Below are 72089 nucleotides of genomic sequence, written 5' to 3'. Positions count from 1 at the left end.
CTTTCCCTTGGTGCTTCTTGTCACTGCTATTCCTCCAGTCCCCCACTGCAAGCTCTTTCTTTCCAACACTGCAGCACTGAAGCAGCACAATTTTAAAGTAGAATTTAGGACCTGACACAGAGGAATGGATCTGGCTAACTCTGCAGAGAGAATCTAATTAGGGAGGTAGGATTTGAAGAGCTGGAGTTTTTCTAGGACACCTGGCTCACCCTTCTGTGTAATGGAAGTTGTCACTGGCCCTTTGCTGGCAGCTGAGGCATCAGGATGTGGGTGTCACTTCTCATCTGAATTAAATGCTGCCTCCAGCATGACATTTCAGGCAAACAGGAACTGCTGGGTCCTCAGGCACTGGGATCTTTACCTGAAGTCCCTTTCAACTTGGAGACACTGTAATTTTGCAGAGGGAGAGAGCTGTCAGCACAGGATAAGGGAGAACTTTCTAAAACTCAGAACTACAGGTCACTAGACAGACTGTTTGGTTCCACTACTGGCCAAATTCAGCAGAGATATGACTTGCTGATCAGATGAATGGAGGGTCCACCTCAGAGCCACAGGACTTACTAAGTTAAAGGTTTCAGCCTCAGTCTCACACCCATAAAATGGTGGATATGATATTGATTAATTTACATATTCATTCATTGTTACTTTATTGGGAATCCGCTGTGTGCCAGGCAATCTTCTAGGGATGGAGATACAATGATTAATGAAAGAGGTGAAGTCTTTGTCCTTATGGAGCATCTATTTTAATGAGAAAATAAAGAAAACAAGCCAATTAAGGACTGGCTATCATGTGTTATAAACGGATGGAGAATGCTGCTGGAAATGTTGTCAAACCTATGGAATCAAATAAAATTGAATGACTAAAAAAAATTTTATCTTTAATTGAACCATAGTTGATTTACAATGTGTTAGTTTCAGGTGTATAGTGAAGTGATTCAGTTATACATATACATGTCTCTATTCTTGTTGAAATTCTTTTCCCATTTAGGTTATTACATAAGCTCATTCTCTAAGTCTGTGAGTGTATTTCTATCTTATAAATAAGTTCATTTTTATCGTTTCTTTCTAGATTCTTATATAAGTGATATCATATGATATTTCTTTTTCCCTGACTTACTTTACTCAGTATGACAATCTGTGGGTCCATCCATGTTTTTGAAAATGGCATTATTTCATTCTTCTTAATGGCTGAGTACTGTTCCATTGCATTTATGCACCACTTCTTCTTCACCATTTAGGTTATTATAGAATATTGAGCATCATTCTCTATGCTATACAGTAGGTCCTTATTGATTAAAAATTGAATAATATTAGTGAAAAAGAAACACCTGGAGTAACAGGCAAATTTGGCCTTGGAATGCGGAATGAAGCAGGACAAAGGGTAATAAATTTTGCCAAGAGAACGCAGTGGTCATAGCAAACACCCTCTTCCAACAACACAAGAGAAGACTCTACACATGGACATCACCAGATGGTCAACACCAAAATCAGATTGATTATATTCTTTCCAGCCAAAGATGGAGAAGCTCTGTACAATCAGCAAAAACAAGACCGGGAGCTGACTGTGGCTCAGATCATGAGCTCCTTATGCCAAATTCAGACTTATATTGAAGAAAGTAGGGAAAACTGCTAGACCATTCAGGTATGACCTAAATCAAATCCCTTATGATTATACAGTGGAAGTGAAAAATAGACTTAAGGGCCTAGATCTGATAGATATAGTGCCTGATGAGCTATGGAATGAGGTTCATGACATTGTACAGGAGACAGGGATCAAGACCATCCCCATGGAAAAGAAATGCAAAAAAGCCAAATGGCTGTCTGGGGAGGCCTTACAAATAGCTGTGAAAAGAAGAGAAGCAAAAAGCAAAGTAGAAAAGGAAAGATATAAGCATCTGAATGCAGAGTTCCAAAGAATAGAAGAAGAGATAAGAAAGCCTTCTTCAGCAATCAGTGCAAAGAAATAGAGGAAAAGAACACAATGGGAAAGACTAGAGATCTCTTCAAGAAATTCAGAGATACCAAGGGAACATTTCATGCAAAGATGGGCTCGATAAAGGACAGAAATGGTATGGACCTAACAGAAGCAGAAGATATTAAGAAGAGGTGGCAAGAATACACAGCAGAACGGTACAAAAAAGATCTTCATGACCCGGATAATCACGATGGTGTGATCACTCATCTAGAGCCAGACATCCTGGAATGTGAAGTCAAATGGGCCTTAGAAAGCATCATTACGAACAAAGCTAGTGGAGGTGATGGAATTCCAGTTGAGCTATTTCAAATCCTGAAAGAGGATGCTGTGAAAGTGCTGTACTCAATATGCCAGCAACTGTGGAAAACTCAGCAGTGGCCACAGGACTGGAAAAGGTCAGTTTTCATCCCAATCCCAAAGAAAGGCAATGCAAAAGAATGCTCAAACTACCACACAATTGCACTCATCTCACACGCTAGTAAAGTAATGCTCAAAATTCTCCAAGCCAGGCTTCAGCAATATGTGAACCGTGAACTTCCTGATGTTCAAGCTGGTTTTAGAAAAGGCAGAGGAACAAGAGATCAAATTGACAACATCTGCTGGATCATCAAAAAAGCAAGAGAGTTCCAGAAGAACATCTATTTCTGCTTTATTGACTATGACAAAGCCTTTGACTGTGTGGATCACAGTAAACTGTGGAAAATTATGAAAGAGATGGGAATACCTGACCACCTGACCTGCCTCTTGAGAAACCTATATGCAGGTCAGGAAGCAACAGTTAGAACTGGACATGGAACAATTAGGAAAAGGAGTACATCAAGGCTGTATATTGTCACCCTGCTTGTTTAACTTATATGCAGAATACATCATGAGAAACGCTGGGCTGGAAGAAGCACAAGCTGGAATCAAGACTGCTGGGAGAAATTTCAATAACCTCAGACAAGCAGATGGCACCACCCTTATGGCAGAAAGTGAAGAGGAACTAAAAAGCCTCTTGATGAAAGTGAAAGAGGAGAGTGAAAAAGTTGGCTTAAAGCTCAGAAAACTAAGATCATGGCATCTGGTTCCATCACTTCATGGGAAATAGATGGGGAAACAGTGGAAACAGTGTCAGACTTTATTTTTTGGGGCTCCAAAATCACTACAGATGGTGACTGCAGCCATGAAATTAAAAGATGCTTACTCCTTGGAAGAAAAGTTATGACCAACCTAGATAGCATATTCAAAAGCAGAGATATTACTTTGACAACAAAGGTCCATCTAGCCAAGGCTATGGTTTTTCCAGTAGTCATGTATGGATGTGAGATTTGGACTGTGAAGAAAACTGAGCACCGAAGAATTGATGCTTTTGAACTGTGGTGTTGGAGAAGACTCTTGAGAGTCCCTTGGACTGCAAGGAGATCCAACCAGTCCATTCTAAAGGAGATCAGCCCTGGGTGTTTATTGGAAGGAATGATGCTAAAGCTGAAACTCCAGTACTTTGGCCACCTCATGCGAAGCATTAACTCATTGGAAAAGGCTCTGATGCTGGGAGGGATTGGGGGCAGGAGGAGAAGGGGACGACAGAGGATGAGATGGCTGGATGGCATCATCGACTCGATGGACATGAGTCTGAGTGAACTCTGGGAGATGGTGATGGACAGGGAGGCCTTGCGTGCTGCGATTCATGGGATCGCAGAGAGTCAGACATGATTGAGCAACTGAATTGAACTGAAGAGAGTATAAAGGACTGCTATTTTTAAGTGTTTTCTGGGTTCCTGGCACTATGCAAAGCACTATGCCTTAAAGAAACTACCTATCAATAAGGACTAATAGTCTCATTTTATAGGCACAATGGCTGAGACTTCAAGGAGCTGTGTAACTTGAATAACATGCCAGGTAAAGCTAGCTATTTGGAGGTGAAGCTGGCAATGGAATTCAGGTATGAACATTGGGCTTACAGGAGGTCCCTAATTAATTATATTGTTATTGATGAAATTCATTTTATTAATATGCTGTTGAGCTATTATGAAGGTTATGTGAAATTAAAATGTTATGTGTTTAACACATATTGCCTATGGTGTAAAGCTAGAGGCTATGATGCTTGTGAGGAAACAGGACACTGCCTTTGCCTTGCTTGAGCTGTCTGTCTAGTTTGGGGAGTTCTGCCTCAGGAAACAATAACTGAACACAGAACATGACTCCAGTAGATAACAGTTCTCGAGAGCAGAAGTCACCATCATTATTGACAGTTAGGGATGAAAGGAGGAAGGTAGCTGTGGGGTTTCTTTTGGTCCGGAAAGATGTCCAGGTGTGAGTGAGGTCTTGAGAATGATAAATATGCAAGGGGCTGGAGGAAAGGAAAGAATAAAACCAATGTGATGGCTTGTTTGCAAAAATTAATGAAGCTTTAAAAGGAGAAAACAAAAACAAAAAACAAGAAACCTGCCAAGTGTCCATCAACAGGACAATGGCTTAACAAATGGTAGTATATTTGCCCAATGGGATATTAGTCAGTGATTTAAAAAATATATATATAAGCTACTGACACAAGCAAAAACTGATGAATCTTGAATGCATTTTGATGAGTAAAAGAAGCTATCCACAAAGGGTATGAACTGTATGATTCCATCTGCATGAAATTCAGAATGAGGCAAACTAATCTATGGAGACAAAAGTTAGCAAAGTGATTCACTCTTGGGTTGTGGAGGGGATTAATTGGAAATGGGAATTAAAGAACATATTGGGATAATGGAAATGCTCTACATCTGGAACTGGGTGAGAGCTACATAGGTGTATGCACGTATAAAATGTCTTTGAGTTTCACATCTCAGATGGTATATTTTACTGTACATAAATTAAACCTTAATAAATCAAACACAATAGAGGAAAAAAAGATGAGAGTGGGGATACTCCAGAGAGCAGAGATTGGCTCATTTAACTAAGACAGAAATTGACAAAAAAGCATTTTGGAAGAAAAAAAAGTTTGGAGTTAGTTTCCAGGAGGCTATTATTTTTAAAAAAATACAGCAATTATGATCTGTTCTATGAACAATATTAATAAATTAGCCTCTGGAGGTTTTGAGTAAAAACCTAATAAATGATGTGTGTTAAAACATAAATTTCTAGGTCCCACTGCAGAGGTCTTGGTTAGGACCTGGCAGTTTTCATCTCTTACCAGTTCCTAGGTTGATGCCTATACTTCTTGTCTCGAAACCACATTGTAAGGACTCTAGTCTGCTTCTCAGGCACCTCAGGGGTGGAGGTTGAAAGAAAGACAAAGTGATGGAGTTAAAGGCTTCAGAGACAATGAGCTTGAAGCCAAGTTGTGTTTTGAAGGAAGCCATATGGAGGCTACATGAGAGGAGGGCTGGGCGAGACGGAAGCCATCCAAGGAGGAGGCTTTTGTTGTAATTTAGGAGACATGCGCAAAGTCTAAACCAGAGTGGTGTCGAAGGAGGAGGAGATGAAGGGATTAATTCAGAGTGATTCAGGAGTTAGAATTTGGTAATTTGGGACTGCATGTTGGGAATAAAGGTAAGAGAGGAGTCTTAGATGTCTTAGAATTTGTAGTTTGGTAATAAGGTGAATGATAGTATGATTTGTATCATGAAACAGGGTAGGAGAATGATAAGAAGGTTGGTCAGGATGTGTATGAGCGCTGCAAAGGGGTCATTGTCAGCCCCAAGTTCCTGCACACAGACCAGAGATTCACCAGAGCTGAGAGGACTGATACCCGCAAGATTCATGTGGGCTCAAGGGAGAATGATTTCTGCCAGAACTGAGACCAAATAGGAAGGTCAGGGTGGCGTGTTCTCAAAGTGGGATTGATTTTATTTTCAGAGTGTGTAGTCTTCTTAAGGAGTTTTAGAAAGATTTTTGAACTTAAGTAAATAAATAATAGCAAGGTCTGGTGCAGCTATGAAAGGGTGATAGAAAGGCAGCTGTATCAGCAGCAGCTGAAAATTCATAAGGATAAAATAGCAAAGTCATGAATAAGTCAGGAGCACACACATGTACATGTAAGACAGAAATGGAGATGAAAAAAAGACGGTTCTTTAAACAGTCTTAAGCTATATCTCAGAGAAATAGTAGCAGTTTAAAATGTATATATATATCTATACATATATATATATCCACACACACACACACACACACACACACATATATAAAGAGATAAAGACTGAAAAGAAATAGGTTAATAATACATAAACAGTGAATCCATGAGTTAAGTTTATGGGCTATATTTATTTTCTTATGTAAACCTTGATTTTCTCAATTTTCTACAATCAACATGTTATACTTTAAAGTCATGAAAGAAAATTATTTAATTGCTTTTTGAAAATCTGTTTCTGCCTGAATAATGGAAGAGGAAAAGCATGATAGGATTCTCCAGAGAAAGGATTAGAGTTTGGCTTCCTGGTTCTCTTCTCTCTGCATCCCAAGACAGATCTTGGCAGTCCCACAAAGAAACGTCCAGGTCTCTCAGTGCTCACTGACTGGCAGCCAGCCGCCCCCTGAGTGTTGCAGCCGCAGAGGCGATTTGATCCATTCTCATTGAGCAGCCTGGGGCGAAGAGGCGATATTTAGAAAAACTTAACATTGAAACCAATTCGAAGTACGAAGAAAAATGGTTAGTGATGCATAACAGCCTCAGCTACTGCTCACCCCACCTACAGCTGCTGGGGATCCGAGATGCCCCGGCAAATTCCACTGGGAGCTACGGGCCTGCTTCACCCCGCCCAGGTCTCTGAGGATCCAGCAAAAAATGGCCCAGGGCAACAGTCATGGAAGCCAGTAATAAGCAGAAAATTTAAACAAGAAGCAAGACATGTACCATGGCTTCTTTCTAAGATGTAAAAGAGGTCTGACTTTAAGGTCCATTCTTTGTATGAGACAGAGCTTTCATGGGAAAAGGAAAGCAAATGCAGATTTCGCCCCCATGTTCTGTCAATCCTTGTGTTTTTCTTTTCATCATTCCCTTTGCTAGTCCGTTAGTTCTGACCCTATGGCTCTGAGAAAGGCAAACATTGGAGCTCAATGGAGCAAGGATTCCCTTAATGATCCATGTTCTCTGCCTTGCTGCTCTTTGGAAAGACTCTAGTCCTGACCCTGTCTCTTGGGAACCACTGGTCAATTGCTACCAGAAATATGCACATTCTAATCTTCTCCTTTCCTGTCTTCCACCATCTCCCAAAAATGACCCACAGACTTTCTAAACCTTTATTCATCTGCATTGGATGATTCTTAGTTAGGTCAACACAGAAATCACCTTCAGCCTCTATTTAAACTCTCGTTTCTTTATATTGTACATTCTATAGAAAACACGCAGTGGCCCACTTGTTTCTCTCCTTCAACACCATCATCATATCTGTGAACACACAACAATGGGGAACTGATGTGGGAAGTTTCTATCTGTTGCTCCAAGAATGTAACATCTTTCTAAATTCCTGTGGGGCTCAAGATCAGCTTTTTTATTCTAACAGGTTCTCTGTCATTGGGTAGGCTTGAAGGGGAGGTGTTACTGAAAGAAAAAGGGAGCTGTGTCTATAGCCTTTGATGGGAGGAATCCTGCTAATATCAATTCACAGAGCAGCAGGAAGGGATCCATGGGAATAAACATTACTTCATCGCTTCTTCATCCTCCTTCTAAAGCCTACTGCCCACTGGCCTAAACCAGGACCTGCAGGGATTGCACTGCATATTTGTACTCACACACATGAAAGTGTATGTGTAAATCTAAATAATTTTAGTTTATGTGTATAGGATTATTATTGGGCTTCCCTGGGGGCTCAGATAGTAAAGTGCCTGTCTGCAATGTGGGAGACCCAGGTTTGATCCCTGGGTTGGGAAGATCCACTGGGGAAGGAAACGGCAGCTCACTCTAGTATTTGGAAGAGCTTGGTAGGTTACAGTCTATGGGGTTGCAAAGAGTCAGACTCGACTGAGTGACTTCACTTTCACTTTCTTTCACGATCATTATTTTTTTCCTCAACTCGCTTTCTCCTCTTAATAGTATATAAGCCAAATCTCCATGATCTCCACTAAAATTAAAAATGGGCCGAGCAGTCAGTACTGATAATCAGTCTGTAAGCAAAGGTTTATTTCTATAATATTACAAGAGTCAAGCATCAGAGTAAAGATAGATCATTCCCTTTGTTAGGACTGTGTTTTGTCTGAGGTTATCAAATCAGATAAATAAAGAAGGTTTTAAAGTATCTTAAATCATAAGCATGTTGCAAAATATTAAAGTTATTCTGCAACAGACATTTTCCCAGGTGAAATAAGGAAAGGAGACCTTTCCTGGCTAAAAAGGTCATTAGTTAGTCTCATATAAGCACTTTACTGAAAACAAGGAAAAATAAGTATTTCTGAGCCAACTTACATAGCTCCATCACTTCTGAAGAGGTTGCTGGAGGAGGTCATGGACGGGACAAGACCACTGGTTGAACCGAGGGGGGACTTGTGTCATAGAGGATCCTCACCCCACCCTCCATCCTTGGACTGTTCGTTCTGCCCACCCCGGTTCTCGCGGCTTATCCAGGATGAGCCTTGAGGGTCACTTGCTGCGGAGATCCTCTGGACTGAATAGCGACTGAACCCCATTCTCCTCTTGCTGTTACCCAAGCTCAACCTCCTAAGTAAGTGCCTCTGCTTGTTAAAAACACCAGCTACTCACCTGGAGTGGCCTCTTCCTTAAATCTCTCCCTGCCCTCCTGGGACGGGGCCTGCAGGCTTCAGATTCCACCCTGGAAATTCCTGAGTTTGAGTACCAGTAAGGTGGCGCTAATGGTAAAGAACATGCTTGCCAATGGAGGAGATATGAGAGAGATGGGTTTGATCCCTGGATCGGGAAGATCCCCTGGAGGAGCGCATGGCAACCCACTCCAGTATTCTTGTCCAGAGAATCCCATGGACAGAGGAGACTGGTGGGCTACAGTCTATGGGGTCGCAAAGAGTCGGACATGACTAAAGTGACTTAGCACGGATGCACAAGGCTACTTAAGGTGGGAAAAGAAGTTACCTTTATCTATCCAAGAATAATTTGAAAATGGGTTAGGATTTAAAATGTTTTTGGGGGGAGACTGAGGAATCACATTCTAAATACTTTACTTCTTATCTATGTTCCACCTCAATGACTTATTGTGGTATCACAGTCTTTTAAATGACTGGATATTATTCCATATAAGCTCTGTGCCAAAAATTGATTCACCACTAATATATTGAAGGGAATTTACATTGATTCCAATTTCTTTTTTCTTTTTTTAAAATGGAGTGCAGTTGATTTACAATGGTGTGTTAGTTTCTGAAAAGTGAATCAGTTATACACATACATACGCATGGTAAGTCGCTTCAGTGATGTCTAACTGTTTGCGACCCTATGGACTGTAGCCCCCAGACTCCTCTTGTGCATGGGATTTCCCAGGCCAGAATACTGGAGTGGGTTGCCATGCCCTTCTCCAGGGGATCTTCCAGACCCAAGGATCGAACCCATGTCTCTTAAGTCTGCTGCATTGGCAGGCGGTTTCTTTATCACTAGCACGACCTGGGAAGCCCCCAAACACACACACACACACACACACACACACACACACACACACACACACATATATTCTCTCTCTCTTTTTTAGATTCTTTTCCCATGTAGTCTTTTACAAAATATTGAGTAGAGTTCCCTGTTCTATACAGTAGGTCACTATCAAAATGTTTACTTTATGTATCAGTTGCGTTCAGTTGCTCAGTCATGTCCGACTCTTTGCGACCCCATGAATCGCAGCACACCAGGCCTCCCTGTCCATCACCAACTCCCGGAGTTCACTCAGACTCATGTCCATCGAGTCAGTGATGCCATCCAGCCGTCTCATCCTCTGTTGTCCCCTTCTCCTCCTGCCCCCAGTTCCTCCCAGCATCAGAGTCTTTTCCAATGAGTCAACTCTTCGCATGAGGTGGCCAAAGTACTGGAGTTTCAGCTTTAGCATCATTCCTTCCAAAGAAATCCCAGGGCTGATCTCCTTCAGAATGGACTGGTTGGATCTCCTGGCAGTCCAAGGGACTCTCAAGAGTCTTCTCCAACACCACAGTTCAAAAGCATCAATTCTTCGGTGCTCAGCCTTCTTCACAGTCCAACTCTCACAACCATACATGACCACAGGAAAAACCATAGCCTTGACTAGATGGACCTTAGTCAGCAAAGTAATATCTCTGCTTTTGAATATGCTATCTAGGTTGGTCATAACTTTTCTTCCAAGGAGTAAGCATCTTTTAATTTCATGGCTGCAGTCACCATCTCCGGTGATTTTGGAGCCCAAAAAAATAAAGTCTGACATTGTTTCCACTGTTTCCCCATCTATTTTCCATGAAGTGATGGGACCAGATGCCATGATCTTCATTTTCTGAAAGTTGAGCTTTAAGCCAACTTTTTCACTCTCCTCTTTCACTTTCATCAAGAGGCTTCTTAGTTCCTCTTCACTTTCTGCCATCAGGGTCATCTGCATATCTGAGGTTATTGAGATTTCTCCCGGCAATCTTGATTCCAGCTTGTGCTTCTTCCAGCCCAGCGTTTCTCATGATGTACTCTGCGTTTAAGTTAAATAATCAGGGTGACAATATACAGCCTTGACATACTCCTTTTCCTATTTGAAACCAGTCTGTTGTTCCATGTCCAGTTCTAACTGCTGCTTCCTGACCTGCATATAGAGGTCTCAAGAGGCAGGTCAGGTGGTCTGGTATTCCCATCTCTTTCAAGATTTTCCACAGTTTATTGTGATCCACACAGTCAAAGGCTTTGGCATAGTCAATAAAGCAGAAATAGATGTTCTTCTGGAACTCTCTTGCTTTTTTGATGATCCAGCAGATGTTGTCAATTTGATCTCTTGTTCCTCTGCCTTTTCTAAAACCAGCTTGAACATCAGGAAGTTCACGGTTCACGTATTGCTGAAGCCTGGCTTGTAGAATTTTGAACATTACTTTACTAGCATGTGAGATGAGTGCAATTGTGTGGTAGTTTGAGCATTCCTTGCATTTCCTTTCTTTGGGATTGGAATGAAAACTGACCTTTTCCAGTCCTGTGGCCACTGCTGAGTTTTCCAAATTTGCTGGCACATTGAGTGCAGCACTTTCACAGCATCATCTTTCAGGATTTGAAGCAGCTCAAGTGGAATTCCATCACCTCCACTAGCTTTGTTCGTAGTGATGCTTTCTAAGGCCCACTTGACTTCACATTCCAGGATGTCTGGCTCTAGATGAGTGATCACACCATCGTGGTTATCCAGGTCATGAAGATCTTTTTTGTCCAGTTCTTCTGTGTGTTCTTGTCACCTCTTCTTAATATCTTCTGCTTCTGTTAGGTCCATACCATTTCTGTCCTTTATCGAGCCCATCTTTGCATGAAATGTTCCCTTGGTATCTCTAATTTTCCTGAAGAGATCTCTAGTCTTCCCATTCTGTTGTTTTCCTCTATTTCTTTGCATTGATCACCGAAGAAGGCTTTCTTATCTGTTCTTGCTGTTCTTTGGAACTCTGCATTCATATGTTTATATCTTTCCTTTTCTCCTTTGCTTTTCACTTCTCTTCTTTTCACAGCTATTTGTAAGGCCTCCCCAGACAGCCATTTGGCTTTTTTGCATTTCTTTTCCATGGGGATGGTCTTGATCCCTGTCTCCTGTACAGTGTCACAAACCTCATTCCATAATTCATCAGGCACTCTATTTATCAGATCTAGGCCCTTAAATCTATTTCTCACTTCCACTGTATAATCATAATGAAGTGAAGTCGCTCAGTCTTGTCCGACTCTTTGCGACCCCATGGACTGTAGCCTACCAGGTACCTCCCTCCATGGGATTTTCCAGGCAAGAGTACTGGAGTGGGTTGCCATTTCTTTCTCCAGGGGATCTTCCCAACCCAGGGATATAACCCAGGTCTCCAGCATTCCAGGCAGACGCTTTAACCTCTGAGCCACCAGGTAATCATAAGGAATTTGATTTAGGTCATACCTGAATAGTCTAGCGGTTTTCCCTACTTTCTTCAATTTCAGTCTGAATTTGGTAATAAGGAGTTCATGATCTGAGCCACAGTCAGCTCCTGGTCTTGTTTTTGTTGACTGTATAGAGCTTCTCCATCTTTGGCTGCAAAGAATATAATCAATCTGATTTTGGTGTTGACCATCTGGTGATGTCCATGTGTAGAGTCTTCTCTTGTGTGGTTGGAAGAGGGTGTTTGCTATGACCAGTTCATTTTCTTGGCAAAACTCTATTAGTCTTTGCCCTGCTTCATTCTGTATTCCAAGGCCAAATTTGCCTGTTACTCCAGGTGTTTCTTGACTCCCTACTTTTGCATTCCAGTCCCCTATAATGAAAAGGACATCTTTTTGGGGTGTTAGTTCTACAAGGTCTTGTAGGTCTTCATAGAACCGTTCAACTTCAGCTTCTTCAGCGTTACTGGTTGGGACATAGGCTTGGATTACCGTGATGTTGAATGGTTTGCCTTGGAAACGAACAGAGATCATTCTGTCATTTTTGAGATTGCATCCAAGTACTGCATTTCAGACTCTTTTGTTGACCATGATGGCTACTCCATTTTTTCTGAAGGATTCCTGCCTGCAGGAGTAGATATAATGGTCATCTGAGTTAAATTCACCCATTCCAGTCCATTTTAGTTCACTGATTCCTAGAATGTTGACGTTCACTCTTACCATCTCTTGTTTGACCACTTCCAATTTGCCTTGATCATGGACCTGACATTCCAGGTTCCTATGCAATATTACTCTTTACAGCATTGGACCTTGCTTCTATCACCAGTCACATCCACAACTGGGTATTGTTTTTGCTTTGGCTCCATCCCTTCATTCTTTCTAGAGTTATTTCTGCACTGATCGCCAGTAGCATATTGGGCACCTAATGACCTGGGAAGTTCCTCTTTCAGTATCCTATCATTTTGCCTTTTCATACTGTTCATGGGGTTCTCAAGACAAGAATACTGCAGTGTTTTGCCATTCTCTTCTCCAGTGGACCACATTCTGTTAGACCTCTCCACTGTAACCTGGCCGTCTTGGGTTGCCCTGCGGGCATGGCTTAGTTTCATTGAGTTAGACAAGGCTGTGGTCCTAGTGTGATTAGATTGACTAGTTTTCTGTGAGTATGGTTTCAGTGTGTCTGCCCTCTGATGCCCTCTTGCAATACCTACCATCTTACTTGGGTTTCTCTTACCTTGGGCATGGGGTATCTCTTCACGGCTGCTCCAGCAAAGCACAGCTGCTGCTCCTTACCTTGGATGAGGGGTATCCCCTCACTGCCGCCCTTCCTGACCTTCAACATGGGATGGCTCCTCTAGGCCCTTCTGTATAGTCGTGTGTATATGTCAATCCCAATCTCCCAATTTTTCCCTTACCCATTCCCCCACTATAACCATAAGTTTGTTTTCTATATCTGGAACTCAGTTTCCAGTTCCAATTTCTAAACTGTGCCAACATCATTTTAAAAGTCGTACTTTTCTCTGTATAGAAATATATAGAGGAAAATGCATAAAGTATATATGGAGTTCAGTATATTGGGCTTCCCTGGTAACTCAGCTGGTAAAGAATCCACCTGCAATGCAGGAGACCCTGGTTTAATTCCTGGGTTGGGAAGATCCCCTGGAGAAGGGGTAGGATACCCACGCCAGTATCCGCGAGCTTCCCTGGTGGCTCAGATGGTAAAGAATCCACCTGCGATATGGAAGACCTGCATTTGATCCAGTCTAAGGAATGGAATATGGAGACTGGAAAGCTTTCGTCACATTCCCTCCCAAACATTCATCTCTCTCTTCTCCAGAGTTTATAAGTACCATAGTTTCTAACACTGTATATTAGTTTTTCTGTTTTTAGATTCACATAAGTGGAGGGATCTTGTAAGTAATCTCTTAAATTTGTGTTATGTAGCCCATAATGTTGGATATATTTATCTTTTCACATGTACTGTGGTTTTAGCATTTTTATTGCTGTGAAGTGTTCCATTGATTTATCATTTGGAATGAGTGGGTATTTGTGTGGTTACTGGTTTGTGGCTATTATAATCAATAATACTTTAGGTATTCTTATTCACATATATTTTTATATGTACTAATGCATTTCTACTAAACATTGCCAGTTTATATGTCATGTCCAAATTTAGTTGATAATGGCATTATATTTTCTAAAAATGTTTGAAGCAAATTCTCAGTATTGAGAAGGATGCCATTGGTCCTCATTCTCATCAAACTTAAATAATCAAAATTTTTATTTTTAGGTATTTTGGTGAAGGCGAAGTGGTATCTCTTTATTGTTTTATTTTTAACTTTACTGATATTAATATGCTGCTACTAATAACTATACTAATATATTTTCATATAATTAAATGTATAATTAAATATATAGTATAGTTAAATGTTTTTAACTATACTAATATAGTGTCATATAATTGCTGCCCATTTGGTGAAGTACCTTTCTAAATTCCTTATCATTTTTTGTTAGAGTGTATCACTGGTTTGTAATTGATCTTAAACTTTTTAATTGATTTAGAAGTATTCCTAATATACCTTGTTAGGAACACTTTTTGCATATGTATATTGAAAATGTATTTTCCCCACTTTGTGATTTACCTTTGAAAAGCTTTACTGGAATATCATGATGAACAAAATTTGACAGTAAATAAAGGTAGTCCAGTTTTTCCCTGTGGTTGGGATTTTTTTAGGTTCCTTTAAAAGTCTGTTCACATACAAGGTTGTGATTATATTGTTTTGTATTATACTCCCCCAAATTTACTTTTTATATTTATATCTAAAATCCACTGGAAATATATTTTTTGTGAGTTATAAAATAGGGAGCAAGACTTTTTCTAGCCACGTGAACCATCAGTTTTCTAAGAACCATTGTTGAAAACTGTCCTTTCCTGTGTTATTCTTGAACACTGCCAAAATCAACCAAGTCTAGGGTCACATGTAAGTCTGTTTTGGTACTGTCATTCTATTCACAGGGTCTGGTTTTCTACCTGCTGCTAATAACATGTCTTCATTACTGTAACTTGGATATTACTTTCACTTTCTTTTTTTGTCCAGGTCTTCTTCAAGAATATCTTCACTATTTTTGGTCCAATAGAACGTTGAATAAAAATGGTGTTGGTAGGGACTTCCATGGTGATCCAGTAGTTGGGACACCGTGCTTCCAGGGCAGGGGGCAGGGTTGGATTCCTGATTCAGTTAACTATGATCAAGCTGGGAGGCATGGCAAAAAAAAAAAGAAAAAAGAAAAGAATGGTGAGGATGAGTGGGCATAGAAGACTTGTTTTTCTGTTATATTGAAATGTTTTAGACTATGCCCATTATATCTAAAGTTTCTCTTCACAGTCATCATTTTATAAATATGCTTTATCAGTTTTCTTCTATTTCTAACTTGCTAAGAGTGCTCTATGGTGAACTGATGTTGACTTTTGTAACACTTTTTCTGCATCTCTTGAGCAGTCCTGTAATATTTTCATCTATTCTGTTAACATGGAAAGTTACACCGACATATTTTTTGGATGTTAAACCAAACTTTCATTCCTGAAATAGTTTAAAATTGGTCATGATATATCCCTAGATATAGATATGAATAAAGATAAGAATGCTTTCCAGGTGGGCACAGTGGTAGAGAACCCACCTGCCAGTGCAGGAGAGACAGGAGATGTAGGTTTGATCCCTGGGTCAGGAAGATGTCCTGGAGAAGAAAATGGCAACTCACTCCAGTATTCTTGCCTGGAGAATCCCATGGACAGAGGAGCCTGGTGGGCTACAGTCCAGGGGTTCACAAAGAGTCAGACACACCTGATTGACACACACGTGCACACACACACATGGATAAGGATATAGATTGTAGGTTGATATATACTCTTTTGGCTATCATTACCTGAGGTTTTAAATATTCTTTGTATTTATGTTTATAAAGGACAATTTTCCTTTGTGTAAATGCCTTTGAGAGCTTTGATATCAAGTTCATGCAGGCCTCATACAACTATCTGGAAAGTATTCCTTCTTTGTCTCTCTACTGGAAGAGTATGTATTAGACTGATTTTGGTTTCTTCCATATATATTAAGTAAAATTTACTAGTGAAATTACCAGTACCAGAAATATTTTATGAGAAGCTTTTTTAAAAAATCACAGATTAATTTTCTTCAGTAGTCAGAAGATTATTGCATTTTTCACCAGTTTTTGTTCATTTTAATCACTTGCACATTTCTATGAATTAGTTCTTCTAATCTTTTCTCATTCTTTTATGCTTTTCTTATCTTCTTGAACATATCATGATGATTTGTAACGTTTGTTTTATTACTAGTTTTATTCTACTTCTATAATCTCAGAGATCTTTCTAAGTCTATTTATACTGGTTTTTTCTAGTGTAGGTATGGGGATATATTGCTGCTTTTTTGTGCCCAGTAATTTGTTACTGAGTTCTGGACATTCTAAATTTTATATTTTGGGGGTGCTGGAATTTGTTCTGTTCCTTTAAACACTTTGGAACTTTGTTTTGGGACAGTATATTCATTTCTAAACTTGCTTTCAAGCTTTATGTGGTGTCCGGCCTTTATCCTGGGGCTAATTTAAACCCACTATTAAGTGATTGTCTTCTGAAGACACTACTCAATGTCACGTATTATGGCATTTTTTTCCCTCAGTATATTTGTCACAACTAGCGAATCGAAGTTGGTATATTACTATTGAGTAAACACAACACTTCCCTTGGATTTCGCAAGTTTTCTACTCAGTGTCCATTCAGGAGACCACATTGTACTTAGTCATTATGTTTCCTGGGCTCCTCTAAACTAGTGACAGCTTTTGCTCATTGTGCCAGTTTTGAAGAGTATTACTTAGGTATTTTAGAATATTTCTTATTTGGGGTTTATCTGTTGGTTTTTCCAAGGTGGAATATGGGTTCTGGGTTTGGGGGAGCAGGATTGGGCTTCCCAGGTGGCTCAACAGTAAAGAATCCACATGCAATGCAGGAGATGGAGAAGATGCAGGGTCATTCCCTGGGTTGGGAAGATGCCCAGAAGGAGGAAATGGCAACCCACTCCAGTATTCTTGGGCAATCCCATGGACAGAGGAGCCTGGTGGGCTGCAGTCCAAAGGGTCACAGATTACTGAGCACACACACACATAACAGATAGAGAGCCATTCTCATATCACGTCAAGCATGCATCCTGTTGATGTGACTTATCAATGATGATGTTAACTTTGATCAGATGACCTAGGGGATTCTTGCTGTGTTTCTCCCTGTGTCCACTCCTTTTCACCCCATGGTTTTTTGAAGCAAATCATTAAGCCCAGCCTACATTTAAGGACAGAAGGAGTGCATTAAGAGGGAGGGGGTAGTACATACATAAATTATGTGGAAGTTTGATTTTAGGATTGTTTCTCTTCGCTTCACCATATATAGTGATTAAAAAAAAATTGTATTGAAATACAGTTGATTTATAATGTTGTGTTAACTTTTGCTACACAGTAAAGTAATTCAGTTATACATACATCTACATTCATTTGCATATTCTTTGCCATTATGGTTTGTAGCAAGATATTGAATATAGTTCCCTGTGCTATAAAGTGAAGTGAAGTTGCTCAATCGTGTCCGACTCTTTGCGACCCCATGGACTGTAGACTCCAGGCTCCTCTGTCCATGGGATTTTCCAGGCAAGAATACTGGAGTGCGTTGCCATTTCCTTCTCCAGGAGATCTTCCCAACCCAGGGACTGAACCCGGGTCTCTGTCTTTGTAGGCAGATGCTTTACCGTCTGAGCCACCGGGGAAAGTAGGGCCTTATTGTTCATGCATCCTATATATCCTAGTTTGCAGCTGCTAATCCCAAACTCCCAATCCATCCCTTCCCTCCCCCTGCTCCGCCATGGCAACCACAAGTCTATTCTCTGCATCTGAGTCTCTTTTTGTTTCATAGATATGTCCATATGTGTCATAGTTTAGATTCCACATATAAACGATATCATGTGGTGTTTGTCTTTGTCTGACTTACTTCACTTACAATATTCTCTAGGTCCATCCATTGTTGCAAATAGCATTATTTCATTCTTTTTTTATTTTTATTTTTTTACTTTATTTTACTTTACAATACTGTATTGGTTTTGCCATGGCTGAGCAGTATTCTGTTGTGTATACACATATACAGTGATTTTAAACATGCATCTGAATATTTGTCATACAAGTTTTCTTGAGTTTTATCATGGCGTATTTGCTCATGATGTTTTGCTTCTTTGTGTGTTCTGTAATGTCATATTGCAAATGCATTGTCAAAGGGATCTCGTCTGTGGTAATCATGCATGTGTTACTATGATACTACTTACACTCCACTTCAGAGCCTCTCAGCCTTAACTGCCTCTTATTCCCCCTGTCACTGTGGTCACTAGCTCTCCCTGGACTCCTACAGGCTCCATGTAGATAGACACACTGCACCTCACCTAGCTGCATGCTCACGCCACTTGCCTTTTGTCTCTTGTCCAGGGCTTCCTCTTGTGTCAGCGTTTGGAACCTGAAAGACCAGGCTCAGCAATCACTGGGACATTGGGACTGTTAACATGGGGTACTTGTTGACAAATGAAACAGGAAAGCCAAGAAATAGAGCTGCCCTGGCTTCTTCTGGGAAGACGGGTGAGATGTAGCTGTGTGCTTACTCAAAGAACAGTCCCCGAAGCATCAAGAAAGCAGCTGCACTTCTCAGGGCATACCTCACGGCACGTCCTCCTGTTGGCGGCTCTGCTTTCTTCCCAGATTCACTCCCTGTTTCTCAGTGACCCTAAAAAAGTAGTAGCCTAAAAAGTCCTTTGCCACAGGCTCTGCTTTCTAAAGAATCCAGGCTAAGGTTTTAAAATGCCTTTGTCTGGCCCTCCTGAGGTATAACCAGCCTAGGCCCACCTTTTGTCTGAATGTATTTTACCATGGGGTTTCTTGCACTATGCAGACATTGCAAGTTTCAAACTTACACCCTTATGAACAGAGAATTATATTTATAAATTCTTAGAGGACATTTTTTTTTCTTTTCCTTTATTCAGAATTCATAGCAAAGTAGATTCCGCACCCTAGCCACCCCCCCCTCCCCACCACCTACCTTTATGTCTGAGGTGCCATTAAAAAAATCCTAGTCTGTTTTATCACAGGAAGATGAAGCATTTTTAGCATCCCAGGCTTCTATGGGAATATTAGTATTTGCCCGTCCTTTTCTCCTAACCATATGTGGGTGTTAAAACCCTAATTCTCAGTTATTGGAATTTCAGTTACCTCCAAAGTAGCTGAAACGCCAGTGCCTACTCATGTCTGATTTCAAATTCTCCTTCACTTTTGGTCCTTTGATATTTCTCTTATATTCTTTAGAGACCTGTTATGCATTAAAATCTTGTTTATTATTTTTCATCAAATTTTTTTCTAGGTGTTATTATCAGTAGGACTTATATGATATATTGTCTTCCCAATTCCCAGGAACAGCACTCCTGAATATTTGCAATCCTGCCAAGCTTGGAGATCTGTTTTATACATACATATCAACTTGGAGGCAGACATGCAATAAGAGAGTTTGCTGTGAGCAAACACATGCCTGAGATATAACATAGAAATAGAGAAGACAGGAAACATAGAAGCAGATCAAAACAGAACGCGTCACAGCCCATGTTGTTGTTGATAAGCCACTAAGTTGTGTCCAATTCTTTGTGACCCCATGGACATGTAGCCCACAGGCTTCCTCTGTCTGTGGGATTTGCCAGACAAGAATACTGGTGTGGGCTGCCTTTCCTTCTTCAGGGGATCTTCCCGACCCAGCAAATGAGCCTGTGTCTCCTATATTGGCAAGCGTATTCTTTACCACTGAGCCAGCAGGGAAGCCCAACAGCAGTTAGTGCAGGACAATCATCTCTACATATTTCAATAAGCCTGAGGGTCATCTAGGTCCCACAGCTAAACTGTAACTCGTGCTAATAATGGTGACATCAAGGAAATTAAACACATACTTTTTTTTTTCACTGTACTGACAATAGTAACATATGTGAAGTATTTTTAAAACCACTTTTCCTGAAATAATTTTCAATATTATGTTACTTAAAAGAGTAGATCATAAGAAGATAAAAGTGAACATCATTTCCAATTATTGAGCTTCTACTAGGTGTCTGGTACTGGGCTCTTTTTTTAACCTAATTTTTAATACGTTATTTTAATTCCCACAATAAACTTGCAAGATAGCTATTATAAAGCCTTGCTTTGTAATAAGTGCATTAAAGTTACACAGTTAGTAAGTGGCCAAGACAGATCTACAGTTCCTTTGCTCTTTCTGTTTTCTATTCCTATTCTTTCTCATCCAGGAAAACCTCTTATCCTATAGACACATTCTAAGAACGTCCCAGATGGCTGAGACGTTATCTGTCACGCTTCTTTGCCCAGAGGATCCCCTGACATTTCAGGAAGAGGAAACCTGTGCTCAGTGTATCCCCGACCTCTGTTTATGACGGCTCTTGAGCAGGTCCCCTGGATGGTCAGAGCCTCTAGCAGAGAGCCTCTGATGGAAGTATTTTGCACACATGCCAAATGTGTGGCATTGAAACCAGTGGGGGAGATGAAGAAGGGGACCTGAGTAGTGAGTCAAAAGTGACAAAACCAGCAACAAACAGGAGGGACACGTTTTCGAAGATGATAATTGTGTCTGGACAGTTGACAGAGAACAAATGCTCCCTTGCTCCCTGTGGAAATGATCATTTGAAAAAGAAGGCTGGGGAACACTAGATAATTATTTAGTCCTTTTAAATATTTATGAGTTCCAGTGTGCTACATACATTTTAAAAGACAGTTGACAACTGCAGCATATATCATCTTGTTCCCTCTGCAAGCTAAAAATAGTTTGCTTTTTTCTTGCGAAAACAATACCTTCAGTTTTGGTGTCCATGAAATAAGAGACTATAAAAATGCTGATTTTCAGGCATGACGGCAAAGAATGTTTGAAGAAATTCTGCTTGTAAACTTTCAGATGAGTCATCTGGTATGTCCGTTCTGCCTGGAAGAGAGACTGCCGAGGGCACCTGTGAATAGTAGGCAGGACAGGGGATTAAGTTCCGAGGGCCTGAGGTTGAGGCTGCCATTCTCTAAATGGGGCCCTGGAAGTTTAAGGAACCAGCCTGGCCATCCCCTGGAGGAGTAAACTTAGATTCGCTTCAGAAGTGAGAACCTAGCTAGGGATCAAAAAGGCACAGTATTGGCAAGAACAGGGGAAAAAGAACAGACAGAATACAGAGGCCAAGAAGTACCATTTTGACCATTGTTTCCAGGCAGGCTCATGTTTTCGATGCAGGTGTATAGGAGAGCCTGGCTGGTTTAATGGGACAGTTGGGCACCTCCAACTAGTCTCTGTGTCTTCCTGGGGTAGAAGGTTTTCCTGGAAGCCATCAGAGCCCCATCCAGGTCCGCTTCATCAGCAGGTACCCCCCATACCATAACTACTGGGAGCACTGGCTGTTAGGGTCCCATGGCCACTCCTTTCTCTAAAGAATTACCTCTGCTCTTAAAGGAGCAACCTTATTTTAGGGGACACTTCCTCCTTGAGTCAGAACTTGATCAATGATTGACTGACATAGGGTGCAAACTGCCAGCCCCTTTGCTTCCACGCGAGAACTGACTACGGTGCAGGTCATGCCCCAGAGGTCCCCATGGGATCAAGCTGAAGTGCCTCTTCTGTGAAGACCTCATTCTTCCCCTGCTGTCTTTCCTTCCTCACATATTTTACCTAGGTACACCCCCTCCATAAATTTTTTTGATGAGATTCTTTGAGTCAGGTCCTTCTAGGGAAACCCACTAAGCCAGAAAGAGAAGGAGAGCTAGTTGTTCTGTCAGCCGTATGGGGACACAAGTGGCACCTCTCACAGCCTACTGTACGAAGCGCAGTCAGTTCCTTTGATGCACAGGAATGATTGGGTGACCCCGAAAACAGCAGGAGCTTAGTAAACCAAGCTGCTCTCTGTGTGTAAAATGCCCTTCTCCTCCTGAACACTCTGGTCAAGCTTGAGGACTCAGTTCTCATGTCACTCTCTTGGTGGATGTGTCCTGCTGGTCCTGACCCCCTCCTGAGCTGGCGCTGACCCTGATTCTTCCTGACTTAGGCTGCCGTGGTGGCTCATGTTGCTCTCTGTTATTGAGATACCATCATATGCCACGAGTTGAGCTCTAACATTTGTTGAGTAAATGCCCTAACTTGCTTCAGTCAGAGGCAATGTTCTATTCCTGAGGTCCTGCTTCTGAGGGTGGCCATTATTTTCACTTCCTCCCCACTGGTGAGGGCACCAAACTCCCTATACTTCCCTATTTCACCGTCTGAGGGTAACAGGAAGGTAGTGTCTCTAAACGTTTGACTCACAGGTGGGTTTGGAGACAGAAGGACATTGGCATCATCCTGGGAACCAGTGTTTCCTCTATCTAGACAGAACAGGAAGGTGGCCTATCTTCATGAACATTGGGTGTCTTTGCTGAATGATATACTGAGTCACACCAACAAGCCATTGTCTTGGTAACACATCATGGAGAAGCTTCCAAGCCTGAAAAGGCCTGAGCTGGGGGGATATATGCTGCAGCTGGGCTAGATGCATGGATTGCTGAAAGCAAGCCAACTCCTGTAGATTCCAGGGCAGGGAGCTCTGGAGCCAAATGCACAATACCTGGCACCTTTGTGCCCAGAGAGAGTCTACACAGATTGAAAGACAGTTACATGAAAAGCACGTGCAGGGATGTGTACACATGCAAGAGTGGGGACCATGCCTGCAAGTCCAAGCTGAGACCTTGGGACTATTCAGTACAGACTCTAGGGGAGGGGACACTATGAAGCTGGCTTGAGGGAGCTTCCTTGACCCACAGGCTGGAGGCCCTGACCCTGTAGCTGCTCCTTCTTCTTACATCTAGACCTGGACTCTCAAGCTAAGTAGCCCTCATCCCAAGGTAGCTCAAGAGTTTTAGGTGCACACAAGGTATTCTTGCCTAGAGAATCCCATGGACAAAGGAGCGTGGTGGGCTACAGTCCATTGGGGCACAGAAAGTCAGACACGACTAAGCAACTAACACTTTCACTTTCACCAGAGTCTAGTGGATGGACCAAAAGTGATGGAGAGGCCCAAGGTCACCCTAGGGACACCTCCTCAGACTAAGTATAGGGCTCGTTAGTGGAAAAGTGCAGACAAGCCTGTGAGAAGCCCAGATACACAGAGAGAGGTCAACCGAAGAGTGAAGAAATGGTCATACTCAGCCTCAGTCAGCTGGCAGTGGTCACAGTCCTCCTCAACTGGGCAAAACCCAGGAACACGTAGGAGAAGAGCTTGATGAGTGTATGAAAACAGTTGCAGCGAAAATATCCCTCCTGTGTTCAGGAAACAGTCTGTCCTGGCCCACATGATATGTGTGAGTGCTAAGGTCTTCTCTCGCCATTGAGGCTGGAAGGGGAGACTGCATTGTGAGCCTAGAGTGGTCTCTTTCAGACCCACAGTGCTTGGTCTGAGCCCCAGGCACATCAGTTCTGCCGGCAGACTAGCAACAAAGGGATTAGAACTCTCAGCCTCCTACTAATAAGACCATTTATTGGTTGTCAGATTTTTAAGAAAGTAACATTAGCCTCTTTCCTCATTTGCAGAAAGGGTACAGTGATACCCCTGTCACAGTGATACCCCTGTCACAGGCAAACACTAAATGAGATCACTTCTGAAAAGGTACTGAGCATTCTGCCAAATACACAGTTAAAATGTTGTAGATGTTTAATAAGCATCTATTATCTGTAAAATTCTTCATTAAACTAAATAGTGGTGATACAGAGATGAATAAGACAAAAAGCTCTTCCTCCCAGTGGGCACACCATAGCTGCAGGTGATCAGATCACAGGCAGATTAGGATGTGTTACATGATATTTAAGCCCCTGCAAGAGAAATCTCAAATGTGCCTGGAGCACAGAGGCTCGACTCTGTTTCTCAGCTTTATAGAGTTGGAATTAAACTCAGTCCAAAGCTAGCCCTCCCCTCCTGCAGAGACATGTGGTTTCTTTCTTGCTAAAGCTGGAACAGAATTCAGACTTTCTGACTGCCAGCACAGAGGTATTTTCACTACATCACACTTTAAAAAAATTTTTCCATCAACACTAAAGGCAGTAATTTTGGTTTCAGAGTCTAAATGAAAGCACTGGCGTTGACCTTTTGGGAAGCTACTGTAGACCAAATACTTTTTTCCCAAAGCATCATTTTTTACAACCCTAATTAGAGCTATTTTATAGCAGCCTAATGCCAAAGCACAGATTCCTAATACATTTTTTCCTTTATGATCTAGTAATAAAGTCATCTGATGCTTAGTTAGGTTGACAATCTAGTTGCTTCTCTCAAGAGAGAAAACAATGACATTGCATTTGAAAAGCAGGCTGTCGGGTTTGAGAAAAGTTGATTTTTCATATCAGGCTGTTGAAAAGCTGAATAGAGAAATAAATATCACAGCTCCTTTTTTTTTTTTTTTTTTGGAAGCTGGGGGGCTGCCCAGTGGAACTGTGCCGTGGTGTTATCATACACCACAAATCGCTCTTGGAGACAGAAAGGTTATAGATTCAAAGCGAACCATACTTGTGGTTGATTCCACTTGGAAAGTTGCCCAGGTTAGCGTTGTTTACCCAAAACAGGAAATCATCTGCTGTATCCTTGATGCCCCCTCCTATTCCTAAGAGAGAGAGAGAGAGCTCTGGACTAGGAAAGGAGTGGCATTATTACTCCAGCAAGAATAGGGATAACATTTAAAACTGATAAGAACAATTCAGCCGAATGGAAGTTGCCTAACACTTTGACACTCAGGATCATTATTCAAAGGGTATCTGTTCCTTATGTTAATTAAGAAAAATAAACACTGCTCCGCATTGCCCCATAACGTCAAAGCAAATGCACAGTAGCAGCATAATCCATTTACCTCCCTGCATGTCCTCACTGCTGAACGAAGCCATTCCGAGAAATTGTTTAGCTCAGCTCAGGGCAACTTTATCAACTGCTGATTCTAACCCCTGTGCCAACATTTATTAAGCTTCTATGCTGGGCCAAGAACTGTGAATGTGAGCAAAGAGATAACTTTTCATTTCTCAGTGCCTTGCATTGTAACTAGAAATTTTTATGATAGTTTATATTTATAGAGAGTATTTTTATGTTTATCTATCCACTCAACAAATATTTATTAAGCACCCAAGTTCTAAAATCTGGAGGATCAATACTGAACCTAAAAGAGACAGTTATTGCTCAATTTCCTTTTAAAAAACTATGTATTTGTATTTATTTACGTGGCTGAGCCAGGTCTTAGTTGTAGCATGCAGGAGCTTGAGTTGTGGTATGTGAACTCTTAGTTGTGGCATATGGGTTCTTGTTCCCTGACCAGAGATTGAACCCGGGACCCCTTGCTTTGGAAGCATGGAGTCTTAGCCACTGGACCACTAGGAAAGTCCCATGGCTCAATTTCTAATGCAGGAAATCTGATGAACATAAAAAGTTAAATATGTGGTGTGATAGAAGCCAACCAGGGATCTGAAGAAGAATAAAGTAATTAAAAAAGGATCCAGAGTACTGAGGATAGGGTTGGGAGCATTATTCTGTACGGAATAGTCTTAGGAAGACCTCTTTGTTAAAAGACATCTGAGAAATCAGAAGAAAAAGAGGTCATGTGACTATGAGGGAAAAGGCATTGCAGGCAGAGAAAACAAGTGAATAGGAAATGAGTGGGGAGTGTGCTTGACCTGGGAGCCTTGGACCAACAAGGAAGTGGGTGTGACTGGAGGAGGGTGCTAGGAGAAAGGCTGGCTGGTGGGGAGGGTGCCCAGGGGGAGAGTTGACAGAGGTGAAGCACCCACATCAAGCTGGGCCTTGCAGAATCATTAAAATCTTAGCCTTTACTCTGAAGACAGTGGCTTAATTGTCTTTACTGAAGGAGTGGTTCAGCAGAAGCATGACGTAATATGGCTAAATTTGAGAAGGAATATTCTGGGTCCTTTTAAAGAATAAATGGTACGATAGCAGATAAGCAGAGCGACCAGATTAAAAACAGACAAAAACAGGCAGTAACCCAGGCAAGAGATGCTGGTGGCTAGGACTGGGGTGATAATAAGGAAAGAGGCTAGATTTTGGATGTATTTTAAAGATGGAGACAAGAGGATTTGTTGATGGATTTTCTATTCAGTTTGGCCTCTGGATGTGGGTATAATATCATAGCTCCCTCACCTCTTGGCCATAATAACTATACAACTTTCCGATGTGATTAAGTTTCCCTTGCTCACTGCACTTCCCTGGTAGCTCAGCTGGTTTAAAAATCCGCCTGCAATGTGGGAGACCTGGGTTTGATCCCTGAGTTGGAAAGATCCCCTGGAGAAAGGAACGGCAACCCACTCCAGTATTCTTGCTTGGAGAAACTCCATGGACAGAGAAGCCTGGCGGGCTGCAGACCACGGGGTCGCAAAGAGTTGGACACAACTGAGTAACTAAGCATAGCATGGCTCACTGTAGCAGCGGCTTTAAAAATGCACCCTTTATGGGTTTCCTTTCCCTTCACTTTTTCTTTCAACCTGTGGTACCTTCACATCCTAAGTACATTTTTGTACAAAAGTGGTCTCAGTAATTGTTTCTGGAGGAACCTAAAGCTAAGACAGCAGATACAATTTAAATGGAGATCAGACCATCTCTGTTGCCCTTTTATATTAATAAAAGTTATTATTTTTTTTTTATGCTGATGATTACAGCATTGACCTGTTTGGTGGTGGAGAATGAATGGCTCTAATTTTTAATTTGCATTTCCTGTCACCCAGGAGATGAATGCTGGTCTCGCCTTTCCCGCACACCTTCAGGAAGAGTCACTGATTTGTGTCCCTTTGTCATCTCATTTCAGCAACAAGGGCTCAGGTCGCTGGGCCTGATGGGAGCACAGGGATTGCTAGCAAGGGGCAGTTATACAATTCCACTTTCCTCTTCATTCAGCAGGGAGCACAGTGGAATAAGAAAGACAACTCTTTCCAGTTTTAATTTAAATTGAAGAGTGTTTGTGTCTCTGGTCAAGCTTTCACAGCCAATAATAATGTGCTGGGCAAGAGGGGCTCTGATTTTCTGTGGTCCTCTCTTCTCTGTGTAAGGACCCTCTGTGGTCATTACTGATAATCTGATTTCTCATAGATCGATCCAATATCAGTATGAAACACCACTGTATGAGAAACACCCTCATTTAGAAAATGCAATGAGCAGGTCTCCAAGACATTAATTACTGAAAGAGGTTTTAAGTAATTCCATCTCTGATGCTTAGAGTTAATCAGGCACATGCCTGAGAAATAAATAAATTTCTGAGGGAGGGAATTCATGTTTCTAAAACACCAACCATAAATCATGTGAGGCTTCAGGTTCTTCCACATCTATTACATTCCTGAAGCCAAGTTGCTTCAGCGTGTCTGACTCTTTGCGATCCCGTGGACTGCAGCCTGCCAGGCTCCTCTGTCTATGGGATTCTCCAGGCAAGAATACTGGAGTGGGTTGCCATTTCCTCCTCCAGGGGTTCTTTCTTCCCAACGAAGGGATCAAACCCGAGTCTTCCACATTGCAGGCAGATTCTTTACTATCTGAGCCACCAGGGGAGCTCCATTGTATTACACAATTGCCCTTAAATTTTACAGATGAACAAGATGGATCTAAAAGAGGTTAAGTGGCTTGCCCAAAACAACATGTTATTTGTTAACAATATGTTATATGTGGGGCCAAAATCTGAATAGGACCTGCTCTGATTGCAAAGCCTTGATTTTATAACAAGATTGTCCTCCTCAAAAGTAAAGGGTGAAGAGGAACAATGTCTCAACATTTTTATTTTCTATTTTCCCTAAAGTGAAGAGATGTTGAGACAAGGTAACAAGGGATATTGAGCCAGATGAAAAGGGATGGAGGATTTTTGTGTTTCTCAGACTCCGAATGTATTCAGGGAAAGGAATGAGCGTCCCAAACTTAACTCCAGTTTAAGGAGACACCAGAGACTGTCCCTCTGGCAAGGAGCTAAGAGTGACACAGGCCGGAAGACATGTGTGACCTGCATCCAAGGAGCATGATCCTGTCAGACCTGGTGTCTCTAGACAGCAAGAGGCTTCACAGTTTTCTGGACACAGAAGCCATTCCCTGTAGTCTTGGGCATTCAGCCCAGAGGGAGGCTGGGTGATAAAGACTGTGGCAAACAGGGGAATGTGCTGCTTAGGTTCTATATTAGCCTATATTATGTTGCATAAGAAACTATTGCAAAATGTTGGAGCTTAAAACAAGCAGCATTTATTTAGCGCGTAATTCTGTGGGTCAGTTGAGTGGCGTTCCAGGGCTAAGTTGGTTTGACTGATCTTTCCTGGGATCCCTCAAGCATTTGTCATCACCTGGCAGGTGAGCTAGTAGCTGAATAATGAAGGATAACTGTGCTCCCATGTCTGGCAGATGGCCAGCTCTTGTCCAGGTTGACAGAGGTGACTATACCTTATGTCATTCTTTATTCAGCAGGTTAGTCCAGGCTGTTTCTCCTGATGAATGAGCTAGGGTACTAGGATTAGCAACAAAGGGCATGTTTCAGTGGAAAATTCCCCCCCAAAGACGCCATCTCGCAAAACTATAGTACAATATCACAACCAGGACACCGACACTGACACAATCAAGACAGGACCTTTCATCACCACGGGGGTGACTCTTCTTGCTCTTTTCATGGCCATGCCTCCTGCTCTCCTGCTCCTGATCCTTCCTTAACTCTTCACAGTTATTGGTCTGTTTTCCATTTTGATCGTCTTGTCATTTCAAGAATGTTATACAAATGAAATCACAGAGTTTATAAACTTTGCTTGAGCTTCATCCAGGTTGTTGCGTGTAGCAATAGATAGTTCCTTTTATTGCTGAGTAGGATTTGTGAGGCTGCTTCCCTAGTGGCTCAGTGGTTAAGAATCTGTCTGCAAGGCAGGAGGTGTGGGTTCTATCCCTGGGGCGGGAAGGTCCTCTGGAGGAGGAAATGGTTACCCACTCCAGTTTCCTTGCCTGGGAAATCCCATGGACAGAGGATCCTGGCCTGCTGCAGTCCATGGGGTCTCAAAAGAGTCTGACACAACTTAGCGACTGAACCTACACACAAGCACGCATGCAGGATTTACGATACTGCAGTTTAACTCTTTACCCATTAAAAGACCTCTAGGTTGATTCCAGATTTGGGATAAGGCTGCCACAAACTTTTGTGCATGGGTTTTTGTTTCACTGGATTATATGCTAAAGAGTGTAATTGTCGAATCATATGCTATTTTCATGTTTTGTTTTTAAAGAACATTTCAAAATGTTTTCTAGAATGGATGTACCATTTTACATTCCACCATCAACATGTAAGGAATCCCATTTCCCCACACCCTCATCAGCATTTCATGTTGTCTGAGAGGTCAGTAGTGATGTGTTATTTTGGTATTAACTTGCATTTTCCTAATAGTCAACAATATTGAATATCTTTTCATGTGCTTGTTTTCCATTTGCGTATCATCTTGGGCGAAATGTCTCTTCATGTCTTTTGTCAATATTTTAATTGGATTTTTTTAAACCTGCTGAATGTTGAGAATTCCTTAGGTAGTCTATGTGCCAGGCATGGTCTGTTACATGTTTTGCAAATATATTCTCCTAGTCTGAAGCTGATCTTTTCATCTTCTTCCCAAGATCTTGTGGAGAGCAAATGTTTTTAACTTTGATGATGTCAAGTTTATCAATTTTAAAAAGTATCTGTCTTTTGGTATCGTGCCTAAGAACTCTTTACCAAGTGCTAGGTTCTGAAAATTCTTTTCTATGTTTCTTTCTAGATTGTTTCCTACAAAAAGTGTGGCTTTATGTTTATATATATGATCCATTTTGAGTTAATTTTTGTATCAGTTGGGGATTTAGGTCAAGGTTTTATTTCTGGTCTATGGATATCCAATTGCATCATTTGTTGAAGAGATTATTCTTCCTCAATTAAATTAATTTTGTACCTCCTTTTATTTTTTAAGAAAGGCTGTTGGCTGTACTTGTGTTGTGCGATTTCTGAGTTCTCTTATTTTATTGCAATGACATAATTATGTCTATCTCTCTGCCAATACCACATTCTTTATTACTGTAGCTATATAATATAATAGGTCTAGAAGCCAGGTAGATTTCTTCCTCTATTTTTATTATCCTTTTCAGAATTATTTTAATTATTCTTTCTTTTTTTTTTTTGCCTTTCCACATACATTTAAAAATACTTATTATTCTATTAAACATCTTGCTGGGATTTTTATTATAATTTTTTAAGACTATAATAACTTGGAAAAATTAACATCGTTATTTTGTTGACTCTGTCAATCTATACAAACAATGTGATTCTTCATTTGTTTAGAACTTCTTTGATCAACATTTTGTAGTTTTCAGTATACATATTTTGTTAGATTTACACTGAAGAAATTCATTTTATGAGCAATTATAAATTGCATTGTGTTTTTAATTTCAGTGTCCAAGTGTTCATTCATTCAGTTCAGTTCAGTCACTCAGTTGTGTCCGACTCTGTGACCCCATGAATTGCAACATGCCAGGCCTTCCTGTCCATCATCAACTCCCAGAGTTCACTCAAACTCATGTCCATTGAGTTGGTAATGCTATCCAGCCATCTCATCCTCTGTCGTCCCCTTCTCCTCCCGCCCCCAATCCCTCCCAGCATCAGAGTCTTTTCCAATGAGTCAACTCTTCGCATGAGGTGGCCAAAGTATTGGAGTTTCAGCTTTAGCATCAGTCCTTCCAAAGAAATCCCAGGGCTGATCTCCTTCCGAATGGACTGGTTGGATCTCCTTGCAGTCCAAGGGACTCTCAAGAGTCTTATCCAGCACCACAGTTCAAAAGCATCAATTCTTCAGTGCTCAGCTTTCTTCACAGTCTAACTCTTACATCCATGCATGACTATTGGAAAAATCGTAGCCTTGACTAGATGAACCTCTGTTGGCAAAGTAATGTCTCTGCTTTTCAATATGCTATCTAATAACTTTCCTTCCAAGGAGTAGGCGTCTTTTAATTTCATGGCTGCAATCACCATCTGCAGTGATTTTGGAGCCCCCCAAAATAAAGTCTGACACTGTTTCCACCGTTTCCCCATCTATTTCCCATGAAGTGATGGGACCAGATGCCATGATCTTTTTTTCTGAATGTTGAGCTTTAAGGCAACTTTTTCACTCTCCTCTTTTACTTTCATCAAGAGGCTGTTTGGTTCCTCTTCACTTTCTGCCAAAAGGGTGGTGTCATCTGTATATCTGAGGTTATTGATATTTCTCCCAGCAATCTTGATTCCAGCCTGTGCTTCTTCGAGCCCAGTGTTTCTCATGATGTCCTCTGCATATAAGTTAAATAAGCAGGGTGACAATATACAGCCTTGACATACTCCTTTTCCTATTTGGAACCAATCTGTTTTTCCATGTCCTGTTCTAGCTGTTGCTTCCTGACTGCATATAGGTTTCTTAAGAGGCAGCTCAGGCGGTCTGATATTCCCATTTCTTTATTGTGATCCACACAACCAAAGGCTTTGGCATAATCAATAAAGCAGAAATAGATGTTTTTCTGGAACTCTCTTGCTTTTTCCATGATCCAGCGGATGTTGGCAATTTGAAGTACAACTTATTTCTGATTATTTATCTTCTGCCCTGTGATCTTGCTGAACTCAACTCACTTATTAGTTCTAGAAGATATTTTTGGGGGTTTTCTATGCAGATAAGCATATCATATGAAAATAAGGACAATTGTATTCCTTTTTTGCTCATTTGTCTTTCATTTCCTTTTCTTATGTTATTACACTGGCTAAAATGTTTAAAACTGGGTTGAATAAATTCCCTTCTTTTTCTGATAGTTTTTATTATGAATTAGTGTTAATCTTTCATCAGATAGGTGCTTTTTCTTTACCAATTTACAGGGTCATGTGATTTTTCTTGTTTAGTCTGTTAAAAATGATGATTACATTGAGTGCTTTTTAATTTTTTAAACAAATTTTTATTTATTTTTTGCTGTGCTGGGACTCTGTTGCCGGGAGGGCTTTTCTCTGGTTGCAGTGAACAGGGGATGCTCTTTGTTGTAGTCCTTGGGCTTCTCATTCCAGTGGCCTCCCTTGTTGCAGAGCACAAGCTCTAGGCACTTGGGCTTCAGGAGTTGTGGTGCATGGGCTGAATAGTTGTGGTGAAACACGCTTAGCTGCTCATGGCATGTGGGATCTTCCCAGACCAGTGATCAAGACCATGTCTCCTGCACTCTCAGGTAGATTTTCCACAACTGAGCCACCAGGGAACCCTTGAGTTTTAAATTTTGAAACAGTTTATCACCAAAATTCACCTCACATAGTAATGATGTGCAATCCTTTTAATATATTTCTGAATTCTGCTTATAAATATTTGGTTAAAGATTTCTGTTTATATTTATGAGGGGAATTGGTCTATAGATTCTTTCTTATAAATTTTTGTTTGATTTTGGTAACAAAGTGGTACTGATTTTTCTGTAAACAATAGTCCCAGAAGCACCTTTTTTTAAAGTTTAAAGAACAATTATTTATTTATTAGGCTGTGTTAGGTCTTAGTTACAGCATGCAGGATCTTTAACTGTGGCTTTTGAACTCTTAGTTGTGGCATATGGGATGTAGTTCCCTGACCAGGGGTAGAAACCAGGGCCCCTGCATTGGGAGCACGGAGTCTTAGCCACTGGACCACCAGGGAAGTCCCCTGCAAGACTTTTAAGATCTCTGTTTATGTCAGTTTTCTACTGCCTCAGGGGTCACAGTTAGTCACCGGACCAATCCAAATGGTGGAGAAATTAACTCTACCATGTGATGGCATACATATGTAGATGCAAGAAGGGACAGAATTAGCTCTCACTTTTATAACTTAGGCAAACCTCTCTGATAGATAAGAGATGAGGAGATGAGAAGAGAGTTGTGGAGCAGAAGAGAAGGTAGTGAGAGGGGAGGAGGGAGAGAAAAAAAGAGATATCAACACATTTATTAGGACCAACAAAAGAGAAGCTATCATTGGTAACACAGTTGTCAAGAAAAAGTATTCCAATCAGTTAAATTGCATGTTGCACAAGTGGGTAATAAGAAAGTGTATACCAAGCCATTAAATATGTGAAGTAAAGAATTTCATGTGAGGGGTAAAGAGAACCTGGGCATAGAGATATGGTATGGCCAAAATACCCCTTATGGTCTTTTCCAGTTTCTTATCCTCTGGCATGATGAAACTGTTTCACTGCTTCTAGTGTTGCAGAATGAATGGAACAGTAGCTAATTTCATGTACTTTTAGAATAGATTATGATTTTTTTTTTTTAAGTTTCTGAGATCTTAAGTTTTTTTCACTTACAGAACGTCCAAGTTCTCCCACATTATGTCTGTCAGTGACTGGGAGTAATTAGAGATCAAGTTTGAGATTCCTTGTAACTTTCTTCCTAAAAGCAAACCTCAAACTGTTCTGTTTCCTGTTGACTCATCTATTTTCTGAAACACTGTGTTCTTGGTTCAGTGGACAGCACAAACTTTTCCGTAGAAGCTGGGGAGGTTTTCTTCAAGTGAGAATTGACCAGCCTCACCACCATGATGTAGCCCAGACTATCATGTCCAGGGGCATCTTTTTTTTTTTTTTTTCTGATTGCATTCATGCACATTTTTAAATTCAATTTTTGCAACACCCCAGTCGGTGAGTCAGTGACAATATTAACAGGGCATATTCAAAGACATTCAGAAGCCAGGAGTAGAAGTGAGCAGGAACACTCCTTACCTTGGTGACCCCAATTCTGGGACTAACCTCTGTTGGACACACGACCTCTGTTAGAATCACTTCCAGCAAATGATTGTAAAGTGCTGAGTCACCTTCGTTCTGCTTCTGGGTTTCAAAATACCATGTGTTAAGTGCTATCTCTTTGTGTTAAATACTATGCCATGTACTCGAGATAAAATGTCTTGCCTACTTTGATGTAAGTATTATAATCATCTCACAGAGAAGGAAACAGATTTAAAGGAGCTGATGGCTATCCAAAGGCACATTAGTAGTGACATAGTTAGGAATAGACCTCAGTTCTCTCTGGTTCAAAGGTCAAGCCTTTCAGCAATATGACTTAAGCACAATGTCACATTGTTTCCTGTCAAGAATCTCAACTGGTGACAGCAGAAAGGCAGGATCCAGGGCTGAGGAACTTGATTCCACAGTTTTGAGAACTTTAAGCATTAAAGTAAAATTTTCAATAGTGAAATTGAACATCAAAAATATGAAGAGGTTGGGAATTCCCTGGTGGCCCAGTGGTCAGGACTTCATGCTTCCAGGTTCAGGAGGCCTGGGTTCAGTTCCTGATTGGGGAACTCAGATCCCAAGAACAAGTGAAAGTGAAAGTCGCTCAGTTGTGTTCAACTCTTTGTGACCTCAGAACAGTCAAAAAACAAACAAAAAACAAAATTTGAAGAGATTAGAAAGGTTGCATACTTCCAAGGATGCTCAAACAGCATTTTAGTGACACAAGTTTGAGAGGGAAACTTAATCAGAGTTTTCTGAAGATAGTCTTAGATACCTATAAGTGCTGCAATAATTCTTATCCTGAGCTTAAATTAATAAATGCTGACATACTTCTCTGAGATATAAGAATCAGAGTAAACTTACAAATAAAAATCCTTCATCTTATTCCTCTTGAGCACTTACTTGCCCTGTTCAGGCCAGTATTAGAGCCAATACATCTTTTTCTAGCATCTCAAGTAATGGCAAATCTTTCATCCAACCAATAAATGCTAACATGTTTGAAATGAATAACTACAGAATGTCTGAGGCTTAGCCCTCTCTTTCTGAAGATAGATATTATTTACAACTCTTACAACTCTCCTACAGTTATGGGGATATCAAAATTGTGAGAAAGATAATCATTAAATTCACTCATCATAAATGTGTGCAGACTGATTGCTCTCACCTGGAATCATCTGTATATATGTGGGATGTAAGAACTGCCTCTTCTTTCAAAGACCCATTGGCAGTGGGGATCCTATGACAGAGGTGCCTTAGAAAGACACAGAAAAGAAAATGAACTCTCAGGACTGGGAGATGAAAAGGGCCCTAGAGATTATGTTTATTCATTGATTGCTTCATGTATTGGCATGCTCAGTCGTAGTAGGCATCATGAAACTCAGTGGACAGAATGGATGCTGGATTCATGCAGACAGTTTCACATCTGACTCTTTGACTTCTTGTTTGTATTGCTTACCCTCTCTGAACTGGGGTTTCCTCATATGCAAAATGGATTTTCTTAAAGGATGAAACTCTCATCATTATCTTCTTTTCCCTGGTTGTATTCTTTGTAATTCCTTGCATTCTACTTTGATATCAATACAGCCACATCTGCATCCTTTTAGGCTTCAAGTTTGCATATCTATCTGTTTCCATCATTCTATTTTCCATCTGTCTATGCCTTAGTTGAAGTGTGTCTTCTAAATAGCACATAGTTGAGTCTTGCTTTTTATTCATTTTGAAAAATTATACATTAAATTGAGCATTCAGACTGTTTATATTTAATATAACTACTGTGTGGTTGGAGTTATATCTACCATCACTTACCATCATCTAGATAATCTACCATCATCGATCATATTTTGCGTTCTGTTAGCCACTCTTTTTTTCCCCCTTTTCTTCTTCTTTTTTATACTTTTCAGTCTGGGTTACCTATTTATTTATTTAGAATTTATTCTATCACCTTTACTTTTTAAAGACAGGGTTTTGGGGTTTGCTTTTTTTGTTTTTTCTGTTTTGAGTTGCAAGGCTATGGTTTTTCCAGTGGTCATGTATGGATGTGAGAGTTGGACTGTGAAGAAGGCTGAGCACCAAAGAATTGATGCGTTTGAACTGTGGTGTTGGAGAAGACTCTTGAGAGTCCCTTGGACTGCAAGGAGATCCAGCCAGTCCATTCTGAAGGAGATCAGCCCTGGGGTTTCTTTGGAAGGAATGATGCTAAAGCTGAAACTCCAGTACTTTGGCCACCTCATGCGAAGAGTTGACTCATTGGAAAGGACTCTGTTGCTGGGAGGGATTAGGGGCAGGAGGAAAAGGGGACAACAGGGGATGAGATGGCTGGATAGCATCACGGACTCGATGGACATGAGTCTGAGTGAACTCCGGGAGTTGGTGATGGGCAGGGAGGCCTGGCGTGCTGCGATTCATGGGGTTGCAGAGAGTCGGACATGACTGAGCAGCTGAACTGAATTAAACTGAACTGAACCCAGTGGTTAGGATGCAACATGATATTAATAGCTATTTTGTAGTCATAAACGTTTCACACAACATAATGAATAATCTACTATTGCTGACATTGTTTATTGTTGATGAATGGAACATTGATTTTTGATTCATTGTTGAAAATGAATGCAACATTATTTTTGTGCTAAAAGGGACCAATAATTTAATGGGGAAGCATAATATATAGACTACCTACAATGACATGTGTCAAAATGGAAGTATATCTACAAGTATATTCAAGAAGGCATTGAAACACAGGTTAGGTAGGACTTGGAGAGGAAAGATGAGAGAAATTTTCCAGGTGACATATTGGGAAGGAGGATGGCTTATTTGCAAGTGTTCCTGTCCAGAAAGGAAAAGGTCATGTTAGCAAACTCTGATTACTGTAACTAGAGTTAAATGCGACATATATGTGCATGTATGGAGAAGAAGGGGCATAAAAATGGCAGATTACAGATCACAGAGTGTTCTAAGATCAGTCTAAGGAATCTGAACATCGTTTTAGTGGTGATGAGGAGTTACTGGAGAATTTTAAATCATTTGGGTGCTGTGACCTGATATACATTTACAAAAGTTACCCTGGGTCAGGAAGATCCACTGGAGGAGGACATGGCCACCCACTCCGGTATTCTTGCCTGGAGAACTCCCATGGGCAGAGGAGTCTGGCGGGCTGCAGTCCATGAGGTCGCAAAGAGTCAGATAGGACTGAGTGATTAAGCGCAGAACACACAGCATACTGGTGGTTGTTTAATGGATGTTGATTGGAAGCAAAGAAGCATGGAGGCAGAAAAGCCACACTCTATTTTGCATGTAAAGAAAATGAGACTCAAAGAACTGATGTAATTTACTCAAGTCCCACATTATTAAAAGGTGAGCATGACATAGATAATCCTGCCCCAATACATTTTAACACAGTTACCTGGTAATTTTACAAATTACATATTACATGCTCACATAATAAATGCTTTTGATAACATTAAAGGTAATAATATAAAATGGTTGCCTCACAATACAGGTGCACTGATATTTGCAGTCAAAACTACACTGACCTGAGTGGGAGAGATGTCTTATATATGTATTTATTAATACATAAGTCCTAAAGGGAAGAAGGAAAAATGATGGAGTCCTTGAAGTTATCCAGTGGCTGGTTTAAGAGGACAAACTTTCTATTCCAAACTTAACTGTGTATAACAAATACATTTTTAACCTGTTCCCTGAATAGATCTCACACACATTGTGTCAGCCAAGTCATCTTAACAGCTTTTTGCCCCTCTTCCATCTTAAGCTAGATATATGACTGACTGGAGACATTTGATTGACAGATATAACAGTTTAAATATAAACACTTATTAAACCTGCAAGAGTATCTTAAGAAAAGAACATGATGGAGATAGACATACAATGTAGATGGCTGATTTCTAAGCCCATAGCCTTGTAGCTCAAAGTGGCAGAAGCAATGAATCAATTGGAAGGCTGTGAAAATGGTTCCAAAGATAGCTTCTCCACACTCTTTAAATTGGCAGCTCCCTGTAAGTAAGCAGTGCTAAAGGATTATGCAAAGGCTTAATGCTTTCTTGCCCCTTATAGTATTTTAACTTAGATTCCAAATTCTCTTGTCTTTTTTTTTTTGAGACCTTTGATGGCTTAAGGAGGCTGCCATACTCTGTCCTATGACTCTGGCTGCACCTTGACCTTGTAGGATGACTCAAAAACCTGAGTCATTAATTTCTAAATGAGTCAGTGGGCAAACAACAAGCAGTTCTGGCAGTGAGACCAAATGTCCCTGGTGTCAGCAGAGATCATATGTGAGACGGGAACTCTCACACCAGCCCAGGACCACGTTAGAGATTTTTCTGATACTGGGAGGACTCCTTCTGGTCTCTTGCCCTGCTGCTCACTGACTGATACATCACCAGTGAATCCATACATCTCCTCCCCGTCGTCTTTTTGCACAAATTCCACTGTTTAAAAAACAAACAAAACATTTTTAGGCTTGACCTTTCAAATGAAGTCAGTATTTTTGGGCCGGGCGGTGGGGGGTCGGATTAAGAACTCTGATCTATGGCCTGCTTCTTCCCTCAGGAAATCTCTCTGACCCAGAGCTCACATGCTAACAGTGGGGGAAATGGAATATTATTTTCTAGGTAACAATCCTGCTTTAGGAGTTGAGAATCCATGGATGGGTGATCTGCAGTCTGGGTCTCCTCAGCTTTCCTATTTTGGGGTGGCACCACCAGCCCAGGAGATGGAGAAAGGGCCTTGGGGATTCTTAGCTATGCCAGACCCAAGGAGCCCTGTCTTATGAGGGAGGTTTGGGCAGATGAAGGGAGCCTCCAGCTCTGGGCACTCACCAGGAACTTAATCTCAACAACAGGTATCTGAAGCAGGCTGCGAACTACTGACATTCTGCCCTTCCCAAGGAGGTGGCCTTCTGACTTATAGCTGGAGGAAGGGGGGGCTCTCCCCACTTTTGGCTGTACCAATCTGGTTGTACCAGGCAACCTGTGATGGCTGTTTTGTCTTGCTCTCTGTCTATTGCTTGCGGGACCAGTCCCTAGACACCTGACTGATCTTCCTTTTTAGTCTTAAAGCCTAGTTAGTAAGTGAGTAAATGCCTAGGTACTTGCCCCTGTCCCCAGCTAGTGATTGTTCTAATGTTAAAATCAGAACTATCTCCACTATGGTAGTTTATCAAAGGGACAATGAGGGACATGCCCCTTTGCTTGGTTTCCCTGGCAACAGATGAGCCAACTGGATGTCAATTTCCCCTATAACTAATAATCTCCTTCTTTCCCTGGGAGTCAAGACTATTACCATGTCCTATCCACTGTCTGCTCTAGGACCTTGTTTCAGATATATTTAAGATCCCCCCATCCATTAGACAATTGATGTCTCTGTTGCTCACTCAAGGCTCTTTCTTCAGTCTTGAGGCTGGGCAAGTATAGGATTTAAAGTCCAGTAGGATTGTTTTGGGAGAAGGCAATGGCAACCCACTCCAGTACTCTTGCCTGGGAAATCCCATGGACAGAGGAGGCTCGTAGGCTGCAGTCCCTGGGGTCGCTTTGAGTTGGACATGACTGAGTGACTTCACTTTCACTTTCCACTTTCATGCACTGGAGAAGGAAATGGCAACCCACTCCAGTGTTCTTGCCTGGACAGTCCTAGGGACAGGGGAGCCTGGTGGGCTGCTGTCTATGGGGTCACACAGAGTCCGACACGACTGAAGCGACTCAGCAGCAGCAGCAGCCGCAGGATTGTTTTGCTGAGAATTTACTTTTGTTTTAGGTTTGAAGGATTTGTTAACAAAAGAATAAACCCACAGAATAAACCCAATGCATGAAAGTGAAGAGTAAAAGTGAAGTCGCTCAGTCGTGTCCGACTTTTAGCGACCCCATGGACTGCAGCCTATCAGGCTCCTCCACCCATGGGATTTTCCAGGCAAGAGTACTGGAGTGGGTCGCCATTGCCTTCTCTAACAGAATAAACAGTTTCGATATTTAATAGATGATTATTTAACTTAATTTCAATATACAATCATTGAAAGAAAAAAGAAAGAGAAACATCCAGATTAAACAGAGCTAAGCTGGATGGCATCACCGACTCGATGGACATGAGTTTGGGTGAACTCCGGGAGTTGGTGATGGACAGGGAGGCCTGGCGTGCTGCAATTCATGGGGTCGCAAAGAGTCGGACACGACTGAGCGACTGAACTGAACTGAACTGAACTGAAGTCACTTGTTAACAGCAATCTGGTGCCCCAGTTGGGAAAAGACCCTGGGCAATGCTTCAAATTGCAGTTTCGTGGGTCCCCACTTATAATCCCAGGCTGCAAACATATCATCATCAGTTTGTGTGCAGAATTCATCTCTGGTTTCACTTTAACCTTTTTACAATGCTGTCTGTTTTATCTTGTGAGTCATAACATTTTGTTAAACCTCAAGCAGTTGGCCAGAATACTGGAGTGGTTTGCCATGCCCGCCTTCAGGGAATCTTCCCAACCCAGAGATCGAACACGCATCTCTTCTATCTCCTGCATTGGCAGGCGGGTTCTTTACCACTAGCACTACCTGATATAAAATATTATCGACTGAAATAAAAATGCACAATCTAAAAGTTGAGAATTGTGTTTTATTTGGCAGACAAAGCTGAGGACATAAGCCCAGAAGGCAGCCTCTCAGATGCTCTGAGGGACTGCTCCAAAGAGACAAGGGAGGAGCCAGGATATATGAGGGTATTTGCAACAAAAACCAGGTAGTTGGAACATCAAAAGATTATGATAATTAAAGAAAATCAGACATCTCCAGTTAATGAATTTAGTGCTTTTCTGTATATGGGAAGCTGCAAGAGTCTGGGCTCTTTGAAATCCTTTGATATGCACCTTAGCTATCTGGGGCGTGTATCCTGTTTTTTTCCCAGCCTAATTCCCTGAGGGTACTCTACTGGGGCAGTGGTGCTAATGGCTTGGGCCACAGCTATCCTTTGTTTGCAGATATGGAAGACAGCACTTTTTCATCTAAACTATACAAACATTTATGAAGCAATATAGCTGAACTGGCAGCTCTGAGGTGCTCCTTTCCCTTTGAGGAAACAAGTCCATGGCATTATTCAATATCTCACATTTTGTTTCCTCACTCATTTGTTTAACAAAGAGCTAATGAGGCAACCCAATCCAGTATTCTTGCCTGCAGAATTCCCATGGACAGAGGAGCCTGGAAGGCTGCAGTCCATAAGATCACAAAAAGTTGGACATAAAGTGACCTAGCACACACATACTCAGTGAGCACTTTGCTAAGGCTCATAAGCCAAGCTCTGAGCTTAAGGCGCTAATTACAGTTGGCTTCCCCAGTGGCTCAGCAGTCAAGAATGCACCTGCAGTGCAGGAGACATGGGGTCAATTGCTGGGCTGGGACGACCTGCTGGAAGAGGGCATGGCAACCCACTCCAGTATTACTGCCTGGGAAACCCCATGGACAGAGGAGCCAGGTGGGCTATAGTCCATGACCCAAAGCAACTAAGCATGCACACAGTGGGAACCCTGAGGAAGAAGCCCGTGAATGCAAAAAGGTGTGGGAAGTGCAATGATGAAGGTCAATCTCAAGAACACTAGATGGCCCAGGGGAGGGGGCTGTCGCTTCCTGGCAGAGAACTTGCCCAAATCCTTTGATTTCTAATTCAGTGCTCTTTTACTAAACTACAAACAGAAACACTGGAGGGGAGAGGGTTCTTGAGGAATTCCCCAGAGTTTATATTGGATCATAATCTTGTTAAAAACATCAGACATCACATTATGCACTGCTACAGTAAACTATTAAAATTTCCCGTGGTTATAAATAAAAAATGGTGTTGTTTTTACTTCTATAAATTTAACTCTGCCTTCTGAAATAAATATAATTACATTTATTGGCACACTTAGAATGGGTAACCTTGTGAAAATTATTCCTAAGTGTTAAGAGAGACAGCAGGGGAAAGAAGCTAAAGGGAAGAACACACACAATATTATCATAACAATTGGAAAGTGATTTTTATATTTACTAGTGAAACAGTCTGAAAGCATGTTCTAAAAATCTTTCTTCACAGCATTTTGATCATTACCTACGTAGCTGAACCCCTCCTAAGTGTTACCGTCCTATGAATTTGAATCAGAGAAATATCATAAAAATGAAAATATATTTAGTACAAAACAAGGACAATCTTTATGCTATTTTATAAATTTTTTCTATTTTATAAAATTTTGGTCTATAAATTGTTTTATTTCCATTGTATGTCCATTAATCTTACTTGACCTTTTTCTTTTGAAATATATATATATACAATAATATGTATATTAGTTCTGTGACATTTGAATTAATGCTTATAGTCATTTTAATTTTATTGTAAATTAGGAGGAAAAAATATATCCTTGATGATTATTCTTTTGAAGAAGGCAAGAGTGTATCTTTTGTCACATTTTCTTTTTTCTTTACAAGAAATTGTCTATGGAGAAAAAAGTATGAGCATTCTGACTTTCAACTGTATCTAAGGATAAGTTCTAAAATCTATTGAAATAGAACTGTAGTTTATATTCTTGCTAACTGGTATAAGTAGACTGAATGTGGGCATTTCCTAGGGCTGCCATTAAAAAGTATCACAAACTATGTGCTTTGAAACAACAGAAGTGGATTGTCTTAAAATTCTGGAAGCTAGATATAAAAAACTCGAAGGGTCAGCAGAGTTGCTTTTTTTCTTACGGATTTCAGAAAGATTCTGCTCCATGCCTGTCCCCTGTCATCTGACGGTGTCTCCTAATCCTTGGTGTTCCTTGATTGATAGATGCGTTTCTGCCTGCTGCATGTGGCTTTCAGAAAGCAAGATGTCTGCTTCCAGGATACAGGGGCGGGCATGCATAGGATAGATAATCCCATTCTAAAAGGGAGAAATTCCGAGGGAAAAAGGCATCCTGGGTCTAAAGCAAGCTTGCAATTCAGCAGGGCAAAATTCCATTAGATTCCAAGACCTAAGAATGGTTCTGTGTGACCTGATGCTCTGTCCTCTGACTTGGCTGGAGTGGCCCCGCTCCCACTGGCTCTGGGTTGCTCTGCCCTCTAGAGACTAGGAGTTCCCCTGGGGCCAGGTCTCTGTATCAGTGACTCTGTCCCAGGAGTCATTCCTTCTTCATTTCATCTCATCTTCATCCTTCTCAGTCTAGACACGCAGTATTTCTGCTGGTAGAAAATTCTCAAAACCTTCTTGGTCTTCTTTGTATATTGAGGGGATCACAGCATGAAACAAGTGGTCCCTACAGAGCCTTCTCAGAGAGCCACACCTTTATTCCTAGTTACTGCTGAGATGGCTGATTGGAGGTTGCTTGGATCAATGTACCTAATCTCTCTAGCAAATGGTTGTCCAGCTGCAACCTTGACCCTGTCTCCAGAGTAAGTATCTGGGTATTCCAAATCAGTAAGTGCTGGTTCCTTAATACTTAGCAATTCTCCTTTGATTTATCTCCTTTCTTTCACATATTATTATCATCAGCAAGGAGAAACATTTCTTCCACTCTTTGCTTGGAAATTGATAGGGCCCAGATGGGGTCTCATTGACAAGATGGCTTGTTATGTTGACCTCACAAATGAAGAATAAAATCACAGTGAGACTGACCAAACTGCCCAAATGGCATCCTGTTATCTAACTGGCACTTATCTTCTCAAAGCTGCGAGACCACCAGATTTCAGACCTCCACTACGTGACCATCCCTTCAGAGAATTTTTCATTGGTGGGGTATAAGAAGGACTCCATCAGAAAGGGAGAACACTGGTTCTCCTTAAGAGCCAGTCACCCTCTCTTTTCCCTCTAATAAATTTCCTTTTTCTTGCCTAACTACCCGGCTCAATCTCTTTTTCTCTGCACTTGCCTTACAGAAATATCTTCAGCTACATTTATAAGTTCATCACTTGCAAGTTTTATTTTTCAAAAAACAGCAGAGCAAAACTAATTCATGTTCTCTGTCACCAGAAAGACAAGAAGGATTCTGTCTCCCCCAGCATCCAATAGCATGTTCCTCATTTCCATCTCAGACCTCACCAGGGCTATCTTTAGGTCCATATTTCTATCAGCAATCTTTTCAAGCAATGTAGGCTTTTTGTATCAAGCCCCTCAAAAGTCCTCCAGCCTCTAATTATTACTGTATTTCAAAGCCACTTCCACATCTTCAGGTATTTGTTCAAACACCACCCTACTTCTTGACACCAAAATCTGTAAATTCAGTTCAGTTCAGTCTGAATTGAATTCTGTTCAGTCTCAGTTCAGTCGCTTAGTCATGTCCAACTCTCTGTGACCCCATGGACTGCAGCATGCCAGGCTTCCCTGTCCATCACCGACTCCAGGAACTTACTCTAAGTCATGTCTGTAGAGTCGGTGATACCATCCAACCATCTCATCCTCTGTTGTCTCCTTCTCCTCCTGCCTTCGATCTTTCCCAGCATCAGGTTCTTTTCCAATGAGTCGGTTCTTTGCATCAGGTGGCCAAAGTATTGGAGTTTCAGCTTCAGCATCAGTCCTTCCAATGAATATTCAGGACTGATTTCCTTTAGAATGGACTGGTTGGATCCCATTGCAGTCCAAGGAGCTCTCATGAGTCTTCTCCAACACCACAGTTCAAAAGCATCAATTCTTCTGCACTCAGCTTTCTTTATAGTCCAACTGTCACATCCATACATGACTACTGGAAAAACCATAGCTTTGACTAGACGGACCTTTGTTGGCAAAGTAATGTCTCCCCTTCTTAATATGCTGTCTAGTTTGGTCATAGCTTTCTTCCAAGCAGTAAGTATCTTTTAATTTCATGGCTGCAGTCACCATCTGCAGTGATTTTGGAGCCCAAGAAAACAAAATCTGTCACTGTTTCCGTTGTTTCCCCATCTATTTGCCATGAAGTGATGGGACCAGATGCCATGATCTTAGTTTTCGGAATGTTGAGTTTTAAGCCAATTTTTTCACTCTCTTCTTTTACTTTCATCTAGATGCTTTTTAGTTCTTCTTCCCTTTCTGCCATAAGGGTAGTGTCATCTGCATGTCTGAGGTTCTTGATATTTCTCCCAGCCATCTTGATTCCAGCTTATGCTTCATCCAGCCCAGCATTTTGCATATAAGTCAAATAAGCAGGGTGACAATATACAGCCTTGACGTACTCCTTTTTCTATTTGGAACCAGTCTGTTGTTCCATGTCTAGTTCTAACTGTTGCTTCTTGACCTGCATACAGATTTCTCAGGAGGCAGGTCAGGTGATCTGGTATTCCCATCTGTTTTAGAATTTTCCACAGTTTGTTGTGATCCACACAGTCGAAGTCTTTGGTAGAGTCAATAAAGCAGAAGCAGATGTCTTCTGAAACTCTCTCGTTTTTTCGATGATCCAGTGGATGTTGGCAATTTGATCTCTGGTTCCTCTGCCTTTTCTAAATCCAGCTTGAACATCTGGAAGTTCTTGGTTCATGTACTGTTGAAGCCTGGCTTGGAGAATTTTGAGCATTAGTTTGCTAGTGTGTGAGATGAGTGCAATTGTGTGGTAGTTTGAACATTGTTTGGCATTGCCTTTCTTTGGGATTGGAATGAAAACTGACCTTTTCCCAAAATCTGCAAATTGAGTGTATTAAAATAACACAGTCTTGGATGCTAGAAGTCTGAGATTAAGGTGTCAGTGAAGGTTGGTTCCTTTGGAGGACTCCGAGGAGAAATTGGTTCCATGACTGTCTCCCAGCTTCTGATGATGCCTGCAGTCCTTGGTACCCTTGACTTATAGCTAGGCCACTCTAGTCTCTAACTGCATCTTCACAGCATTCTTCTGTATCTGTCTTCACATGGCCATCTTCGTATGAGCTCAGTCATACTAGATTAGGGAGGGACCCACCTTATTGCCACACAACTATTCATCTAGTTACATAGGCAACAACCCTATTTCCAAACAATATCACATCCTGAATTACTGGGGGTTAGGATTTCAACTCGGAGAAGGCAATGGCAACCCACTCCAGTACTGTTGCCTGGAAAATCCCATGGACAGAGGAGCCTGGTGGGCTACAGTCCATTGGGTCGCTAGGAGTTGGACACGACTGAACGAGTTCACTTTCACGCATTGGAGAAGGAAATGGCAACCCACTCCAGTGTTTTTGCCTGGAGAATCCCAGGGACTGGGGAGCCTAGTGGGCTGCCATCTATGGGGTCGCACAGAGTCAGACATGACTGAAGCGACTTAGCAGCAGCAGCAGCAGCAGCAGAACTTCAACTTCATTTTTTTTAAAGACATTGATATATTTATTTGGGTGTGTTGGGTCTTAGCTTCCCTATGTGGGCTTCTCTCTAGTTGTGGCTCATGGATTTCTCTCTCTAGTTGTGGTGCACAGGCTTAGTTGCCCCGCAGTATGTGGGATCTTAGTTTTCCAACCAGGGATCAAACCCATGTTCTCTGCATTGGAAAGTGGATTCTAAACCACTGGACCACCAGGAAGTCCCCAATAGCATACATTTTGGGGTACAAACTTAACAGTTTTAGATAAGAACATATATTTTTTATCACCATCTTTTCTGTTTTCACTAATAAAAACTGTCCATAGAGAAAGAGTTACAGGCAAAGTGACCTTGTACTATTTCAAGAATGTATTATAAAATCTGTTAACAAAACAGAACAAAACAACAACTGCAGTTCTTTTCTTGCTAAATGATAGAAGTGTATTCAAATGGGCATTTATTTCGATACCTTTTTGAAATCTTACAGAAATGATAGGAAAGGGATAAAATAAAATAGAAATAATGTATGATAAAGATATAGGAGAGGAAGCAAGAGCCATAAAATTCAGAAGCCTGGAGAGGAGATAGGGGAGCAATCATGGACTTAAGAGACCTGGAAAAGCCGAACCCTAACTTCACAGTGTAGACGTCCAGAGGCGAGTCTGTTCATAGTTCAAAGCCTGCCCTACTGCATACACCCACAGACCCTAGCTATTGGAGGTTTCAAGAAGGCCTAAGAGTCCAGGAGCAGGCAGACTGACAACAGGAGGGTTGACTGAAAGTCTATATAAAAACAAGCACCCAGGTCCCTTCCCTGATCATGCTCACCTGGGCACCCAGTTCCTGATCTCAGCAGAGGGCTGGGGGCTTATTGGCTGGAAAGCTGAAAGAAGAGGGACTGTGGTCTTGGGGAATGCAAAATATACTTGAGTGTCAAGGGACAGAATAAAATCATGGGGTTGAAATGATAGTCAGAAAAAATACTGGAAAGCCAACTTATATCCCTTACCAAGGGAGAATTTCCCTCTGGAGAAACTAAGAAGTCCAAGAAAACAGAGGTACAGAAAGTTGTGGAGTCCTCCCAAAATGGAGGAGTCTAAATGTCATCCAGTGAAGCTCCCCATACACAAGTGGCCAAGAGAGTTCTTACATTGTAAATACTAAAGCAAGGACCACCACACAGTTGAGGAAAGCCCAGCATCTCAGTCAGAGACCAAAACAATGAAAATAAGAAAAGGGAACTGGAGATAACGCAGAAGGAAACTTTAAAAACACTTTTGTGCTCTGTTGGTAGGAATGTAAATCGGTGTAGTCAGTATTCACAACAGTGTGAAGGATCTTCAAAAAATTAAAAGTAGGACTACTATATGATCCAATTCCATTTCTGGGCATATGTCCAAAAGGCAATGAAAACACTGACTCACTAAGATATCTGCACCCTCCATGTTCATAGCAGCATTGTTTATGATAGCCAAGACATGGAAACAACCTGTATGTTCATCGGTGGATAAGAAGTTGTACATATATATGTTCAATAGTGGAATATTATTTAGCCGTGAAAAGTAAGACTATCATGATATTTGAGACAACCCTGATAGAACCTTGGGGCTTCCCTGGTGGCTCAGACAGTAAAGAATCTGACTGCAATGTGGGAAACCTGGGTTCAGTCCCTGGGTTGGGAAGGTCCCCTGGAGAAGGGAATGGCAACCCACTCCAGTATTCTTGCCTTGAGAATCCCATGGACAGAGGAGCCTGGTGGGCTACAGTTCATAGGGTCACAACGAGTCAGATGCAACTGATGGAACTTTAAGGCATTCAGTTCAGTTCAGTCTCTCAGTCATGTTCAACTCTTTGTGACCCCATAGACTGCAGCATGCCAGGCTTCCCTGTCCATCACCAACTCCCGGAGCTTACTCTAACTCATATCCATCAAGTTGGTGATGCCATCCAACCATCTCATCCTCTGTCCTCTTCTCCTGCCTTCAGTCTTTCCCAGCATCAGGGTTTTTTTCCAACGAGTCCGTTCTTCGCATCAGGTGGCCAAAGTATTGGAGCTTCAGCTTCAGCGTCAGTCCTTCCAATGAATATTCAGGGTTTATGTCCTTTAGGATTGACTGGTTTTTCTCCCTGCAGTCCAAGGGACTCTCCAACACCACAGTACAAAAGCATCAGTTCTTCAGCCCTCATTCTAATTGAAATAAGCTAGACACAGACAAACAAATATTGAATGATCTCATATATGGAACCTAAAATAGAAGAAAACTCACTGAAAAAGAAATCAAACTTTTGGTTACCAGAGGTGGAGTGTAGGGGGATGAAGAATTGGAGGAAGGTAGTGAAAAGATGCAATATTCCAGGTATAAGATAAATAGTACTAGAAATGCAGACACACATTAGAGATATTGTGTGTTCAGTGCTAGAGTACCACAATATGGCAAATATCTCAATAAATCAGATCACACAAATTTTTTTATTTCCAAGTGCATATAAAAATTATGTTTATACTATGCTGTAGTCTATCAATGTACAGTAGCATTATGTCTTTAAAAAAACAATGTGCATACTTTAATCAAAAACACTTTATTGCTAAAAAATGCTAACCATCATCTGAGACTTTAGCACATTACAGTAGTAAAACAAAAGTCACTAATCACAGATCACGATAACAAATATGTAATAATAATAAATGAAAAAATTGAAATATTGTAAGAATTACCAAAATGTGCCACAAAGACATGAAGTGAGCAAATACTGTTGGAAAAATATCATAGATAGACTTGCTCAATGCAGGGTTGCCTTAAACATACAGTTTTTAAAAAACACAAAATATGTGAAGTATAATAAAGGAAAGCACAACAAACTAAGTATGTCTGTTATGTAGATGATGGCTATAGTTAACATTGATGTATGATATTTAGGAAAGTTAAATATATATTAGGAAAGTTGAGAGTAAATCCTAAGAGTTCTCATCACAAGGAGAACTTTTTTTTTAAATTTTATTTTTGTTGGATCTATATGAGATTATGGATACTAACCAAACCTATTTTGGAAGTATTTTCACACTATTTGTAAATCAAAGCCTCAGGCTATATGCCTTAAACTTATACAGGGATGCATGTCTATTATCAATAAAACTGGAAAAAATTATTAAGTATTTTATAAAATATAGAGGTCACTATATCCTAAAGTAAAAACCAGAGAAGAAGGAACATTTAAAGTTCCTAGGCTCCTCTGTCCATGGAATTCTCCAGGCAGGAATACTGGAGTGGTTTGCCATTTCCTACTCCAGGGGATCTCCCCACCCAGGGATTGAACCCAGGTCTCCTGCATGCCAAGCAGATTCTTAATAGTCTGAGTCACAACATTTAGAAAATAGTGGATATTTTCACACAAGCAAGTTCTCAAAATATGTATCACCGTGTCATTTTCCGGAAGCCACGGGACTTTGTGTTCCATCAAGGGCATAAGTTAAGTTAGAGGAAGATATGGGGTCTGAAAAAAAGGGCCATAACACAGGACAAAAGAGAAAGATATTGTTGGGATAATGGAAAAGGGAGGTTCAAAGTTGATAGCTATGGAGGAGGTTGAGAGAGATCAAGAAATGTGAAGTTACAGAGCATTCTCCTTTTTAATTTTTTAAAAAAATTTATAAAAATTTTTTTTTGGATGTAGACCATTTTAAAATTATTGACTGAATTTGTTACAGCATTGCTTCTGTTGTTTATGTTCTGATTTTTTGGCTGTGAGGCATGTGGGATCTTAGCTCTCTGACCAGGGACTAAACTTGCAACCCCTGCCTTGGAAGGTGAAGTCTTAACCACTGGACCACTAGGGAAGTCCCTGCGGATTCATTCTCTGCTGACGGGAGTTGGGGTGTTAGGTGGCCATTCTGGGGAACAATTTACCGTACTGACCAATTTTCACGGAAGTGTGGATGTACCACCTGACCCAGCTCTTTTTGCTTCTATAAAAGCGGACGTAGGTGTCCATTTCTGTGAGATTGGTTCAAGAAAAATGGCAAAAATCCACAAGAGTTAGCAGTAACATGGTAACATAGTTTTTTAAAACTACGTAGGTTTTAAAAGAGGATGCCGAGAGAACGAAAGAATATGAGAAATATTTAGAAGCCATGCCACTGGTTGAACTGAGAAGACACACATGTAAAAGGATACAAGTTGAACCCATTAGAAGACACCAGGGAGGAGTGGAGGAAAGAACTGTGGCAGTAAAGGGAATATAAAAATGACCAAATGAAGCCAGAGAAGGGCCCTCCCTCGATTAGTGCCCCTGGTCTAACTGCCGCTTCCCTGCACTCCAGGTAACTCTGCAGCACTTGCCTACAGTCTGTGGTTGAACTTCCTCCTGGATCTTCCATCATCACTGAGAAGGGAAGAAAGCAGAGATGGCTTCCTCCCACTCTCTGGACTCTCCACAACACTGCTTCACAGGTAACTAGTGGAATTTCAATGAACTGGCAGAATTGAGAGTGTCCAATTTTCATCTTGGTAATACAATTACATAATCTGAGAGCTTAAAAAATGTAAATGGAAAAAATGACACCTCTGGGCACATATGTAAAATCTTTTGTTTCCTAACTTAAGAAAGGACAATCATAGTTTCTGCTTTTAGGGTTATTTGAAATTCAAATGAGATTATATATGTAAAATCCTTACCATAATACCTGGTGCAGGGTAAAACAGCGAATACATAGTAGCTACATTAAGAAAAATTGTTTTGAAGACGGTTAGTTGGAATTCTAAACATATCTTTGCCTAAGAAACAATATTAAAAGTGGAGATAGCCAAATATCCAGGGTAGATCCAAAAAATTAAGAATCTTAAATAATTTGAAATATTACAGTGTTAACTAAACCACTGCTAATTGACTAACATTTATTAAGAGTCTACAGTGTACTATAGTAGGTGACTAATCTCCAATATGAGACAAAGTGTTTGGACCTGGAGAGTAAGTGTCTCTGACTAGCCCCTGTGTAAGTTACTCTCAAAGTGTGGTATGAATACAGTGATCTCTGCCATCCATTTGCTGTTAGTGGTCTGTGATTAGAAAAGAATAGTCATTGCGAACAGACATTCAGAAAATTCTACAGAAATTTGATCAGGTGATTTTATACTTATGGAATCTAATAATTTCAAAAATTGGACTTAATTTTTGGTAATTTATTTGTATTGTAATTTACAAAAGTTTTGGCCCATAATGGATGAAGTGGTGGGTGTGAGAATAATATGTCCTCAACACAGACAGACCAGAGACAGTTTGAGACGCATGAGTGCAAATTAGGTACCTACTTGGGTCACTTGACCAGATCACCTTCATTTATTTTCTTTGCAGAAGTTACCAGTATCTGAAATCAACATGTTTGTTGAATTTTAATCTTGTCTCCCTCCTTCTATTAGAGGGTGATTTGGGGGAGGGGAGGTCATCTCTTTCTGAGTTCTAACAATCAAAACATTGTCCAATGTATGCTAGACACTAAACAAATTTTAGTTGACTGAGCAAGTGGATTCAGTTGTAAATCTCCGTTAATACAATAACAATTGTTGCCATTCAAGAAGCAGAAATCCTCAAAGCCCTATCCAGGTATGAATTCCCAGCTGTCCCTAGGTGGTGAGAGAGGCCAGTGGCTCCCTTCTCCAAACCACAGGATTCAAATCTGTGACTCCAGAAAATCTCCAGAATTTTATGAATAATTAACTCCTTTGAACAACAAGGTTCTGCTTTCTGATCAATTAGCATGCTAATTATCAACCTTTTTTTAAACTAAAGATTTTGATTAGACTCTATATGGTTAATGTATTTGAGTTAAACACTCCATGTGCTTTTGGTAATGAGCTCTATTTTTTCAAAGTATTTCCACTTATATTCAGACCCTTTTCTCATCCAGACCGACCTCCTTTGCCCTATTAGTGTGAATTACAGATTATTCACTGTCATGGTTAAAAGAGAGTAAGTTAATTTAGATCCCTGGATGACTAAAGCTGGGAGGATATTTTTAGTGATTCTAATGACTGAATCCTGTGGTTTGCTGCAATGACAGTGTCAGAAGCTTATACTGAAGTTAGAAAGGGGGTGATGAAGAGGTGGGTGTTCCAAGGGTTTAGGGGGCTTGGGGGAGAGATGGGAAATAGGGAGGAAAAAAACCTGTTTTCCAATTACATAACAGCAAATGCCATGGCTGTCCTTATAGAAGGTCAGAAACACAGCAACTGAAGCTGTCACGTAATAGACAATTTGATGATAGTAACTAAGAAAACACAAAAGGCAGCTAATCTCCCCCCTACTGATAAAGCTGGCTGAGGTAGATCAATTTAGTCATGGTTGTTGTGAGGAAATTGCACTTGTTTGATGTTTCACAAGCCGATCATGTAGTTTCCTAGGAAACATCGTTTTCACTTAAATCTAATTCTCCCACGTCCTGGGATCTGATGAGTCACTCCGCCTGGCTTTCCTTTCACTTCCCTCTCCCCATTAAAGGGGACTGACCAGCTGGAAATCTACTATTAGCTCTTTGCACCGTGTTCTTCACTTAATTCTTGGGCTTCTTTCTCATAAATCTAACTGCTTCCCTGGTGTGAAGGGCCAGGGGTAATGAAGAAGTGAGTGGGCACATAATAATGTGAGCCAGTGCTGGACAGCAACTTCCATCAATTTCTTGCTTATTAAACTGTATCTCAGCATCTATCTTTAAATGGAAAGCATTACATGCATAGAGATGTTTTTGACTTGTAACCTGTGGTGGAATTTGATGTCAGTGTAATTTTAAATTCCCAGTTACACTTTGCTGTATGGTTATGAGAGAGAGACAGACAGAAGGGGAGGCGCATGCAACTAAGAGAACTTATGCAGATGGTTTTATTCTTCTTTGAACCCATTAACAGATGCATTGTCACAAAAAATCTAGAACTTCAGGGTAATCAGAATACAATTTTAATTTGTGAAGTGAAGATATATAATATGATTTAATATGGGCTTTCATGGTGGCTTAATAGTAAAAAATCCTCCTGCCAACAGAGGAGACATGGGTTTGGGGTTGGGAAGATCCCCTGGAAAAGGGAATGGTTACCCACTCCAGTATTCTTGCCTAGGGAATCCCATGGACATAGGATCCTGGTGGGCTACAGTGTATAGGGTCCCAAAGAATCAGATGTGACTTAGCAATTAAACCACCACTGTCATCATTATTTAATATAATATAATTTGATACGCATGTGTTCATGCTAAGTTGCTTCAGTTGTGTCCAACTCTTTGTGACTCCATGGACTATAGCCCGCCAGGCTCCTCTGTTCATGGGATTCTCCAGACAAGAATACTGGAGTGGGTTGCCATGCCCTCCTCCAGGGGGATCATTTAATATAGATTAAATAAAAGTATGCAATAGATAAGCATATATTTAATATATAAATATATATAATACATAAATAAATGTATAATTATATATAATATAATTTATATGCTGCTGCTGCTAAGTCACATCAGTCGTGTCCGACTCTGTGCTACCCCATAGACGGCGGCCCACCAGGCTCCTGTCCCTGGGATTCTCCAGGCAAGAATAATGGAGTGGGTTGCCATTTCCTTCTCCAATGCATGAAAGTGAAAAGTGAAAGTAAAGTCCCTCAGTCGTGTCCAACTCTTTGCGACCCCATGGACTATAGCCTACCAGGCTCTTCCATCCATGGGATTTCCCAGGCAAGAGTACTGGAGTGGGTTGCCATTGCCTTTATGTATGTAAATTAAAGTAGCATGCTCACCCCTCTGAAATACACAGTTAATGCGGCTCACACATTATTTTTTAAATCACTCCCTATTTTGTTTTCTTTTTCTGGCTACATCACATGATATGAGGCAATCTTAGTTCCCCCAATCAGGGATCAAATCTTTGCCTCTGCAGTGGAAGCATGGAATCTTAACCACTGGACCACCAGTGAAGTCCTGGGGTCACATATTGTAAGCAGAGTTGTCTCTTTGGTAATCGAGGAGGTGGCCTAGACATGAGTGACAGAGGGGAGGTCTGTAGAGATTCAGCATGAATAAAGGATTCTCAGAGCTAAATCTCACCGTTTGCCCCACCGGCAGCCCATGGAAGAGGCGAGGCTGTGGTGTCTGAGTCTGCCCTCACTTGCCCACATGGAGTTAGCTGTACTGTCTTCTTTCCTTTTTGCTACACTCACTGAGCCTTTACTATATGCCAGGAACCATGTTCATTACTTTCCTTATTTTATCTCATATGAGAGGAAGTATGGTATTTTTATGTCCATTTTATAGATGAGAATAATCAAGGTCTAGAACTGGTAAATGCTTTGCCCAAAGCCACACGGGTTGGGACGGTTTTAGGGTTCATTCTCAGCTCTGAGGTCCATGATCTTTATTATATTTCTACATTCTTTCTCTCATGGGCACATATCTTTGGTTTAAGATGAGAGACTGTGGAAGCTCTGAAAATGCCTGTATCTGAGCCATCAAGCTACTAAATTCATAAAAGCAATTGTAATTGTATACTAAACCTAGTTGGGTCTCATCAATGTGGCTCAAAAAAAGCAGAATCAATATGATTAGAAATTGAATTTCTGCAGTAAAGTCACCTAGGACAGAATGTCTGTCAGAGATTTACTATCATAGCATCCGATAGTCCTGAGGATGAACTTTCACTCTTAGGATGTGAGCAAAAAGTGATACATTCTCAACCTCCTGAGCTGAGGGTTCCTCAGGCCATTCTTTGTTTCCGCATGGATGGAAAGAGCTAGGTTAGAACACATTTCCTGGGTGGCCAGGAATAAAGCTACCTTTGGTTTAAACCATAATAACCTGCTTACTTATATCTGCTTCCCACTTTAGGCTTCTTAGTAAAGATTGATCTGATGAATGGGCTTCACTGGCAAACTCTTGAAAACCAGTAGTCTAACTCCAAAACAGTGCACTCATTAGCTCTTTATCCATTATGAACCACTATGAATTTCGATGACAAACAATAATACATTTAAACGTACAGTAAAAACTGTTCTAGTCTGGAATGACCATGGATAGACTCACATGTCTGCAGCTGTCTTGACATCTAGGCTGGACTTGGTCAGGGAGCCTCTGTCTGTTCACCTGTCTCCCATCCTTCTCCTGGTTCCTGTGGGCAACCCAGGCATGTTCTTTTCTTCATGGTGACAGAGACTCTGGAACACAAGTATAAAGACATAAGGTCTGGCTGAGGTCAGAGTCCGAACTCACAGACCATCACGTTCAGAGGTCTACTGCCCACATGAGGCTGGATGGTAGAACCCAGAAGAGGAGTGCTCTGCTCTCCACGGAGCACTGCAGCGCTCAGTGGCAAAAGATGTGGGTGCAGAGACGATGCAGAATTGAGGCTGATCATGAAACCTACCGGAGACAATGGACCACATTTGCAATTCTACGTCTGACACTAATGGTGTGAAATTGGGCAATGTATTTATAATCTGAGTCTTAATTTCTTTCTTTATTTTCATTCTTGTTAGACTACATTATTCCCAGTACATGGAGTACCTGTGAGAACCGAATGATGAAAAGCACACGCAATCCCTCACTATGAAAATGATAAAGTAGCTGACCTAGGACTCACCAAAGCTCCATCCTGCTTTCTACTCTGACCAGTGCACTCGCTCACTCACTCATTTTCTCTCAGTGTTCACATTTCAGGAATGTTCCCTTATGATGTTCAAGGAGACCTCCTCCTGAAGTCAGGAGACTGAATTCTAAGATCCTATATTCTTTGTTTCATCTCATCTGGAGGCCATTAGATGCTGCCATATGACAACTAAGACTATACAAGCAATTATTTTCCAGGAGGCACAGATGTTGTTTGTTTCATCTGAGAACCCAAGTCCTTATTGGTCCCACTTTCAAGGTCCATTTCCTGGGAAACATTTCATCCATAGAACAGTAAAGAGCAGCAAATGACATTATTAATATCTAAAGACTCATCAAATTCTACTCTGTATTAAAATGTCCCAAACTCTCAAGAGAGTTCTGAATATAAATGTTCCTTTAACCTTCCTTTAAATTGCAGTATTAGAATCAGAGAAGAATCAGATTTTGGTCAGCAAATGTTACATAACAGCTGCTTTCAGAGGGTTCCTGTCTGTCCCATTTCTCTTGGATGTTTGCATTTGTAACTGTAAGAAGTCTTTTCTAGGATATAAACTTGCCTTTAGCTTCAGACTCAAAACAGTTTCCTTCATTGCTCTTTGGGGACAGTCATTGGAGAGACCTTCGTGTCTTAAATTCCAGCAAAAATATCTCAAACCCTTCTGAAATCCATCAGTGACAACTTCTGTCCTGGAAGAGGTAAAGAAGATTAAATCAGGAAGAATAAGAAGCTTCGTGCTTCTTTTGGGAGACCAGCAAGACATCTTGTGACCTGGTTGAATCTGCAGGAGTTGCTTTTCTGAACTTTCAGTGTGTGAATAAGTGTTGTTCTTCAATCATCAAGTCCCGTCTGACTCTTTGCGACCCCATGGACTGCCACATGTCAAGCGTCCATGTTCCTTCCCTATGTTGAGTAGGTGCAAATGTATTCATACTTGGCAGCGTGAGGACGACTCGGGATGCAATGCAAGAAGGCCAGTAGTGGACAGCTAAGCAACCAACTTGGGACCCTAGAGAAGTGGTGATAGGAGGTACCCTTGGCTTCAGTTATTGAGTGGCTTGAGGATTGTGATGGGAAATACGAGCAGGGTATCTGGAGGTTCACTGAGATGTGCAGAGAAAGGGGTGGACTTATACTGTGGAGCAACATTGGGACCGGGTTCAAAAATCAGGTCAAAAAAATTTACTAGACCTGGATACAAGGTTAAAACTAGATTCACCAGGTCATCACACTGATGCTTCTCTTTTGATGCTGAATTGAACTGCTCTCACCCCCAGCCCTGTGACACTCATTGGATAAAAATAGCTCTGCATACATGGAAGTTTGCTTCCATCCATTTTGACTTCTGGTAGAGACTATTTGGCACCATTCAGACCTATCAATGAGAACAGACAGAAGTGGACTGTGGGTCTGTTTCTAAGCTGAGCACTTCAGAGATCCCATAAGTACTTAATAAAGTCGCTCAGTCGTGTCCAACTCTTTGTGACCCATGGACTGTAGCCTACCAGGCTCCTCAGTCCATGGAATTTTCCAGGCAAGAGTACTGGAGTGGGTTGCCATTTCCTTCTCCAGGGGATCTTCCTGACCCAGGGAAAGAAAGGGTGGTGAGAGCTGAAGCTGAGAACTTGAGACCATGTGACATGGGTCATTCTAGAGGTGCAGGGTTCCTACTACAACTGAGACACTGAGGTGGGGAGACAGCTAGGGATACATGCCTTGATCTCTCTCTGTCCCAAACTCTTGCTGGGATGGCCCACTAGGAAATCAAATCAGAACCCAGAAGGTAAGGGGTCAGATGTTGGGGACCAGGGCTTGGCAGAGAAGGTAGGATTTGGATATGATGAAGGACTAGTGGAAAATTATATAAAAATCTGTCACATGGCTATTGTTGTTGTTGTTTAGTAAGCCGTGTTGACTCTTTTTTGACCCCATGGACTGTAGCCCACAAGGCTCCTCTGTCCATGGGATTTCCCAGGCAAGGATACTGGAGTGGGTTGCCATTTCCTTTTTCAGAAGGTCTTCCTGATCTAGGGATTTAACCCACATCTCCTGCAATGGCAGGTGGGCTCTTTCCCGTTGAACCACCAGGGAAGCCCATAGCATGGTAAAAGCCATTGAAAATCATTTAGTCTATAAATCTGACTTTCTTCTTCAAATAAATTATCCTCATTGCCTTTAACAATCTTATGCTTATCAAAGGCAAGGCATTCAAGATGACATATTTCATAAATACATTCATATTATTTTTAATAATTTCTGAGTGTAGGATTGCAGAGATTTGTATGCATTGCTAAAAAAAGAAAATGCAAAAACCAAAAAACATATCTGTTATGTTTCTGTATGTGCTGGCATGTCATATGATCTCCATTTCACTGAAAAGGAAGCTCAGAGACCCTGCAGGAGCTGAGATCGGTCCGTATCCCTAGAATGACATCACAGTGAGGTCTGATGCTAAGGTTACAGAACTCCCTGATTGCCAACACACCTCCATGCTGCCTTGAAACTCTGTGAATGCCATGAGACCAATGCAGTAGGACCAATTCCATTCTGTATTTACTGACCACCTAAGATGTCCCAGGCGCTGTGTTAGGTGCGTAGAATGACAGAACGGCAGTAAGACATGAAATCAGAAACTTGAATCCTTTCAGAGACCTCACTTAAGAGTGCCTGCCATCTGCTAGTGATGTTTTTCCTGTTTTTATAATAGTGGGAGGGCTTCTCAGGTGGCTCAGTGGTAAAGAACCACTTGCCAAGCAGGAGATGTGGGTTTGATCCCTGGCTTGGGAAGATGCCCTGGAGAAGGAAATGGCAACTCTCTCCAGTATGGCAACTGGAAACAGCAACTTCTCTCTCTTGCCTGGGAAATCCCATGGACAGAGGAGCCTGGTGGGCTACAGTCTATGGGGTCCCAAAACAGACACAACTTAGTGACTGAACAACAACCTCATGATAGTGGCAAAGAGTGTTTACTCATTTGCTTCCATAATCTTCTCCCATCTCTATTTTAGATCCTCCTATGCTATCATTTTAAGTCCTTCTCTTTCGCCATCTCTTCCATCCTGCCCACACACCCTCACCCCCATTTGCCTTCCCACAGGACTCGGAGCTCATAGTTCCAGGGAAACACTGCGCCAGAATGAGGCTGCCTCTTGACACAGGGGATCTAAGATATCCTTGTTGCTCTGAGCACACTGGTCCTCTGGATATAACACTATGTAGCTAATTAGCCAGCATCTCCAGGTACTTGGCATGGAAACAGGCAGATTACACACGTAATCTCCTTTGTTTATATGCGTGGAATTTACTTGCACACATCAGTTCTCTGCTTTCAGTGCTGCTGCCGCCAGAATGATTAGTGTCATGAAACTAGCAAAAAGCAAGTCATTTCTGATTTCTGATTTTGCTGGCACTAAGTCTCAGTCTTCCTGGGTTATGTGGTTCTCATTTGTTTTAAGGCACACAAGTTTGAAAACACAATAAAGTAAAAAATGGCTAAGTGAAGGGAGAGCTTTGAACAGGAAAAATGAGACATCCCATGGCATGTGCTAGACTAACCACGAACAAGTTTCATGAACACACATAACAGTGATGGAAAGGCAGCTTGTAAACTGAGCCTGAACACTTGGTGAGTCCCCCCACTCCCTTATTCTGAAGAAGATCTCTGATGGGATTTAATTTCTTTCCTTCTGTCTTGAGCCCTCTTTCCCTGAAAACACCTCTTGTTTTTTTCTGCCACTTTTTAGAAAACCAGCCTTGACTTTGTGGGAGGGCTTCCTCAGCAACTTTGAGAAAAACTGCATTCAGTGACAAAACTGTTTAAGTTTAGAGTCAGGAGGCAGTTTGGAAATCATCTGATTCATTTTCCTCATCTCACCTACTAAGAACCCATCGTCTAGCAAGGCAGAAATAGACATTTCCATGAGGATGGAAGTTTTCCAAATATGCACTCTCTGATATGGTAGCCACTAGCTACGTGTAGCTGTTGTACACCTGAAATATGGGGGTCGTTTTCATTCAGTCGCTAAGTCATGTCCAGCTCTTTGCGACCCCCTGCAGCACACCAGGATTCCCTGTCCTTCTCTATCTCCTGGAGTTTGCTCAAGTTTATGTCCATTGAAATATGGTTAATGTGACTGAATTCTAAATTTTATTTGCCTTTAATTTAAATTCAGATAGTCATATAGGGATAGAGGCTTCTGAATGGAATAGTGGAGGTCTCAAAAGTTCTTGGATTGTACCCAATGTCCCACAGCTTTAAAGTGGAAGAACTCACCTGATTGTACCAGCAGCCAGTGACTCAGTTCAGAGATCTTTAATAGTTTTCAAGTACTTGAGTGAATCAACCTACTAAGCCCAGAATGTACAGTTAAGGTACGGGTGTGATGTGTCAGCTGCCTTGGCAATGACAAAGCATAATGGGAGCTGTCAGTATCTGGCAAGGCAAGAGGAAGAGGGGTGCCTCAATAGCATCATCTTATAATATGATTACACCAGATATGATGTTCACATTGATGAAAAGAAAGAGAAGTTTGGATGTATTTTAAAATTTTTATAAAGACAGCTGAAATGGAAACTAAAATATTTATAGAACCATACAAATTAGGAGGTGGGAGAACAAGAAAGACAAGATTGAATGGGTATAAGAATGTGAAATTGATTATTGAGCAGGAAGTTAGTAGACAGTGTCCTAAAATGGACAAATTAAAGGATAAATAAGCATGAACAGTCACAACATCTTTGAGCAGAATAGGTGAAAGCTCTCTCTTGGGAGTGGGGCAATGAAGAGGAAGAAATGGATAGACACACAGGGTGTTAATACTTTCCAGCATTTTATTATTTGGGGCTATGTTTGTGTTTTATTTTGTTTTAAATAAAAGCAATTGCTATGAGCATCATAGGTTCAAAATTAGGGCAGAAAATTTTCTGAATTTTTTTTAAATGAAGGGATGCTCAGAAATAACACTGAAGGCAGAATTAAGTAGATCACTACTTTTCCTCATATATTTAGCCAGATACACAAAAATGTTTACCCACAGAATCACTTGTATTTGTCTAATTTATAAAACCATTTATTTTCCTCTAGCGATCTCATACTCTGGCTTCAGTAAGTTAGATCTTCTAAATAATTTTTCAGTGCAGTCAAAATAAGATAAATCAGGTTGAATATCACACACATTCAAACAGCTCTAAATAGACTCCAGTGAAAGATGGGAAATACAAGAGCAGACGTCATCTTGCCTATTGAAACATCCCAGGAAAGAGTGTTCCCCATACATGGTCCAGCCTGGCTATTTGACACACATGCTGACCTTGAATGCGGGTAGAGCCAAGAAGGTGCTCACTTAGGAGAATTACGGGAAGCGAGACAGAGCTGCCCAGGTTGTGGCAATTAAAGCCCTTTTTTTTGGGGGGGGGGAGGGGTAATTAGACAGCAGGTTTTATTGCCAAGAACTCAGTGCAGGACCTGGGTCCTCCTTCTTTGTTTCTCCTCCTTGAGATGCTTGCAATGCTGCTTTTCCCAGTCTTGCAGGCTCCTCGGGTCCACATGGTACCGCGGGCGCTCCTGGCCTCAGCCTGCAGCGGGGCCGTGCACTCCTCTTCCGCTGGCTCCTCCCTCTGCTCCTGCCGCCACCACCAGCTGTCACTCCTCTGGAGCATCCTGGCCCTGGGCTCTTCCACGAGTTGCAGAGCTGACACTTCTGCTCCCCTGCTACCAGCTGTACTCATAGCAGCTCCCACACGGCCGCCAGGCTCGGGTAACATTCGCGCTCTTCAGCCTTGGGCTCCTGAAACTGTTCCCACCGTGGCCACAGGAAAGCCACCCCAGAGACGCGTAGCATGGCCCCAGCTGCCAGTGAGAGGTCAGGAGGTCATCTGGATCCGGCCACCAGAGTTCCAGAGCCTGCTTCCAGAGTGGTCACCACCCAGAGCAGGCTGCGGCCCTGCGTGGCCCCCACCATCTTGCCTCTTAAAGTCCACTTTTGAGTGTGGTTTTGAGAATCGCGGACACCTGGTTGCAGAAAAGAGCTAAAGATGAGACCTTCTCAAGAGCTGTTGTATAGAGACTGAAGGGCCAGCCTCATGGTGTGGAGAGTCCACAGATCCTAACAAGGTGTGGACATCTGCGCAAATAACAGGGTCCATAGGCTGGGGAGCAGACTGGTAAGATGAACTTGAAGACTGGACCCAAACCAGCTAGTGGTCATGAAGAAAGACCTTGCCCAGCACCGTCAGACTGGTCCACCCATCCCTCGTCTGCAGGAGCTCACTCTCTGGGTTTACACCTGAGTAGAGGTAAGTGGAGGTACAAACTGGTTGCACCATAATGGAACCTTCTGGACAATGAGTACCTGACCTTCTTCCCATGGTCTGATAAGACTCTAGGAGGGATGATGAATCTATTCTTTAGACAGATAAGCAAACACTTTATTCAACACTTTATTCTTATATGATTCTTGTACTTAAGTTTCACATCTCTATCTTCAAGTCTCCTTTCCTAAAATTTCATTCTGCGTTATTTCACATTCTTGAATATGATCCATACAGTAAACCTCCTAAAAAGTCTCTGTACCTCTGCAGTCTAAAATGCTGCAGGATGCTCTTCATCTAGGCCCTCCCAGGGCAAAGGAAACAAAAGAAAATATACATTTTAATTGCTTTCATTCCCTACAATCAATAAATTCTGGAGATGGTCTAGTCCGTGGTTTTTCTATGCCTGACAGACATGGAAACATTCATCTTGAGAATTTCATCCTCCTACCTAAGTGGACTGCAGACTGCCAGTCTCACTAACCCGATGGGCACTGACCTAATGGACACTTTTTCTGGGTCTCCAACATCAGAATTTCTTGCCAGAAATTCCCAAGGACTCTCTAAGCCAGCCCTGTGTAGGATCTAGACTTCCTTGCTCTCCTCTAGTTTCTGTAGATCCTTTCTATAAAGTGTGGATCTTTCTTCAGAAACCCACTTGCTTCAGTCTTGGGCTCACTGCTCTTGCAGGATGCCAAGAATTACCATGGTTGTCCTACTTATTTCAAAACTGATTTCAAAAAGAGTCATCTCTCCTGCCGAAGAATTGATGCTCTTGAACTGTGGTGTTGGAGAAGACTCTTGAGAGTCCCTTGGACTGCACGGAGATCAAACCAATCAATCCTAAAGGTAAGCAACCCTGAATAGTCGTCAGAAGGACTGATGCTGAAGCTGAAGCTCCAATACTCTGGCCACCTGAAGAGTGTCCATGTGCAGAGTCAACTCATTGGAAAAGACCCTAATGCTGGGAAAGATTGAAGGCAAAAGGAGAAGAGGATGAGATGGTTGGATAGCATCACCAACACAATGAACATGAGTTTGAGCAAGCTCCAGGAGATAGTAAAGGACAGGGAAACCTGGCGTGCTGCAGTCCATGTGGGCGCAAAGAGCTGGACACGACTTAGCGACTGAACATGTCTAGTGTCTTGGTCTTCTTGGCTATCATGACAAAATACCATAGACTGGGCACCTTAACACATTTTAGTTCTTTTACATTGCTGGCGGCTAGGAAGTCCAAGGTCAAGGTGTCAACAGATTGGTTTTTGGTTTAGCTTTCCTCCTGGCTTGTATATGGTTGCCTTCTCACTATGTCCCCACATGGTCTTTCCTCTGCAGGCCCATGGAGGGAGAGAGAAAGAGCTCTCTCTATTCCTCTTTGTATGAGGCCTCTAATGACATTATGAGGGTCCCACCCTCAGTACTGGTCAAAACCTGATTTCCACCCAAAGGCCCTACATTCAAATACCATCACAGTGGGGGTTAGGCTTCAATATATGAATCTCTGTGGTAGAAAACAAATATTCAGTCCAGAACATCCCACCCCTGGCCCCCTTCCCCAAATTCATGTCTTTCTCTCATGTAAAATACATTCATTCCATTCCAACAGTCCCCAAAGTTTTCATTTTCCAGCATCAAGTCTAAAGTCTGAGGTCCAAAATCTAATCTAAATATATCTAGATTAGACATAAGTGAGACTGGAGGTATATTCACCCTGAGGCGAAATTCTGCTCCGGCTGTGAATCTGTCAAACAAGACAAGTTATGTGCTTCTGAAATACAGTGATGGTACAGGCATAGTCTAGACATTCCCATCCCACTGGGAGAAATAGGAAAGAAAGGGTGACAGGTCCCAAGAAAGTCCAAAACCTAGCAAGGCAAATTCCACCTCATCTTAAGGCTCAGGAATAATTCTCACTTATTTCAATGCTCTGACCTCCAGACCCACTGGGCAGGTCCCATCTTCTAGACCCATGGGAGCTGTGGTCCCATCTTCAGACCCCCTGATTGGTGGTCCATCCGTCAAAGCTCTGCCAGGTGGCAGTAAGCCCCCAAGGATGGAGCAGCCCTGTCCCCAGGCTCTGGACAGCAGCCAGTACAGTGGAGGCAGTCCTGGTCATCTCTGAATCACCTTCAGGATTATTCTTTTCTTTTTTCAAAGCATAGCCCATGTTCGAGCTTCCCAGGTGGCACTGGTGGTAAAGAACTTGTCTGCCAGTGCAGGAGACATAAGAGATGCAGGTTCGATCCCTGGTCAGGAAGATCCCCTGGAGGAGGGCATGGCAACCCACTCCAGTATTCTCGCCTGGAGAATCCCATGGACAGAGGAGCCTGACGGGCTGCAGTCCATAAGGTCAGAAAGAGTTGGACACAATTGAAGTGACTTAGCGCATGTGCAGACAACACACTTTCACAGTTGAAGAGCTGTATGGTTCAGTCCTGTAGAACCAAATAATTTTGAAAATTGTTTTTTCTGTCCACTTGATTACCAGATGGTAGTGTTTCACTTGTATAATCCCATCTCTATTCCTGGCTTCTGCTGAGATGGCAGCTTAAATTTGCAAATGGTACCCATGATCTCTTTCGTAAATGATTGTTCAGTTATCCCCTTAGTGTCCTCTTCAGAAAAAGCTTTCTTTCTTTCTTTTTTTGTGCGCTATGGATAAACTAATAATTTTGCAACATCTGCAAGTTCTGGTTCATTTTTGCTAAACTGTACTATCTGCATTCCTCTTCTTTTGCATTTTACTATAAGAAGTAAGGACAAGCCAGGCTACCCCTTCAATACTTTGCTTAGAAAGCTCCTCTGCTAAATATCCGATTTCATTACTCACAAATTCTCTCTTTCACAAAACACCAGAACATATTTTAGCCACATCCTTTACTACAAGGATCTCCTTTCTGATCTGAGAACTGACCAGAATTGCCTTTAGCTTTCATATTTATAGCCCAGGTCTCAAAACATGATCAGTCTCTACCCATTACCAGTTCCTAAGTCACCTTCACAATTTCAGATATTTGTTACAGCAGTATCTTCTTGGTATCAAGCTTTATTAGTTTGCTCAGGCTGCCATAGCAAGATATCACATGCAGGGTGGCTGACACAATGCAAATTAACTTTCTTATGGGAGGCTTGGAGGTCCCAGGTCAGGGTGCTGGATGATCCTGTCTCTGGTAAGGGCTCTCTTCCTGGCTTGCAGGTGGCTGCCTTCTTGTTACATCCTCAATCCAGTTACCACCCCAAGGTTCTATCTCCAAATAGCCTCACATTGGGATTTAGAGCCTCAGTATATGAATTCTAGGGGGACACAAACATTCAGTCCACACAACTACTTAGCATCAATGTATGTTCATTGCTCACAGTCCTGGCTAAGGATAGATAGAGATCATATTGCCTTGCTTTCTGATCCAGTCCTCTGGTTTGGCCAGTTTATCCCTCTTGATGTGGTTTCCTCCAGTCCATCCTAATGTTTGAACTTGATCACACAAGAGATATGTGCATGCATAATATAATTTATGAATTTCTGTAATCTCTCTTGTCCCTTCTCCAGAGTATCTCCCACCTCAAAACCCAGCGATTATATTTTTCCTCCATTTCAACTATATCTTCTGGCCAGGATCGAGGTTTCCTTGGTTCACTAAGAAATAGTGTGTGCGTGCTAAGTTGCTTTAGTCATGTTCGACTCTTTACGACCCTATGGACTGTAACTCACCAGGCTCCTCTGTCCATGGGATTCCCCAGGCAAGAATACTGGAGTGGCCGCCATTTCTTTCTCTAGGGGATCGTTCTGACCCAAGGATCGAATGCGCATCGCTTATGTCTCCTCATTGGCAGGCAGGTTCTTTACTGCTAGAGCCACTAGGGAAGCCCTAAGAAACAGTACAAGACCAGAACTCAGACATACTTGACAAACATGTGGTGCTGCTGAGAATTACCCTCATAGCAGAGTGATGTGAAGACAGCCAGCCACAAACTTAACGTTCACTCTCAGTCTCAGGCTTTGTAATAGCTCTCATTCTGTTTATTTATTTATTTTTTTAATATACATGTATTTATTTTAATTGGAGGTTAATTACTTTACAATATTGTATTGGTTTTGCCATACATCAACATGAATCTGCCAAAGGTATACACGTGTTCCCCATCCTGAACCCCCTACCCTCCTCCCTCCCTGTATCATCCCTCTGGGTCATCTCAGTGCACCAGCCCCAAGCATCCAGTATCATGCATCGAACCTGGACTGGCGATTCATTTCATATATGATATTATACATGTTTCAATACCATTCTCCCAAATCATCCCACCCTCTCCCTCTCCCACAGAGTCCAAAAGACTGTTCTATACATCTGTGTCTCTTTTGCTTTCATGCATACAGGCTTATCATTACCATCTTTCTAAATTCCATATATATGTGTTAGTATACTGTATTGGTGTTTTTCTTTCTGGCTTACTTAACTCTGTATAATAGGCTCCAGTTTCATCCACCTCATTAGAACTGATTCAAATGTATTCTTTTGAATGGCTGCATAATACTCCATAGTGTATATGTACCACAGCTTTCTTATCCATTCGTCTGCTGATGGACATCTAGGTTGCTTCCATGTCCTGGCTATTATAAACAGTGCTGCGATGAACATTGGGGTACATGTGTCTCTTTCAATTCTGGTTTCCTCGGTGTGTATGCCCAGCAGTGGGATTGCTGGGTCATAAGGTAGTTCTATTTCCAGTTTTTTAAGGAATCTCTGCACTGTTCTCCATAGTGGCTGTACTAGTTTGCATTCCCACCAACAGTGTAAGAGGGTTCCCTTTTCTTCACACCCTCTCCAGCATTTATTGCTTGGAGACTTTGGATTGCAGCCATTCTGACTGGTGTGAAATGGTACCTCATTGTGGTTTTGATTTGCATTTCTATAATAATGAGAGATGTTGAGCATCTTTTCATGTGTTTGTTAGCCATCCGTATGTCTTCTTTGAAGAAGTGTCTATTTAGTTCTTTGGCCCATTTTTTGATTAGATCGTTTATTTTTCTGGAATTGAGCTGCATAAGTTGCTTGTATATTTTTGAGATTAGTTGTTTGTCAGTTGCTTCATTTGCTATTATTTTCTCCCATTCAGAAGGCTGTCTTTTCACCTTGCTTATACTTTCCTTTGTTGTGCAGAAGCTTTTAATTTTAATTAGATCCCATTTTTTTATTTTTGCTTTTATTTTTAGTATTCTGGGAGGTGGATCATAGAGGATCCTGCTGTGATGTATGTCGGAGAGTGTTTTGCCTATGTTCTCCTCTAGGAGTTTTATAGTTTCTGGTCTTACATTTAGATCTTTAATCCATTTTGAGTTTATTTTTGTGAATGGTGTTAGAAAGTGTTCTAGTTTCATTCTTTTACAAGTGGTTGACCAGTTTTCCCAGCACCACTTGTTAAAGAGATTGTCTTTACTCCATTGTATATTCTTGCCTCCTTTGTCGAAGATAAGGTGTCCATAGGTGCGTGGATTTATCTCTGGGTTTCTATTTTGTTCCATTGATCTATATGTCTGTCTTTGTGCCAGTACCATACTGTCTTGATGACTGTGGCTTTGTAGTAGAGCCTGAAGTCAAGCAGGTTGATTCCTCCAGTTCCATTCTTCTTTCTCAAGATTGCTTTGGCAATTCGAGGTTTTTTGTATTTCCATACAAATTGTGAAATTATTTGTTCTAGCTCTGTGAAAAATAGGGTTGGTAGCTTGATAGGGATAACATTGAATCTATAAATTGCTTTGCGTAGTACACTCATTTTCACTATATTGATTCTTCCAATCCATGAACATGGTATATTTCTCCATCTATTAGTGTCCTCTTTGATTTCTTTCATCACTGTTTTATAGTTTTCTATATATAGGTCTTTAGTTTCTTTAGGTAGATATATTCCTAAGTATTTTATTCTTTTCGTTGCAATGGTGAATGGAATTATTTCCTTAATTTCTCTTTCTATTTTCTCATAATTAGTGTATAGGAATGCAAGGGATTTCTGTATCTGTTGATTTTATATCCTATTTCTGTTGATTTTATATCCTGCAACTTTACTATATTCATTGATTAGCTCTAGTAATTTTCTGGTATAGTCTTTAGGGTTTTCTATGTAGAGGATCATGTCATCTGCAAACAGTGAGTTTTACTTCTTCTTTTCCAATTTGGATTCCATTTATTTCTTTTTCTGCTCTGATTGCTGTGGCCAAAACTTCCAGAACTATGTTGAATAGTAGTTGTGAAAGTGGGCACCCTTGTCTTGTTCCTGACTTTAGGGGAAATGCTTTCAGTTTTTCACCACTGAGGATAATGTCTGCTGTGGGTTTGTCATAGATAGCTTTTATTATGTTGAGGTATGTTCCTTCTATTCCTGCTTTCTGGAGAGTTTTTATCAAAAATGGATGCTGAATTTTGTCAAAGGCTTTCTCTGCATCTATTGAGATAATCATATGGCTTTTATTTTTCAATTTGTTAATGTGGTGAATTACATTGATAGATTTGCGGATATTGAAGAATCCTTGCATCCCTGGGATAAAGCCCACTTGGTCATGGTGTATGATCTTTTTAATGTGTTGTTGGATTCTGATTGCTAGAATTTTGTTGAGGATTTTTGCATCTATACTCATCAGTGATATTCTTTTCTTGTGGCATCTTTGTCAGGTTTTGGTATTAGGGTGATGGTGGCCTCATAGAATGAATTTGAAAGTTTACCTTCCTCTGCAATTTTCTGGAAGAGTTTGAGTAGGATAGGTGTTAGCTCTTCTCAAAATTTTTGGTAGAATTCTGCTGTGAAGCCATCTGGACCTGGGCTTTTGTTTCCTGGAAGATTTCTGATTACAGTTTCAATTTCTGTGCTTGTGATGGGTTTGTTAAGATTTTCTATTTCTTCCTGGTTCAGTTTTGGAAAGTTGTACTTTTCTAAGAATTTGTCCATTTCTTCCACTTTGTCCATTTTATTGGCGTATAATTGCTGATAGTAGTCTCTTAAGGTCCTTTGTATTTCTGTGTTGTCTGTTGTGATCTCTCCATTTTCATTTCTAATTTTATTGATTTGATTTTTCTCCCTTTGTTTCTTGATGAGTCTGGCTAATGGTTTGTCAATTTTATTTATCCTTTCATAGAACCAGCTTTTGGTTTTGTTGATTTTTGCTATGGTCTCTATTGTTTCTTTTGCATTTATTTCTGCCCTAATTTTTAAGATTTCTTTCCTTCTACTAACCCTGGGGTTCTCCATTTCTTCCTTTTCTAGTTGCTTTAGGTGTAGAGTTAGGTTATTTATTTGACTTTTTTCTTGTTTCTTGAGGTATGCCTGTATTGCTATGAACTTTCCCCTTAGCACTGCTTTTACAGTGTCCCACAGGTTTTGGGTTGTTGTGTTTTCATTTTCATTCATTTCTATGCATATTTTGATTTCTTTTTTGATTTCTTCTGTGATTTGTTGGTTATTTAGAAGCGTGTTGTTCAGCCTCCATATGTTGGAGTTCTTAATATTTTTCCTCCTGTAATTGAGATCTAATCTTACTGCATTATGGTCAGAAAAGATGCTTGGAATGATTTCAATTATTTTGAATTTACCAAGGCTAGCTTTATGGCCCAGGATGTGATCTATCTTGGAGAAGATTCCGTGTGCACTTGAGAAAAAAGTGAAATTCATTGTTTTGGGGTGAAATGTCCTATAGATATCAATTCAGTCTAACTGGTCTATTGTATCATTTAAAGTTTGTGTTTCTTTGTTAATTTGCTGTTCAGTTGATCTATCCATAAGTGTGAGTGGGGTGTTAAAGTCTCCCACTATTATTGTGTTATTGTTAATGCCCCTTTCATACTTGTTAGCATTTGTCTTACAAATTGCGGTGCTCCTATGTTGGGTGCATATATATTATAATTGTTATATCTTCTTCTTGGATTGTTCCTTTGATCATTATGTAGTGGCCTTCTTTTCTCTTTTCATAGCCTTTGTTTTAAAGTCTATTTTATCTGATATGAGTATTGCTCCTCCTGCTTTCTTTTGGTCTCTATTTGCATGGAATATCTTTTCCCAGCCCTTCACTTTCAGTCTGTATGTGTCCCTTGTTTTGAGGTGGGTCTCTTGTAGGCAGCATATATAGGGGTCTTGTTTTTGTATCCATTCACTCAATCTTTGTCTTTTGGTTGGGGCATTCAACACATTTATGTTTAAGGTAATTATTTATAAGTATGATCCCATTGCCATTTACTTTATTGTTTTGGGTTCAGGTTTATACACCCTTTTTGTGTTTCCTGTCTAGAGAAAATCCTTTAGGATTTGTTGGAGAGCTGGTTTGGTGGTGCTGAATTCTCTCAGCTTTTGCTTGTCTGTAAAGCTTTTGATTTCTCCTTCATATTTGAATGAGATCCTTTTTGGGTACAGTAATCTGGGCTGTAGGTTATTTTCTTTCATCACTTTAAGGATGTCTTGCCATTCCCTCCTGGCCTGAAGTGTTTCTATTGAAAGATCTGCAGTTATCCTTATAGGAATCCCCTTGTGTGTTATTTGTTGTTTTTCCCTTGCTGCTTTTAATATTTGTTCTTTGTGTTTGATTTTGTTAATTTGATTAATATGTGTCTTGGGGGTGTTTCACCTTGGGTTTACCCTGTTTGGGACTCTCTGGGTTTCTTGGCCTTGGGTGATTATTTCCTTCCCCATTTTAGGGAAGTTTTCAACTATTATCTCCTCAAGTATTTTCTCATGATCTTTCTTTTTTTCTTCTTCTGGGACTCCTATGATTTGAATGTTGGAGCGTTTAATATTCTCCTGGAGGTCTCTGAGATTGACCTCATTTATTTTATTTTATTTATTTATTTTTTTTTTAGGGCTTCTCAGTGTCCTTTTTTTTTTATAGTTTCTAATTTTTTAAATTTTAAAATCTTTAAATTTTACATGTGTTCCCAAACATGAACCCCCCTCCCACCACCCTCCCCATAACATCTCTATGGTCATCCCCATGCACCAGCCCCAAGCATGCTGTATCCTGCGTCAGACATAGACTGGCGATTCAATTCTTACATGATAGTATACATGATAGAATGCCATTCTCCCAAATCATCCCACCCTCTCCCTCTCCCACAGAGTCCAAAAGTCCGTTATACACAGCTGTGTCTTTTTTCCTGTCTTGCATACAGGGTCATCATTGCCATCTTTCTAAATTCCATATATATGTGTTAGTATACTGTATTGGTGTTTTTCTTTCTGGCTTACTTCACTCTGTATAATCGGCTCCAGTTTCATCCATCTCATCAGAACTGATTCAAATGAATTCTTTTTAATGGCTGAGTAATACTCCATTGTGTATATGTACCACAGCTTTCTTATCCATTCATCTGCTGATGGACATCTAGGTTGTTTCCATGTCCTGGCTATTATAAACAGTGCTGCGATGAACATTGGGGTACATGTGTCTCTTTCAATTTTGGTTTCCTCGGTGTGTATGCCCAGCAGTGGGATTGCTGGGTCATAAGGGAGTTCTATTTGCAATTTTTTAAGGAATCTCCACACTGTTCTCCATAGTGGCTGTACTAGTTTGCATTCCCACCAACAGTGTAGGAGGGTTCCCTTTTCTCCACACCCTCTCCAGCATTTATTGCTTGCAGATTTTTGGATTGCAGACATTCTGACTGGTGTGAAATGGTACCTCATTGTGGTTTTGATTTGCATTACTCTGATAATGAGTGATGTTGAGCATCTTTTCATGTGTTTGTTAGCCATCCATATGTCTTCTTTGGAGAAATGTCTATTTAGTTCTTCGGCCCATTTTTTGATTGGGTGGTTTATTTTTCTGGAATTGAGCTGCATAAGTTGCTTGTATATTTTTGAGATTAGTTGTTTGTCAGTTGCTTCATTTGCTATTATTTTCTCCCATTCAGAAGGCTGTCTTTTCACCTTGCTTATATTTTCCTTTGTCGTGCAGAAGCTTTTAATTTTAATTAGATCCCATTTGTTTATTTTTGCTTTTATTTCCAGAATTCTGGGAGGTGGATCATAGAGGATCCTGCTGTGATGTATGTCGGAGAGTGTTTTGCCTATGTTCTCCTCTAGGAGTTTTATAGTTTCTGGTCTTACATTTAGATCTTTAATCCATTTTGAGTTTATTTTTGTGAATGGTGTTAGAAAGTGTTCTAGTTTCATTCTTTTACAAGT

General features: G+C 41.1%; 1 pseudogene; it reads right to left on the bottom strand.

Moving 5' to 3' along the window:
• Positions 1 to 61074: 61074 nt before the first annotated feature.
• On the bottom strand, positions 61075 to 64098 carry LOC128051963 (growth arrest and DNA damage-inducible proteins-interacting protein 1-like; annotated as a pseudogene).
• Positions 64099 to 72089: the final 7991 nt, after the last annotated feature.

This window comes from Budorcas taxicolor, chromosome 1 (assembly GCF_023091745.1).
Source record: "Budorcas taxicolor isolate Tak-1 chromosome 1, Takin1.1, whole genome shotgun sequence".
In the NCBI taxonomy this organism is placed as follows: domain Eukaryota; kingdom Metazoa; phylum Chordata; class Mammalia; order Artiodactyla; family Bovidae; genus Budorcas; species Budorcas taxicolor.
The sequence above is the reverse complement of the archived record's forward strand: the minus strand, read 5'-3'. Positions and strand labels throughout refer to the sequence as shown.